Genomic DNA, 72,089 nt, shown 5'->3' with positions numbered 1-72,089 from the left:
TTGACTTTAAAATAAAAACATTGTGCGGTACCTAAGGCCTCAGAGACTGAACTGTGTGGATGCAGAATTGTGTTCACTGCAACTGCGGAGTGGGAATATTCTCTCCTGAAGCCATAAAGTTACCCACAGCTGTGGACCTAGAATCACTCCAATCTTGGTGTCGTCTCTGTCTACCACTGCAAAAACCTTGGAAGTAGAGGATTAGATGGTGCCATGTTGAAAGCCACGTGGAAAGCATTTTCTTCACTATTGAGGTTCAGTGTGAGTTTAAATTCACCTTTTTCAAAGTATTTATATCATTTTGCAGATTGTCCAGAATCATGCTTTGCACACAGTGATGCTGTACAAATCTCCTACACATAATTCTCACATTTTGTCTTTGTAAGAGAAGCAAACCAACCAAATCTATGAGATCAAACCAGATTCCAACTAGTGTTACATTTCTAGAATCCTGCTTTATGTTTTGCTGAGTGTCTAAAAGAAGAGCAACAGTTAAGTGCTCTCTGGAGGTTGTGAACATTTCCTAAAATATCCAAATGTGTACTGTCTTCACACATGTCCTGGATTTATGACTCTCTCAGTGCTTCATATTTTGTGGTAGATATTAGTAAATTCATTTCAATTATTGCATGCAGTTTTTAAAAGATCTCATGTATAGTTTTATCATTTTAATTTCCTGACCCTCAACCTATAATTTCAGAATTGAGTCCCTTACTCTAGGATAATTATTAATTATTTTAGTTTAAAAAAAAGATATCCTGAATTGACTCTCTTTTTGCATATTCAGATCATATTTGCCTCAATAACAGCATTTATCCTACCTTAATAGAAGTTCAGAGATAAGACCTGTCAAGTAAGTGTTGTGCAGTAGAGTAAGTGTGTTATTTTGCCATGAACTCAATAAACTGAACTCTATAAATTGTTTCTAGTGATTTATCGGTATGAATCTAGAGCAGTTCAGATTCAGGATTATGCATTTCACATGTCACTAATGTTAGTACAGTAACTATAGCATTCTAATACTGGATGTCATTTCCTAGAAGTACTTCTATTTAAAAAGGAAACTATAATTTTCAAGAGCAAAATCAAATGTCTCTGACACTGAATTTCATTTGAAACCCTATATTTTGTGGAATGACGATACAATGTATTTAACCTATTCTCTGTGTTACTAGATTTATTTATTTTTAATTTTTTCTAGCAAAAGGACAGTTGGCTTTAAAATTCCACTCTGAGGCCTCTCATGTCACTAAAACCCCATTCCACCTGAAAATAATCTAGCGCAAGGTCACACCTCTCAAAGTCCAATGTGATGGAAACATTTAAGTATCTCTTTGGAAGGAAGGAAATGCTATCTTTAATGTACTTCTCTATATACTGTGTCAACCTCATAGTTAAATTATACTATGGACTCAAACTAAGCTCTACTCACGGTCGCACCTCTTATCCCTTTATTAACCTTTAGGTTTTTACGATCTGTTAGGCATAGATAAACATCTGCTCGACAGACCAAAATCATACCTAGCCACCTGTCTAACTATTTCAAAGGCTACCAGTAAAAATACCTAGAGTGTTTAAACAGCGCCTAGCTTCACATTGAGATGAACATATTTTCTATGCACCGCAATCCTTGTGACCCTATTTTCAGCAGCTCACATGGTGGACACCTGTGGCTAGTTGGTTTGGATTTGGGTGAGACATAACATCTCAAGTTCAAAGTATGTTGCATTGTTTAACAAGAGTAGGGTGAAAATTAACCATGGGCGTGCATAATGAAATAGTTTAAAAAATATACTTGTACACATGTGTAAATTTAATTTGGATTAAATTTCCAAATCCAGGAGATATTAGAGGAGTCACAAAATTGTTAAAAAACAATTTAAAGTATTTAAAAAAGGCCTTTAATTTGTCCTATGTACTTCAAGCTCTTATGTAAAAGAAGCTTACTAGCACAAGCTGGCTATGCTCTCATGTAAATATTTTTTCAATAAAATTTTCTCTTGAAGACTCTGCCTCAACAATTTTAATTTATGTTAAAAATAAGTAACAGGCTCAATAATTTGGGTTGAATTGAAAACAACAGAGTTAATAATAATTCATCCTTAACTAGAAAGAATCTGAATATCTATCAAATAGTGCATGAAAATAAGAAAGCTATAGCTAAGAGTCATTATTATTATTATTATTATTTTTTTTTTTTATAAATTTTTTTTTTAAGATTTTATTTTATTTATTTGAGAGAGAGAGACAGTGAGAGAGAGCATGAGCGAGGAGAAGGTCAGAGGGAGAAGCAGACTCCCCATGGAGCTGGGAGCCTGATGTGGGACTCGATCCCGGGACTCCAGGATCACGCCCTGAGCCGGAGGCAGTCGTTTAACCAACTGCGCCACCCAGGCGTCCCATTATTATTATTTTTTACAATGGCAAGCTACTGGATTAAAATGTTACAAGCAGAAATATAATGTTCATCATACAATTGGGAAGTCCACATTATTATGTAATAGAGACACAAAGTATTTAAATTATACCACGAAGTTGAGTTGAGTTTTACTTAAAGAAAATATGAACTAAGAGCTAGCTATGAACTAAGCTTGGGCTTGTGTTGTAGTTGGGAAAAATGTAGATGCTAATGTTTGGCAACCTTATAAGAAGTCCAAAAAGAAAAAAGAAAAACCAAACCATTAAGGAATCATTTTTAATAGGGACAAGGAAAATGTAAATAGAAGCGGCATTGTCCATTGTTACTATAAATCTGTTCTCTTGTTTAATTCCTAATAAGTTATTTTCAGGCAGTGGTCTTTGTAGGTCATAAAGTTATAAAGTTTAGATATCAGAAAATAATAAAAATTTCATGAAATGCCATTGATTCTAATACAGTTTTATGCTATCTTGAATAATAAATGGTAGAAATTTAATTTGAAAATGCAGTATTAGTTACTGATATACAAATGGCTCTTTCCATTTCCTCCTCATTTTTTATCCCCCTCTCCCCCAGAGAAAGAATTCCATTAGAAAAATCTACTAAAGTAGATTCATTATCAGGACCTGATTCCATGATATATGCCTAGTTTTCAAGTATCTGAAGAATGTCAGCAGATTCTGAGTATGGCTGAAAAGTGTTTGTTGAGTATGACCAGAAAAGTGTTTGTTCAATGAGGACATTATAAACAATTTTTAGTATTTTTAATTTACAATAACTTTTTGTGTTCTATTTTTCTGTGATTCGAGAGATATCAAGAAGTTGCTTAAGAGTATATTTTTGGATGCCTCAGAAATCTCATCATGAGCAATTTAACACTCATCACATTGTGTATCTTCATAGTAAGATTTGTAGCTAAAGATAATCTGCTTATTGCCCCAGCCTATCTAAAGAGTCGATGATTTCTATTACACTGAATGTCATATGGCTTTGGCAGATTAAATTTTTTTCATCGTTTTTATAATGATACTAGTGAGAATAGTAGGATGGTAAATGGTTTTAAAATAAGATGAGAGGGGTGCCTGGGTGGCTCAGTGCGTTAAAGCCTTTGTCTTCCGCTCAGGTCATGATCCCAGGGTCCTGGGATCGAGCCCCGCATTGGGCTCTCTGCTCAGCGGGAAGCCTGCTTCCCCCTCTCTCACTGCCTGCCTCTCTGCCTACTTGTGATCTCTGTCGAAAGTAACTAAATAAAATCTCTAAAAATAAAATAAAATAAAATTAGATGGGAGCAAAAGATATATAAGCTACTGTGCATTCGCATTGGCTTCTGCACCTTTCTCTAAATATAAGATATATTATTCATATACATATATATGTGTGCATGTGTGTATATATTCACTACATATTATTCTATATAGTCCACATATGTCTTTATATTCCGTTATACGTAAAAGACATGGACACATATGGACACAGATTTCATGATTCTTTTTGGCTGAACTGGGTGTTTTCCAGCACTATGATTAAAATATCAGCAAGGAAGATACAATTATGTTGTCAAGGAATCAGCAAGGAACGTGAGATGTGTCACTGCTTCATTACTTCCATAATTCTTGGTGGCCAGCCCTTTAATACAGGTGTTGGTGGTTATCAATCACAGAGAATCTCTCAGCTTCTCTCTTTCAATCAACTTTCACTGACTTGTTGATGCAAGGAGTGTGTTTGCCTCGAGCAACTGGCTTAAAAGCACTTGTAATTCCGAGAGGAACACTTCATGTTGTGGCTGTTCAAACACTGCAATTATAACTTTCTGCCAAATTTATGGATGGAGAGAGGAACCGACTTCTGGGTTCCTGGTGGAAATTACTGGTGTCATAAGCCAGTGGAACAGGTAATTTTGAGTTATCAGCAGTCTCAGGAAGGTGCCTTTCCGTTCTTGTTTACCCCCGCATTTGAAATTTGAAGGTACTGTCCTACTGATGACAACTATTATACCAGCTGGAATGAGAACAGCTTGTGGAACCAGCATTTCCTCAGACCACACTAAGCGAAGGATTCAATAGTGTCACAATAATAATGGAAAAAAGCTCAACTCCAATTGCAGAACTGTGAGAATTACAGGTTCCTTCAGATCCCTCCCAGCTATTTTAAACATTTCCTGTTAGGAAGGGGTTTCTAAATGCTCCCAAGAATAACTCCTTGGGATTTTATGAAATATATAGTTACACTTTAAGTGTACTCCTCCCCTGCCAAATCTAGAGACAAGTCTATGGGAGCTTAACTCAGGAATCATTTTAGTGCGCACTATTCGGGAGTTAATATTTCTGTCTCTCCTCCAAACCTTGTAAGATGTCTTCTACTCTCTTACTTTAGGAAGAGGTCCTTCCATCAGGCATCTGCATTTCATATATGCTGGTCCACAAGCCGGATCCTGTAGACTTGCTATTGCAGGCATACTGATACTACAAAACAAAATTTCTAATTGTGTTAAAAATATACATAAAATCTACTGTTTAAACCATTTTTAGATGTACAGTTCAGTGAAATTAAATACATTCACATTATTGTGCAACCATTACCAGTGTCTATTTCTGGAAATTTTCAACGTCCTGAATTGAAACTCTGTACCCATTAAACAAGAGTTCCTTCTGCTCTGGAGCCCCTGAAAAGCACCCTTCTACCTTCTGTCTCTATGAATTTGACTACTTTAGGTACTTCCTATAAGTAGATTCTTACTGTACTTGTCCTATTGGGTCTGGCTATTTTGCTTAGCATAATGTCTTCAAGGTTCATCTATGTTGTTACATTTATCAGAATTTCATTCCTGTTTAATGTTGAATCATATTCCATTGTATGTATAACCAATTTTGTTTACCCTTTCATCTGTCAGTGGAAATTAGGGCTATTTCCACTATTTGGGTATTTTATGAATAACACTGTTATGAACCCTGGTATACAAATATTATTCAAGTCCTGCTTTCAATTTTTCTGGGTATATACCCAGAAGTGAAAGTGCTGGATTATGTGGTAATTTTAACTTTTTGAGGAACCAGCACAGTGTTTTCTCTAGTGGTTGTACTATGTTTCATTCCCACCAGTAATTCACAAGGCTTCTAATTTGTCCACATCCTCACGAACACTTGTCACTTTCTGATTTTTGAGAATAGTCATACTGATGGCATGAAGTGGTATATCATTGTGGTTTTGGTTTGCATTTCCCTAATGATTAGTGATATGCGTTTTTTCATGTGCTTTTTTGGTGTTCTGATATTTTAAATTCATGCTACCATACCTAAGTTTAGCATAGCTCTATGCTAGCATTTTCATGTATGCTATGTAGAGAAAGCAGTAGATTTAACCATCAAACTGAAGACCAAGAAAACAAGATCCTGGTTCTTAAACTGAAATTCATTTCTAACAAATTCCAGGAAACTTAATAGGCAGAGTGCTATCCTAACATTACTGAAATCAGTACCTTGAAGAAGGAATACCATAATAAAATAAATAAATAAAAGCGCCCCCCCCCCATAAAAGCCATCCTAGGTTGGAAAACTGGAGATTCATCATATGCAAAGACAAAATTTTATAAGAATCTTTCTTATAATAGTAGAACTAGAACTACCATATTTTGAGTCCACTGAGAATAACTCTATATGAATTGCCAGATACCTTGATCTTGTACTTCACAGCCTCCAAAATTGTGAGAAATAATTTTTTGTTGTTTAAGCCACTCAGGCTATGTTATTTTGTTATGGCAGCTTAACCAACACAAACCTTCCTGTATGAGTAGATTTTCATGTGTAAAAAATATCTGATGGAATATTTGGCAATTTATCTTCAAAATAGGTTAGTGTTATGCTGTAGGAAGATGATTGCCTGCTGAAAAATCTAGTACCTGTCTTGAATTAATACTGGTTTTCTTCCTCAATCCCAAACACATCGCTGAGGGAATATTCTCACTTCTATCTAGTGTTATAGAAGAGCAGCTATATTTCTGCCTTATACCATTGTCTTCACCATTTTGTAGCATAATGAAATAACTGTAAACTAAAATAAGATAATTTATCGATTTTTAAATTTAAGTATGTTAATTGTCAGTATTATGTATTATTGCCATATAGAAATAAAATATTACAGGTCATTCCACTTGCTTTGATTTTCTAAATAAATTGAGAAGTAAATTTCATAATTCAATGTGCTTATTTCTAAATTTATAGGCAAATTTAGTATATAAACTTAAGTGATATATTAAATTCTTAACAATTTCTCTCTCTACATACTCATACACATCGGGAGAGTCTATGAATTATATGCAAATCAAGACTAAAATAAAAATAACTTCTTTAAAAGGAGAGAGGGTGTTTTTGTTTCTATTTTCTATTTCAAAACTCAAACCAGTGGAAGATTTGTAATTATAGACTATAAACATTGTTAGCAAATCCGACTGATAAATGTGAGACCACACAGCTTGAGAAGATAGTTTGTTTCAAGAGTTATCATAGTTGTCATTGATTGTTTCATTGGCCTGTACACAGTGGCAGTTTGGTCAAGGCTCTATTGATAACCGCTGGATTAAAAAGACATCAATAGTTGGGTAGACACAAACACTTGCAAATTGAGAACAAAATACCTTTCCAATCACTTGTAAGGGAAATCTTGCAAATGGTGTGTTTTCAATCCCAGGACCAGTAGAACTGTTTAACAGGGGTTGTGCATCTCTAGACATATGCCGGTGAGAAAAAAAATCTGTATGGATCTGATGAAATATTACAGATAGCAGATTTATCCTCAATATATTTCAAAGAGCTATTTTAAAATATTTCAAAGCACATGACTTCAGAAAATAAAAATATATTAAAAAATAAGAGATTATAATACTACAAACATTTTGTCTTTTGTTGATATATTTCCTCACAAGTCAAAGATCTCCAAGGCTTTCATTGTAACATAGGTTTTTAGCACAAAATTTCAATGACCTTTACTGTAGCTTATTTACCTGAGATTTAAATACATTTCAGGGGAGAGTGATTAAATAATATATAACTAGCTTCTCAGTAGTAATAAATATTTCTAGAAAGTATTCTCATTTTGTTCATTACTGATATGCATGCTCTACTTACTGAAATCAGACCAAATCTAATGTCCTTCTTTGGAGCAAAAGGTACTTTACACTTAGCACTCTATTACTAAAGTTGAAATTCGTACCCATTTTGCCTGCTGAAAGCATTTGAGAAAGGAAGCTTAAAGTTATCCAAGTAAGTGCCTTTTCTTTTCTTTTCTTTCTTTTTTCTAAATATCTATCATCCACTCCTATGAGTTGTGTGTGTGGGTACAAAATTTAATATTTGTTTGTTTATAGTAAAAAAAAATTCCATCCACCCTCCCTCCTGGAGGTGCCAACTCTCAGACCCTCCTCCCTTGGCCCAGGCTGCCCACCCCGGAAGCTGAAAATAGGACATTTAGATCTAAAAAGCTCTACAAAAAAACTAGAGTTAAAACAAGATTTCATGGACTTTAATTCCCACAGTATTTAGCAAGCTTTGAATTTAATCAACATTATAAAACAGTTTATGTAAATGTCTTCCTCAGTGAGAAAGGAGGAATAAGATTTAATTTAAGGTATAGAGAATCAATTTAGTTGAATACAGTTTGAAAAAGACTGGACTTTATTCAAATCAATTATCTCCGGGCTAAAATAAAAACACCCTTTCTCTTGTGGACTATTATGCAAAACTCTTTGACTTTTATATGTATTGTGAGGCTATTTTTGACATAAGTAGATATAAAAACAATATAATTTGAATTTATTTAGTGTAACAAAAAAAGCTATAGAAATTCTAGAAGAAAAAAGCTATTGAGATACAAATTAGTTTGTAAGAAAACATCAAAAGGACGATTAATTCATTCTATTGAATACATTGTTTTTAAGTCTCTATAATAATTAATAAATTAAATTGCTTTTAAAAGGGATTATAAATGAAGTCTATTAACATTTTATTCTAAAGTCACATGTAAGTATTTGAGTCGGTCCATCTTGTTAGCAATCCCAAGTTAATTTGAAAACTAGAATATTTAATATTCTTGTGTATTTATTGCAATGTCAAAATCTCTTTATAATATCTATAGATATAAAAGGCTATTAGATATTGAATTCTTTTAACTCCCTTAGTAACAAGGGTTTACTTAGACTTTCCACTTAGGAAATAACATATTTTTTTATTTGCTTACTTTAGACTGGACTGAAATTTATAGCTATGTGATGAGATTAAACATGGAGAGTTCCATAAAAATAAAGCTTTATTTGTAGCATTTGAAAGTACCCTCTACCTTCTTATTTACATGATAATATAAAGGGAAAAGGTAGTATGTATATATACATATGTATTTTTATATAAAATATATAGATCTATAATATGTAATATATATTTTAACAATAAAATATATATTTCATATGCATATATGTATAATATTTAGGCAATCACTCTACTGGTAAATTCCAGAAAAAGTGAAGCTTTTAATGGAAATAGTTGCAGACTTGCCTAAATAGTTGTTTATTCACACATTTCTTCATAAAACATTTTATGATCTTCCTATGTGCTAAGCAGTGTGATGGTAACTAGAGGTTTATAGTCATCTTCATTTTTCTTTGGGAATATATGTATGTATGTATGTATGTATGTATGTATTAAGATTCTTTATATAGGAAAGAAATTACCTCTTTATGATGTATTGCAAGTGACTTTGTTCCCTTATCATAGGCATTCGCTTAGGTATGTCATTGATTCACATATACTTGAATTATTGAGTATTTGACTTCTATTTAATTGAATTCATCAATCATAGTTTGCCAATTATGGATTCTGAATTTTAGTCATAGGAGAGATGGATGTTTGAGAACTTGAATAAATAGCATGTCTAAAACAGTTAATGTAAAATTTAGATACATCATTTTGTGAGTATCTAAAAAAAGATGATCACTTATGCCATAAATGCAAAATAAAACAAAACAAAAACAGAAACAAATATATTGTTTTGAATTTCTATTTCCCATAGAAATGAAGATAAGAAAAAAATAAGGAAAGGGAAACATGGAATAATAAAATGATTCGTTGTTTTTTTTTTTTTAACTCCAGAAACATCACTGTTCTATAGAAATTCAAGACCAGAAGTGTTTGTCAATTTCTAAGCATAAGCACTTTTAAAAAGTGAGAAGACTGATCTTTAACTGTCAATTTTAAAAAGACTAGGTTTTTCTGAATAAGGAGAGTGTGTTGCCCTGTTGCCCCATCACTTTCATGGAATATACAGGAAACCTCTTCTTGAATATATATTCACAGTAAAGCAGTTTTCGAAGCCTGACTCTGTTACAGTCATCACAGTTTGCCTGACACTGCAGCCAGCCTCATCAGGCGTCCAGGTGCTAAGCATTCTTCACAGTATAAAGCAGTTGACAAGTTGAAGATAACCAGAACTTTTGCAGAAGTCAAAAATGTGGTTTCTAGCCAAGACAATAAGAGGAATGTCTATGTGAGTGACAACCCAAGACACCAGGGGTGGGTGGTTAAAATGAACAGTCCCCATTGAACTGTTTTACAGTGACAGAAAATGTTTGCTTTTTATTAGTGGTGTGTGTGTGTGTGTGTGTGTGTGTGTGCATACGTGCGTGTGCACACACACTTATGCATGGGGGTGGGGTACTAACATCTTTCAGTAAGGAGAAATATATCATTTTTATCTAAAGTTTTGCTAAAAATATGACACTCATGCAAGCACAATTTTGTTCCTGACAGTAGCTTGCTTTGCTCTATTCAATCTACATTCCTACTGTTCATTAGGAAGCCATAAATAGATCAGTTTATACAAAGAATAACGCAGTTATTTTACTTCAAACCTCTTTGAAAAATATTTACTTTAATTGTCTCTCTAGGTTTGCTGTAGCATTGAAAGTGTTTGAATATCCAGTGCTAATGCAGAAAAGATTCTGTGCCATTAAGATACTCAAAACCCTGTATTCTGATAGAGTGGGTAGTGGAGAGCCTGGGGAATTTGAAAAAATCATTTTGGTAACCAAACATTTGTGATTTTAAATGGAGAAGCTAAAGATTGTTTAATGTTAAGAACTTCAAGACAGAACATCTGAGCAAGATCAGGCATATTATTATTGAATTCCACCCCCTAATTCATATTATTAAACTCTTCAGATCACTTTAATCTTATAAATCATTAAATCACTTCCAGTCCATCCCTGACGGCCCTCTCCAAACATTTCTAAACACACTTATTGCTCCCTATCTATCATTTGCATGCTTTTAAGAAATGTAATGCCTGTTCTTCTTGGATCCAGTATGTCCATATTGTTGATATTTAGGAGAGAAGATGAAAAGTAAGAAGAAAAATATCTGTAACAAATCCTTTGATATTCTGATAATTTCCCATGTATGAAAAAAAATCACATGCTCAGGCATTTAAGAGTTAAAGTACAGTATTATAGGTAGGCTCAAAATTCAGATATAGTAGAACTTAGTCTTAACCTAACAGCATATCAATTCTTAACCTTAACATTATATCAATTCAGAAATAACCCTTAGAAAATTGGGTGACTCCTCCAAATTAAAATGAAGTAAACACATTTTACATACAAAGCAGTACCTATAATTATATTACTGACCTCCAAGATTTAGACATGAGTCCTACCCTTGAACTTATTAATTCATACCAATGGGCCATTATTGAAAAATAGTATTTATACATATTGTAAACATTTTAAATAGTCATTTTATATCAAATCAGTGGGTATTATAGTCAAGAAAATACATTATTTGTATCTTCTTCACTAAGATTGATAATCATCTTAAAATAAGGCAATTATAGTAAAGTAATTTGAGCATTAATTTTATCTGACCACAGTTCAACAAGCCAAAAATTTACTAATGCTACTTTCTCTTTTCCTGACAGTTGTGTCATAATCTCTTAGGAAGATATTATAAGTCAAAGAGTGATTTACATATTTACCCATCTTCTTGGATGGATGTTTTGCGTTCATAATTGCTAAAAAAAATTGTTATAGATGGTTTAAAAAAACACACATCCCATAGAAACTAAGGAAGATATATGTATTCAATTTTTAGGCAAGAGAAGAGATAATTAGAGTTAAGTTGGGAATATCCTTTTTTTTTTTTAAAGATTTTATTTATTTATTTGAGAAAGAGAGTGAGAGAGAGAGCATGAGAAGGGAGAAGGTCAGAGAGAGAAGCAGACTCCCCATGGAGCCGGGAGCCTGATGTGGGACTCGATCCTGGGACTCTGGGATCATGACCTGAGCCAAAGACAGTCACCCAACCAACTGTGCCACCCAGGAACCCTGGGAGTATCCTCTTAAATATAATTTTATTACTGCCACTTAAAGACTACACAGTGACTTGATCAAATTGGCTAAGGACAATTCTTCGAGGTAATAAATATCTCCAATGGTGGAGTTTTCCCCAAGGGTAGTATGCAAAATAAATATTAGAAATTACTATAACTATACTCAGTTTCACAATCTCTTTGTCAAAAACATCACAGGTCAAAAGACTTTTTTGGCACTTTTGTCTAATGAATGGAGAGACTAAAATTGATTGAATATAAAGCTTTCATTTATCTGAAGCACTTGAATGATCACTGTGACTCCTATTTTTTTTTTAAGATTTTGTGTGAGACCCAACATGTTTTAAATTTAAAAGATAATTTTGTTGTGTGAGAATATTATTTCTGACTGAAAGGATAACTACACATATTTTTTGGAGGATTAAGATGTACCTGTGGGCAATAATTTGGAGGCAGGAAGTCAACAGTTTATCTTTTCTCCATTTTGGCTATAAAATGACATTTTCCGAGAACCAGCAACTTATTTAGCTGTAAGTCTTACTATAAGGAAAAAGGTGGTTAAATCTCATGGCTTAAATGGATATGGTTATTAGGGACAAATAAAAAAAAAAAACCTCAGAAATTACAGGATATTCATATATCCAATTCTTACTCTAGAGTAGCTATTGGTATATGAGAAATTTAAGGGTACTTGGCCTTCAAACCCACTGGCCCTCTGAATGGACTTCTACTTCTCTTTCTTAAGCCGAATACTTAAACCTGTACTACTCTCTAATCTGTTGTTCTAGCAATATACAGAGACTTGGAGGACTAAATATTCATCCTAGCTGTTATGGGACCATAAAGCAAGTAGATAGAGTCTTGGTATTGACAAAATTTCTTTTCTAATAGAGGAGAATGTTATAATCTAGATAAATATAACTAAGTACTATAAAACCATAGAGTCAGGAGTAATTTATTTTAATTGGGATTGCAGAAAACTTCACAGAGAAGGTGACATTTGAGCTGATCTTGGAGAATCAATAGAATTTGATAGATGGTGGTGGGTGGTAAGTGGGGGAAGATACAAGAAATATCCATGAGATGCAGCAGAATGAGCCAGCCATTTGCATGAATTTGAAATTGCAGCAGAGCTTTGTTGTAATTTTTTGTGTGATATATACCGGAAATTAACTGTATTCATTAAAACTAAAAATCTGATAGTTTTCCACTTAATAAAGTAATACTCTAGTATAAGAATTAAGATAGTTTGGATATTAAATAAATTTCACATACTGTTACTGAGTATCACTGTGTCTTTGTTTTATAAAAAGATACTAGAAAAATTTAGTGAGTATTAGGATATTAGAAAAAAGTTAGGGGCCCCTGGGTGGTTCAGCAGGTTAAGTCTCTGCCTTTGGCTCAGGTCATGACCTCAGGGTCCTGGTATCAAGTCCCAAATGAATCGGGCTCTCTGCTCAGCAGGAAGTCTGCTTCTCCCTCTCTCTCTCTGCCTGCCTCTCTGTCTACTTGTGATCTCTATCTGCCAAATAAATAAATCAAATCTTTAAAAAAATAGATAAGAGCTTTTTTCATAGTATATTTGATCTTTATTATAAGTCTTTCAGAATGTTATTTAATATTAAATTTCTACTTTTCTACTTTTTTTTTCTTTTATATTATCAGGAGAAGCAAATTGGCAAATATTGAGTAAAAGAAAAAAAATATATAATTAGCTTCCAAAACACACATAGTTTGAATCCTATATGCTAAAAAGAGTGGCAATGATCAAAGTCTGATTTTGAAAATAAAATGATAGGAAATAGTTATTTATATTTATATTTATATCTTATGAGAGAAAAATAAATTCATCCTGCTTGATGTCATGTTTACTCTTTAGTGAATGAGATCATTGAAGGTGTGTGACAATCTACTGATGAAAGCCCAGTAAGGCCATGTGTAAAATGCTGATGTGTGTACTCAAAACTGCTGTCAACAAATTATGAAGAATGTGTACAAGAGCCATGGGAATGATTGAGAGGCTGAACATTCAATTTCATGATAAAGTATCACAAGAGAATATAGAGAGATTGAGTAAACAACATAACTGCCTATGTGAATATCAAGAACATAATCCTGGTAAAGAAGTGAAACTATCTGGCTAGCTTGAGAGCCGATTGTTAGAAACGATAAACCAAACATGATCTGATGAAGCATTTTTTTTCTGATGAAGCATTTTTGTCTTAATTTTTATATAACCTGTTAAATGAAAATTAATAGCACATTTGCTATTTCTACTGATGTGATTAGAGTTGGAAATGACAAATATTTGGCCATGCTAAGCCTTTAGTTCCTTGTTGATGATTTTGAGAATTTCACTAATATATCTAGACAATTAATGTTCCTGAATCTTCAAAAAGGAGCCATAATCAATTAGAAAGAAGCACTCTGGTTAGTTGAAAATGTAGAACATGTGCACATGGATCATTTTACTCAGTCTCTCAAATATGTACATGTTGTTCTTAATATAATATTTTTTCTTGTGGATATAACCTTATTAGAATACTAATCCCGATCACTAAAATTTAATTTCCTATGATTAAAATTTATTTCAGATGGGAGTTTTCTTAAGGGTAAGCTATTATGTACACTTAATAATATCCAGCATCATTTTCACTTTTTGGTATCTGATTCTGTGAAATCATCCATATTTGGCACACATTTACTTTTCTCTATCTGATATAAATGTAGTTACCATAGCATAATGACAGATAATTGTCCTCAAGGCATTACAATGGTAAGGTCATTAAAAACAGTTCCTTAAGAAAACAAAGTAATATTCGAACATTCCTCTTTCCTTTGTTTTCTAAGTTGTGTCGTAAAATAAATGAGAGGGTAGAAAACACAACCATAATCTAGACATTTTTTAAGACTTTATTGATAAAGAACTTCATTGACAGTTTATCGACTTGGAGTTGATTTGCCATGTGTATGGTACAGTCATATGTCTGATATGCATGGGAGATACAGCATGAGAATAGATTGAGTTTGGTAGTAGAAGGAAGGGATAAAGTGAAAAATGAGAAATGAATAATAAAGACATCAGTACAGGTAAAATAGAGTGAGTAAAAGAGAAGGGAAGATGTATAAGTCATCAATTTTTTTCTCAATCTATTCATATGGGAGCTTGATCTCCCAGATTAGAATTTTAGCATTGACATTTTTATATCTTTAAAGTAACTTTTAATCCACCTTCTTAATTTTAGGGACTACAAGAATACAATGCAATAGAATTTTTATCAAATCTTTCAGACTTCCTGGTTGTAAAATAGGAAGGATAAATAATCTTAATCAAGCATCTCTGATCTTTTTGGGGGTAATTTATATAAGGATAATTTATATACTTACCATACATGAAACTATTTCCCTTGAAGTCTTTTGGATACAAGTTTACATAATAGCACCTCAAAGTCTCTTCCAACTCTAAGATTTTGTGACAACTTAGGAATTTCTAAAGGAACTTTTTTTTATTAGAATGGACAGAAAACAAACAAACAAAATAAATAGAAAACATTCACGTAGACTCAAAATATATATGCATTGTATAGAGCATTTTATTACAAATATACCTATAATCAATATGTTGCCACTCTTCCCAATTAAATCTCAGATCATAGGAAAGTGATATTAGAAGTGACTAGTTTTAATATAGGTAAGTATAAAGATAAACCTTTTTTTGCATTTTATATAATTTACTATCTTTTTCCACTTAAAGAAACAGTTCAAAGGATTTTATCACGAAGTTCATAACCCCAAATGCTCAATAAATATTTAAAGAGAACTAGCTAATGCTAGTAATAAAGTTCTTCTAGTTATAAAACCAGCAATTTTGGCCTCCAAACTGAACTATCAGATGTATTTTAGGTATTTACAATCTATCAAATTGTTTATGAGTATCTGCAAAATAAGAATGATTGAAAAAAAAATAAAAAGAAAGAAAGAAAGCACCTTCGAAACAGTCTGGAAAGAACCTTTAAGACTAGAAGACTAGGAAAATAAAATTTGTAATGTGTACCAGAGATATTTTTAATCTATTGAATATATTGTGCTCTAAGATTGGTTTCATTTGAGAAATAAATTTGCTGTATAAAAGTTTATAAAACATTCTATGTATTTTGTACTTACAATTTCAAATGTAACCAGCTAACATGACTTTTATTTCTATTAACACAAAAGTGCTACACAGACTGTTTTTTTTTAGTTTTCTAATGTATAGGCTATCAGTTTTGCCTTTATTCTTTTCTCTAGTTTTTAAGGTGAATTTTATAACTAGATCAAGAAAATATAAAGGCTAAAATTCTCAACTCAAATTCTAAAGACTTTTCAACTTATGATGAAGTTGAAGTAGATGTATATAGAGAAAAGAGAGTTGAAATGTATTTGGCAAAATGAGAAATTTTGATATTCTCTAACTTTAGAGATTGTATGGCTGATAGTCTTGGATTAGCTCATTTGACATGAGTAGCTATGATTTTTGGAACTATGTAAATTATTTAAATGTATGAAAAGTTACCGTGTAGAGAATCGAAAACAAGGAAAACAAAGATAATCTTAAATGTTACTGCACAGTATCAGTCAACCTGGAAAAGCATATTTAATGTCTTCAAGAGATATGAGTTAGGCAGATAATCGAAGTTTGTATCGAAGTTTGGTCTCTGGGGATGATTGGCTCAGCTGGGGATGATTGGCTCAGCTGGGTGATTCCCACTTTGGAACTCTCGTATGTACCATTAGGTAGCGGTTACATGGAGGCTGAGGCTAGTGATCTCTGAAGACATTTTGCACTCATTCCTGTGGTACCCTAGCTGGCATGGCTGGAATTCCTGGGGTCTCTCTCTCTGTAGGAAGTAACTTTAACTTTGTGCTAGTTTTATGAGTTTTAGTCAAATAGGTAATTTCTCTTTCAATATCATTCCATTAAATCTTTGAGCTTCCTATTAATAATATCAGAGTTTACTACATGAAACAAAAGTCACAACCAAACATTTTCTTCAGAAAGATTAGTATTTTGGGTCTTGCATGAGGCTGTTGTGGAGCAAATCCCTTGAAATCATTAAAACCCCTATTATTTAACAACAACAACAACAATTCAGTAAGATACGTGTTTAAGACCTTAAGGTCTTTCGAACAGCCTAAATTTTCTATGGGGGAGCACCTTTGACCTTAATAAAGGACCTTCTTGTCTCATTTGGGATTTTATCTTTGCTGATCTCTTAGTTGGAGAATATTTTGTTGCGGATAAGAAGGATTTCTTATCTATATCCATATCTAATATCTTAGATATCCTTAAGATATCCATATCTTATCTATATCCATATCTAAATTATGTTAAAATAAGATTACTTTTTCTTTAATGCACTTTTTCTCATTCATGTCTAGGAGAAACAAGGTAGAACTTTCAATATTCAGTGTTGAGATTTTCTTAATTATCCACAAGAGAATTAAGATCCATTTCTGTTTTCTATATTTCCACCGATTAATTTCTACAACAATTGTTTCAGCATATAATAGGTGTCTTTCCTTCACTGTCCCTTAGGCCCTCATCAATAATCTCATTGAGTCCCTTTCAGTTTTTAATAACCATTTCTTCAGTGTCCTTCTAGCTCCTGGCCATGGCCTGGTATGAAAACAAATGTCACACATTTTATATCTTTTTTTCATGCAACTACCCCACCTCTAGGAACCAAATTCTGTTCCAGTTATTTATTGCTGCATAATGAATTATTCCAACATTTAATAGCATATGACGACAACCATTAAATTTTGATAAAAATTCTGTGGGTTAGGAATTCGGGCAGGTCACAGCAGGGATGGCTCATCTGGGGGGCCTTATCTAGAGTAGGTTAATGGCTGGGATGGCTAGGACAGTGTAAATAGAGCCATAAATTTGCAGCTTCTTTTTCTTTTTTTTTCCCCTTACCCTTTTGTGATCTGCTGAGTTGGAATATCCAAGATGATTTCTTTACTCACATGTCTGGCAGCTGGGCAGGGATGGTTATTTTTCCATATGGTCTTTTTACCTGGCTAGGCTGAGTATTCTCATAGCTTGGTGGTCTTAGTTTGTTATTTTTTACATGGCTATTGTGATAAGTGAGACTTTCAAGAGTCTAGTATAAGAGTTTAGGGGTTTAAAGGCTAGCCTTGAATTCATGAATCATTGGTTATATAGGGTCAGATCGGATTCATTGTTGAAGGATACTATACAAGGATGTGTATATCAGGAGACCCAGTTCACTAGAGGGCTATTTGCAGACTTAATTACCAGAATACCTATTGCCCAAGTAAAATATGTGCCCAGAGGCCAAGCAGACGACAGAAATTATAAAAGCATTTCTGGTAAGCTGGAATTTAAAATTAGGGTAGAATCCATGAATCTTAATTTACTTCCACCATTGTATAATTTTCATATTCTCTCCATCAGATTACATATCAACATTCATTCTATTGGGATTTGTGTGAAGCCTTAAAGATCTATGGCTATTTTAGGGCGCCCGGGTGGCTCAGGGTGTTAAGCCTCTGCCTTCAGCTCAGGTCATGATCCCGGGGTCCTGGGATCAAGCCCTTGCATCAGGGTCTCTGCTCAGTGAGGAGCTTGCTTCCCCCTCTCTCTCTCTGCCTGCCTCCCTATTTGTGATCTCTGTCAAATAAAATAAATGAAGTCTTAAAAAATATTATAAAAAAAGATCTATGGCTATTTTATAAACATTTTGTAAATATCAAGCTAAGAAATGCTGGGATTTTTTTCCCGCTGAGGTGGTCTTAAAATTTTTCTGATTATTGTTACAAATATTAATGATTTGTAACATAAGAAGAATTTTAATTCAATCCCAAGACTCAATTACGATCATTTCTTCTTCCCTTCAACTTTTTATACCAAAATTTATACCAAAATTTTTCTGATTATTGTTACAAATATTAATGATTTGTAACATAAGAAGAACTTTAATTCAATCCCAAGACTCAATTACGATCATTTCTTCTTCCCTTCAACTTTTTATACCACGTTGTTCTACGGATGACATGTATGATTAAATCGTTTTGAAATATATTTGAAAATTCTGGCCTATTTAAATTTTTTTATTGCTAACCTCAAGCTTAAAAAAATTGGCTTTTTCTCTTAGTTAACTCTGAAAAACTGTCATAGACCAAAACATATATTGGGAATTCTAAAGAGATAAATATTTTCTGTATGTTAAGACTTAAGCTTTGGAAAGAGTAGAATCACAAGGGACAAATTGTGTGGGATACTGATACTCTGTTAGTAAAATAGAGACTCAAAATGCTCTTTGAGTATGTCATTATCAGCTGAGACATTCTGGGCACAGCATGGAACACATACTGTGACTAATGATCCTGAGGATAAGAAGTGTGGAACAGTGCATAAAATGGTATTTGAATACACAAACCTTATGTCGCCCATCAGATCTGAGCAGGAATATTGTGTCTAGGAACATGAAACAGACCACCCGTTCCTAGGGTCAGGGAACCGGAAAAGAGAAGATAAGATAATGAATTAAGAACGAAAAAGGGAGGCAAAACACAAAGCACAGATGGCAAATGAAGTATGAGATAAAGGGAAAGAGGATGGCAGGGATGCTCTAGTTACATGATTTTGTTTTTCACATTTTTAAGTGAGTAAACTAGGATAGATTATTTTAATAGCCTGGTCATAGTTTGTTTTCCTTTCCTCCCCCACCCCCGTGTACATCAGTTCAAATTATTTCCATATTGGAATAAATGGCACTGGTACAGATACAGGTGCGGGATATGGTTCTCTGCTAGTGTTTCTATAATTCAAAACAGAAACAATCCTTCTCCATCCACCTTCTCCTTTTCTTCTTTGGGTTCTTTAATATCTTCTTCCAGGTTTCTCCAGATTATTGCAGCTCCAGCTGCAAAACACACACTGAATAGAGCACATCCATTGGGAGAAAGAGAAGTGGACTATTATCATGTGACCTCATTGTGAATCCTTCTCTTTAAATGGAGACAAAGCTCTTTGTTTCCTTCCTTCCTTCCGCCCTCCCTTCCTTCTTTTTATATTCAGTTCATTTTCCATTTTTTAAAAGATTTTATTTATTTTAGAGAGAGTGAGAGATAGAGGGTATGTGTGAGCAGGATGAATGATGGAGGGAGTCGGAGAGAATATCAAGCAGACTCCATCCTGAGCTCAGAGCCCTACATGGGGCTCTATTCTCATGACCCTGAGATCATGACTTAGGGTGAAACCAAGAGTCAGATGCTCAACTGACTGAGCCACCCATGCACCCCTTATTTTTATTCTTGGCTACCGCTGGAGCACATTTCTGGGGGACATGGGGAAACACCCATGATGCACTGTAAGTGTTCTCTCAGGGAGGGTTCTCTTTGAACAGAGGTTACATTTAACAAATGAAACCAATCCTGATAATTCTTTTTTGTAAGTTTTATTTCCATTAGGTTTGAAGCTTAAAATCTAGTCCTGTAATGTGTCTATTCGTAGTTTAGAGCAGAAGGCATGATTAAAGAGAATTTCCTTTTGATCCTCAATGTTTGACAGAGTGAATGGTCAGGACCACACAAGATTAGCTGAAGTTGTCGGAAATAAATTTTTAGAAGGGAAATGATGAAGCTACTTTCCTACAAATACGAATTTTTGGAACTATTTCCAGAAAAAGTTCTACACACCTCTACAGTATTCTTCTACACAGACCACACCTGGAAATCTGTGTGTTTTGCTCAAGGCGTTTTGCTGGAGAGGTATTTGAAAGGTATCAGAGAGATAAATGAAACCACCTGGAGCCCATAGCTCCAGAGGCAATCACAGGCCTTCCTGGCAAGGGAGTTATGTTCGCTTTACTGCAGCTGTCAGGCAACTACTTTGTTCTTTACGGCTCCTCTCAAAACAATATTGATCAAAAGGTGTCAATTAGGTTTTATAGGTGGCAGCAGCTCCACTTTTATGAAGAGTTGTTATTAAATATATGTGAATAATATTGGTAATGCCTATTTAAATATTTATGAGGGCAAAAACATGACCCAAGTCCCAGAGGAAGATAAAACTGCTCACAAAATCAGGAAGCCTTGGGCAGAACAAAAGTACCTCCAAGGTGTTAAAAAATTATTTCCTCACCAAAAAATATTAAGGTCTAAGATGAAACCTGGGAGAAGAATAATCAATATGAAGCATAGAATCAAAAAAGCTTGAGCAGCTCTTTTAAAATTGTTGTCATTATGCAGATTCCATAAAATGTGAAGAATATTTTGAATCTGCTTGCTCTTTAGATTTCATGAACTTATAAAAACATTATGTGAAATAGAATTTGGAGAATCCCATGCTAACGATAATCATATATTTCATAGGTGGCTGACTGAGAGAGACAGTATTATTTTTAAAAGTGGTGTTTTTAGTGCTTCAGAGCCAATCATTTTTTTAAACATTAAAAAGAGCCTTTTGTTGTAATATTTGTGCATACTTATTGTAGAAAGATAGAAAAAAATAAGCAATAGTCAAAAAGTAAACTCTGTATTATGACCTCACAGATATTTTCACTTCTAAAACCTTATTCATGGGGCACCTGGGTGGCTTAGAGTGTTAAGCCTCTGCCTTCAGCTCAGGTCATGGACTCAGGGTCCTGGGATCAAGACTCGCATCAAGCACTCTGCTCATCAAGGAGCCTGCTTCTCCTCTCCCTCTGCCTGCGGCTCTGCCTACTTGTAATCTCCCTCTGTGTCAAATAAATAAATAAAATCTTTTAAAATATTTTTTAAAATAAAACCTTGTTCATGTCCTAAATTAATTTTCTCTATATTTAATCTAGATTTAGACTTATATATGTACATACAAATATATACATAAAATGAGCTCAGACTACCATGTTATTTTGCAACTTCGTAGTTTCCATTGGCAGTAACTATTTCTGCGTGTTAACAGGTATTCAGCTTAACAGGATATTCAGATTACCCCAAGATCTTTAATATTTGGTTTGGGCAGGCAGGGATTCAATACAGGCTCATTTGTTGCGTTTATTTGTTATGTCCCTTATGGCTCTTTTCATCTAGAATAGTTTTTGTTGTTATTGTCATTTAGTTTTCATTTCAAAGACTTCAAAAAAGCCTGGGCTGGTTTTCCTGATGAATGATCTGTCTTCATGTCTTATCTGATAGTTTCTTTGAGGTATCTTTTAACTTAATTTCTCTATCCCCTATATATTCAGCAAATGTGAATATGGATCTACAAGCCCAATGGATTCAAGTTATTTTTCCCCTCTAGAATGCGTTCTAGATGTTATTGTGGACTTCATATTTTATCAGCCCAGGAGGCTCATAATATATGCCTGAAACACCATGATGGATGCTGAGTTTGACCACTAAATTACAGTGATGACTAATGCCCCATAGCAGCACTGTTTGGTACTTTCCTGTAGAACTTGAAAGCAAACATGCGATTATGGTTGGGTCCTGCATAAATGTCCAATTCCTCATCTACTGACTGCATAATGGTTTTAACATTGCCTTTGGTCTTTTGACCTTGCTGATGCTGTTTTCCAGCCTAGACCTTTTTTGTTTTAATGTAATCAAACTTAACCATCTTTTTAAATGTTTTCTGGATTTTAATTATTTACAGAGGCTTCCTCTGCTCCAAAATTACTAATGACTTTTTAGTTTCAAAAAATTTAAAGTATTTAGATCTTTATTCCATTTGTAGTTTATGCTGGTATATGATATGAGGCACAAGTCTAACTTGATCTTTTGTTTTTGTTTTTTGTTTGTTGTTTTATTCACAAGTTGTACCCATTTGACCCAACACCATTTATTAAAAAGTCTTTAGCTCAGTGACTTGAAAGGCTGCCTTTAACATACACTAAATTTCCAAATGTGCATGGTTATATTTCTGGCTTTTTTGTTTCATTTTCATATATCAATACTATTAATTTTTGGGACCTTATAATACAGTATATTATCTGGTAAGACTAGTCCTATCTCATTTCTTTTTCAGACTTCCTCCTGCTGTTCTTACTTAGATATTTTTTTCCATATGAACATCAGAATCTATTTGTCTATTTCCATTAAAATACCTTATCTTTTCTAGTTTATTTTGAATTTGTAAATTATTAAAGATAATTGACATCTATATGATTTTGTTTCCTTCTACCAAATGGCATGACAAATCTTTCCATCCAAGTCCACTTTTGTGCTTGTGTTAGAGTGTGTTAGAGTGTTCTTTATGTAAGAATCAGTTCTTTCAAAAGGACTAATGTCTGTTTTATGTTTTATTACTCCCAAACCTGTAATTTGGAAAGCGTGTACATATATATAACCTGACATTAATACTTCCTCCTCTTTCCGATGGGCTAGCATACCTTTATAAAACGTCTTAATTTCTTCATTTCCTGCTATTTCCTTTCTTTTTCATGTGTGCTTTGTCCTAACATATCATTGCCATTTGCTTTTAATTTATTATATGTTTGAAGCAGGACCTTCCATCAATACCTATGTTAACTCTCCTCTATGTGTCTTCTTTTTTGAAAGACATCTTTATTTTAAAATGAGGCTGAGCCATGTTTTAAGTCATATAAACTCTATTTTGGTGTTCTTAAGATACAGACTTGACAGGTTAACTTCAGAATTTAATATCTTAAGATATAAATTGGTTTTGTTTTGAAACAAAGACATCTGTGCATATTTAAGCCCCCAAATAATACTTCCAAAAGTTAGTAAGTATGCAGTGGGTAATAAAATAAACTTTGCTCATCTATTGTGTCTGTTGTTAGAGAATCTGGAGCTACTACTAAAAATTAACAAATGTATTATAAAGTAAAAATATGGACATATTAGTAAATTTAAATTTTTTTTAAGGAAAACAAATAGTACAAATACTGAAATTAACTTTAATGTTTTCAGTGTTGATCCCTTTTAGTTGCTCTGAGAAAAGAAATACTATTCTGGAGGCAAATCATAGACAGAGGCAGTGCTCACCTCTTGATAGCTGAAGTTATTCATGAATGTCTACATCTCCTAGTTCTCTGTAACACTATATGATAGAACATTTCTGAGTTCTGGAGAAACTAAGCCATTCTAGGACTGTAGGAAAAAAATCAATGCCAAATGAAACATTTAGTAGTAAAAGAAATTAGACAAAAATAAATTAATTTTTAAAAATAAAAATAAATTTAAAAATTCTTTGAGAAACCAAAAATGTTACTGAAATAATCTAATTGCCAAATACAGAAAGAATAAAAATATATGAATTAAATGAGACCAACTATAAAAACTAAGCCACCAATTATAGCAGAAAGTATGAAAAATTTAAAGTAATTAGCAAAGAAAAACTGACATTCTTACAGCATATAATTTTAGAAATATATGAGATCTCTTTTTTCAGGTAAAGAAACTAATTCTGAGAAAGGTGAAGGTTACCTACTGAGAAAATCCATCTTCTTATTTGAAAATAAGGATTGAAATTCAAATTATCTGAAAATTACTCTAAAATACTTTTTACTAATATATACTTTATGATTTAGACATGTTGCATATTAATAGTGCTAAATGTCATGAGAAAATTTATGCACAAGTAACTAATTATATAATAGTTCTTTGATGTAGAAAATTACAGTTAGTACTTCTAAAAAATGCTTAATTTATTTAAGCCAAGCATGATTAATATAGTATTATTTTCAATTTTTTCCATTATATTGAGATTTGAGAAAAGGCCACCTTATAAATTCATCACATTGTAATGAATAAGGTAGGAAAATTAACAACACTGAAGGAATCACATTAATAAATATGATATTCGAAGCAGAAGATGTAATATATGTTTAGAAACAAAAATTTATATTTTCCTAGGGGAGGGAAAGGAGCCTACATGTTCAGGTTCTAGGTTTATGAAAACACGATATTTAATATAATTTGGCAATATTTTATTGGCCCAGGCAATATTTTATATCTATAAAATCACTTTTTGTATAAGTCCCTTATATTGGCTTTTGAAAAACTTTACTAATATATAACCATTATAGAAATATAAATAGGAAGTACAAAATAAAAAGAGTAAACAGCTTATAATTTACTCAGAGATCAGTTTTTAACATTATTGTGTTCATCTTTTTAGACACAAATGTATACACTTTTGGTCCTCTAAATAGGTTCATTCATAAATATTGTTTTGTAGCTTTTGTGTTTTAAACTTTTTTTTCATTTCTTATTTCATCTATGTTGTAATTTCTATGTGTAGACCATTTAGATGTTCTTTCAATCATTTCACATTATAAATACTGACAAGAACACCCTGTAGCTGTATCTTTATCAACTGTGCTATCATTATAGTTGCCAAGGTGGCTAATATACTTCCATAGGCTTTTAGTATTGCTATTGTTTGTAGAGTTCAGGAGGTGAAATTATTGTCTAAAGTGGAAGTTTTTGAGAATCCTTGGCCATGCTTAACTGGAAGGCTTTGGATACTTCTTTAATCAATATATTAACTTACTAAGTTTTATATATAATAAAAGGTATTGCATATTAAATTATGTCATGTAACACATAATGACATATATGTGCATTTATTTCACATAAAAAACTATTCCAAAGGTTACATATAAGGATAATTTTACTGAACAAAACTAAGATGGCTTACCATATTTTTCCCATGCAGACTTCTGAAGAAAAATTAAGGAAACTCTCTACTGATCTTTAAATATTCTTTCTGATATTGTAGAAAAGCAAATGGAAAGGAAATATTCAAAGTAAAAGGTCAAAGTTTTCTACCACATTAACCAAGACTCCTAGGTTTTTAAAGTAGTAGGTTAGCAATAAAACTCCTTCCCAAATGGGCTATAGGGATTAAAGCAGTAAACAGTAAATGAGTGGGTAAACAGTTGTGTTAATCTATGAGCCACTGAAATTAAAACGTTTAATCTTTTTTTTACTTTTGTGATTTACTAAGGCATTCTTGTTAATCTCATTGTTATTACAGCGATTTTATATATCAGAAACTAAAATTGTATGTTATTAATTGACTAAAAGATTCAGATTTTAAAACAAATTTAAAATATATCAATACTTGAATAAAAAATAATTCTGGTATCTTCAGATTATGAAAATAAGATCATTTCTATTGGAATAAAGTGAATTATATCATATTGCAGGGAGTTCTTAATGTCTTTGATGAAAGAGATCTGTGTATTTTTTAGGTCATCTGACATGATTTTAGAGATCCTTGAATTGACTTATAATGAGGAATTGGTTTAACAATTGGAAATATAACTTTCATCACAGGTTACAACTTCCTACAGCTTTGAATAATGAAAAATCCTCTTGTTATTGATTAGTATGAGGGTTTATTAATATTAGGAAAAGAAAAAAAGTATAATTGGATTCATTTTAAAAAGAAAATTGCTGAGAGAGGGGAGGTATGTAGATTGTAATTGCTCTAATTCTAAAGAAATCTAAATTCTTCCAAATGCTTAGTAAAACGAAAGGTGGCTTCAATTTAATGTGGAAAAATCCCATTATAACTATGTCTATTAAAGCATAATAGACATATGGAAATAGCTTGTGACTCAACTAAACTTTTATATATAATACATTTACGGTATTCCTGTAAAATGCCAAGATCAAAAGCAGTCATCTACTATATTACTTAGGACTCTTTTGCATATACACATTATCATTTAAGATTACAATTTATTCAGAGTGGCTTATATTAGAATTAATTTTAATACTCAAACAAGCTTTCTTCTACTTACCTTTTTGTTGGCCACAGGGGCTGTCCTGTGCTATTTTAGCTGATGTTATTTAACTTCTAAAGAACAAAAGATTTTCTTTGTTTAACTTATTTCATAGGGCTTAAGGGCTTTACCTACACACTTTAAAGGGATGCTGAGATTCCCAGTGATTTCATGAACAATTATGCAGTGTGACTAAGTCTCACTAAATTAGAATGAGTTAGGTTTCCAAAATCTGGTTGAAGGGATATTGAAACATTACATTTTTTAACGAATATGTTTAGTCGTTAAAGACATAGGGGAAAAAAAAAAAGACATAGGGCTATCACTCCTCTAAGACTATGACTCTGAGAAATTATTTATTTTTAAAAGGTTTTATTTATTTATTTGAGAGAGAGTGAAAGAGACAGAAGGAGCAGAAGAAAGGGGCAGAGGGAGAGAGAGAAGCAGATTCCCCACTGAGCAGGGAGCCAGAGGTGGGACTCCATCCCAGGACTCTGAGACCAAGACCTGAGTCAAAGGCAGATGCTTAACCGACTGAGCCACCCAGGCACCGGATAAATTATTTTTAAAAATAATTATGATAAAACGCAAAGGCAAAGTAAATTTTTAAATGACAATTTGACTTACTGGAATAATTACAGAACTATAATTTGCCTTACTATCCTCTAAGACACTATAACCTCAAATAAGATTTTGTGAATATTTTATAATAATATTTATGAGACTGACATGCTACCTACTGCACTAACGAGGCACCTTATAAAAATATTTAAACAAAAGGCCCTTAAATTAAGATACCACTATATGATTTACATGTGAAAACATGTTACCACATGAAAAATTCCATCCTAAAATTTCCCCCAAAACCTCAAGGGTTATCCACTGAGGCAACAGCACAGGTTATGCCGTGAAAGTCTGTGGTGATGAGCAGCCTGAGTCCATTTTCCTCTTTGGTATTGAAACCATATCCAACCCTCCAAACTTTCAGACCCAGGAACTTGGAAACATGCTGAGGCTCCACTCAGCCAGGAGAGATTAAAAACATAAAAGAAAGAAAGGAAAGAAAAGTATGTTCTTCACATAGAAGGGTTGCAAAAATTTGTGTTTATTATCATTTGAACTGATGCTATATTGAGAAATAAAATTACAACATAGAGTATGTATAATAAATATATTAGTATAGGATAGGTTGCTTTAGTCCCGTTAATACTCCTTTGCTCTGAGCCCTGACATATTGCTGAAATTCATTGCCCTAAACTACATGAAACCAATATTCTCTCTCTACTGGCCCTCCATATAGGTTGCAGTATTCTCTCCTATTGCAGCCTCCTACCTGAGCTGCCCCTTTGACCTCTAATAAATTCTTCCCATGGCAACTAGACTTTCAGGTCCTTTATCTTTCCATTTATCACTCTGGTTCAGAATCCTTTAATGGCTTCCCATCACCCTTAAACTAGCATTTCCAGATAAAATAAGGGTAAGTGCTATATAGTAAGTAGAAGTATTGTATTATTGTAGTACTTGTATTGGATATTTTATAAGAAAAGTTATTTGCTGTTTACCTGAAATTCTAATCTGCATATTTAGTTGTTACTATGTCTATATTTGACAGATTCACTAATTCTGTCCCCCAAATTTAACCCACAAAGAAAATCCTTTTTGCCAGACTACAAACCTGACTCATTCTAGGACCAGCCTACCTTGGCTGCTGTCATCATCCTATACTAGTCTCTACCACACACTTGTCTACCCCTTGTTTGACAAATTGTAGTTTCTCCCATTGGCATATTGTCAAATCAACTTATGGTCTCTACCTGCATTAAAAGAGAGAGGAAAAGAAAGTACAGTAGTCTCCCCTTATTGGTGGTTTCATTTATGCAGTTTTATTTACCTATGGTTTGAGGTACCAGTGGTCACTCACCATCCAGAATCAAATGATCCTCCTTTATTCATATAGTCAGAAGGTCAGTGGGAGCCTCAGTCTGCATCACAATGACATGTCATTTACCTCACTTTATCTCATCACGTAGGCATTTTATCATCTGATGTCATCACAAGAAGGGTGAGTACAGGAATATTTTGAGAAAGAAGAATAGTTTGAGAACAAGCACATTCATGTAACTTTTATTTCAGCATGTTATACTTGTTCCATTTGTTATTAGTTATTGTTGTTAGTCTCTTACTGTGACTAATTTATAAATAAAATTAAACTTTATTGTAGGTGTGAATGTGTATGAGAAAATATAGTAATGTTAAGGTTGTGTACTCTCTGTGGTTTTAGACATCCACTGGGGGGCTTGGAATATATCCCCTCAGGATAAGGTGGGGGAGCTACTGTAATTGAAACAGAGATCAAAGTGTGTAATAGGTAGGTAAGTAAAATGTTTCATAAAACTCTTAAGTTACACGTGTGTGTGTGTGTGTGTACGTGTGTGTGTGTGTGTGTGTGTGTCTGTCTGTCTGGGTGTGTACTAGATGGCAACATAAAATTAGTTTCTTACTGTGGGTCAGAGTCGCATACTTTGAAAGCTACTTACTAGCCATATTGCCATTCATTCATTTCCTCAAACAAGAAAGTGCAACCACTTTTCTACTTCTGGGCCTTTGCAAGGCCTGCTTTCTCTGCCTGGTATAATTATCTTCACAATACCTTATTATCTGGCTCCTTGTCATTTTTTGGTTCACAACTTAAATGGCACTTTATAAAGAGGCTTAGCACAGTGGCTTCTGTTGGATATGGAGAGCCTGCTTGGCCCTCCTCTAATGATCTGGGGCTGACAAGTATTTCCAATTCAGTCTCTCTATCTCTGTCTCTCTCATTCACACACACACACACACACACACATACACACACCCTCAATTTTATTTGAATTTATAATCAAAGAAAAGTTCATACTTTTCTGAGTAGGTTCTACATAATATATATATCATGTAATGTCACTTTTTTTGTTATATGTCAGTATCACTCTTTGTTAAACACAGTCTCATATAATGAAATCTAAGAATAGGAATCTGCTTCCTTAATGATTTTGGTTGATCTAATTATTTACATATTTGTTACAGTGTACAAGTACCTGATTATTGGAAAGTGGCCTTCTGTGGGGTGTTCTGTTTTTAATCCACAAGGGCGATTCACATGTCTTAGAGTGAAATGATTTGTAGAAATCTGTTTTGAGGATCAGAGAAAAACTCTTCTTGAATATGCTTACGTGGACTAACGGCATTGATTTGATTCTAAATGATACTTATAAAAGCCTTTGCATAATGTCACTCTTTTCCATTTATACAGACTTCTAAAAAATGAGCATGCTTGTCTTTCAGCTACTAACAACAGATGTGCTTAGCATAAAATATCAGAAGTAGATTTTGCAGACTGTAGCTGAGATCTAGTAAGATTGGAATAAAAATTGGCCTTCAAGAGAGTGGTCTGCTATTTTCTTCTGCAAACCTGTTTCTTATTTTCCTTAGAAGTGAGGAGGAAAGGATGAGCTCTCAGTCATGCTTCTGCCTGAGTACTGCCTCTGCTTACCATCTCATTCAAGAACTTTTACAAGAAAGTTCAAATTGGTCCTTGTCTTAAAGACCTTCAAAAAAAGGTTTTTAAAAAGAGCAATCTCTTATGCCACTTTTATGTGAAGAAGTTTAAAAATTCAAATGCCTTTGTCATAGAGAGGTATCAGCCATTAAGCATCCCTTTAAATTTTTTTTTTTAAATTGCTTTGAATGTAAGTAGGAGCAATAAAATAACTGAAAAGCATACGAGATTGCCTCTTTTAATTTATGACAAGGAGGGCTGCCTGGTTGGTTCAGTCATTGAGCGACTGCCTTCGGCTAAGGTCATGATCCCAGGGTCCTGGGATTGAGCCCTGTGTCCCGGCTCCCTGCTCAGCTGGAAGCCTGCTTCGCCTTCTCCTATTCCCCCTGCTTGTGTTCCCTCTCTCACTGTCTCTGTCAAATAAATAAATAAAATCTTTCTTTTTTTTTAATTTTTAAAAAAGATTTTATTTATTTATTTGACAGACAGAGATCACAAGTAGTAGGAAGAGAGGCAGACAGAGAGAGGAGGAAGCAGGCTCCCCTTGGAGCAGAGAGCCCGATGTGGGGCTGGATCCCAGGACCCTGGGATCATGACCTGAGCTGAAGGCAGAGGCTTTAACCCACTGAGCCACCCAGGCACCCCAAATAAAATGTTTAAAAAAAAAAGTATGACAAGGAAAGCTATTGCACATGCTTTTAATATTCATAAGCACTTTTAAAAATTTTATATTCTATAACACCACAATTTTCCTTTTAATAAAATGGTGTGAGGTTTTCAAGTTTTTAAGAGCAATATTTGAATTTACCATGATGTTTTGGTATATTATATTTGTGTTAATAACCTTGGAAGTACCCTCGTTATTAACAACTTATATTTCTATAGCATTTTGCAGTTTCTGAAGCAGAAATTTATTCTATTAAATTCTGAAATACTATTTTTCTAAAAGCGTTGTAATATGTTTTGTTTGTGAATTAACAAACTAAATTCAATTTTTACACTATTAAAAAAAAATCTCTCCAAGACTTGGTATTTTTCCCATTAACTTTTTTAGTTGTCTTTATTCGATTCTAAAATGAAACAATAAACTCTTTATTAAATCTCTTAATTATTAGAAAGCATTGCATAGCCATTTTGCAAGCAGATAAAAATAATCTCTTCTTATGGAATTATAAGCCTTTTTTCGAGTAAGAATAATGACATTTTGTTTATTTATTCAGATTTATCATACCATACTTTTCTAGAAATACTTTGCATCTAAAATACCATGTAAAGAAATTGACCACACTAGTGTGTACCCCATTTTTTCATGGAACTGATTAGTTTTGTAATACTTGCATAATGACAAACCAAAAGTTTGTTATGCATTAGTGCACAAATAAAATTTATTTTTTGATTTGCTACTGCAGAATACATTTTCAAAACTAGTCACTATTTGAAAAATTGTTTCTGACTTGTGGTTGGCCAGAAGTCTTGATTGCAGAATTACCCCATTCCTGAATGTAGGGCACTAGGCAGCTGTTGTTTTTCCTCAGAACTTGACAGTTGCAGTAGTTTACAGCCAAGTCTTAATGCTTCGCTATATTAGTTACCCTCTTCTCCCATGTACACTCACTGCCATTTTATAACAGTTGAGTGTCAAGCTCCCTCTTTTCTTGAATGAGCACACCCCTGAAATCACAAGTGACTGAAAGTTCGAGAGACCAACATTTTTGGTGATCCTGAATTCATATTTTAATATAAAAATTCTTATAAAGAGGGAAGTAGTAAGTAAAGAAATGAAAGAAACTGATACTGAAACCATAAAGTATGTCTGTGTTATGTTTCACTTTTGAGATTTCATCTATAAGTTTTATAGTCGGCAGTACTCCGTCTGTGTTGTGTGTCATGCAACACTTTGAGAGCATTTTAGATATGATTTTCATCATGTTTCCTTTTCTCTGTCTCTTCTTAATGTTCTACATAAGTAACAAAGTTCAGTAATAAGTAGCTGTAGTGATAAATCTGCATTTCTTGGAATGTACTGAAATGTGTTCTTCAGCATGTCGTTTTACAATCAAAACACTGGGAATTCTGCAAATCCTCCAGAAGGGTCAAAAACAAAGGGATTTTAATTCTAATATTTTTGCTTATGCTGGTCATAATATGAATTGGAATTGTTTTCAAAATGTCAGGAAGCATATGCTGACAGCATCTGTAGATCAATTGTCATTTCATGCTTATGGCTGAATGGAACAAATTTAAATGTATGAAATTTGGCATGGCTCTACTAGCTTTGCAAAGGACACTGTCTGGTTGATATAACCATGGTGGCCACGAGAATGTGCCTCTCAGATCTCCAGCTGCTTAAGACACTTAAGGAACTTAAGTATCCAAGGGCCTGTAAGTTGCACTCTGTAATTCAGATTGTTGCCTGTGCCAATGGGCTTCCCTTACACTGCTCCCTGCCATGATTCAGTGTGGTAGGGACACTGAGGTCAGCGTGTTCCAAGGAGATGCAGGATTCCTTTGATAAGTAATTTTGGCTTAAGGACTCACAGACTGCCTTGCCTAACTTTTCTTAGAACTGAACGGCAGTCTGAGATGCCACCACACTAACTCCCTTCCTCCCTCACTTGACCTTCCTTCTTTTCCACTCTCTTTTTCCAGCAGCCGGACTTGTGTCATAGCCTAGTGACTCTGCACTTGTCCTCTAGTGCCTTCTCCTATGAGAGTTCTTTCTCATTTAATCCACGGAGAATTCTGTGAACATGTAGATCTATTAATTTGTTATTATAATTGAGTGCCTGCTTGTTATAAAATATCAAGGAAAGTCAAATAATTTCATAAGCAAATTCAAATAATTTGGTGAGCATACAGGCCAAAAATGATATACTAAAAGAAGTGCTTTTTATACCTCCATACCTAAAGATATGGTGAGAATGCAGGGCTTATCTCCATATCGCATAAATTAACAATAACTAAGTTAATGCTTTAAAAGGTTTTGTAGTATGGTTAGAATTAACATACAATCTATAAGGGTTAAATAGTAACTTTACTTTATTAGGGAGGCTTTATATGTACTCATATTTCTAATATCAAGATTATAATGGCATCTTCATATGTTTTTATTTTCATGCTAGAAATCTAGACTATCATTAGCTATAGATCCCTCATTAGTATAGATCCCTTTGAGGAGAGAGACTATGATCACTATATATTGTATTTCAAGTACCAGTGAAGGCCAAATTCAGAGAAAGTGCTCAGTGACTGTTCTCACACCTTCTTACTCAAATTGTTATCAAGACCAGAATTACCAGCATCATCTGGGAATTTTTAGAACTTCAGGATTTAGAGTCCCCTACAGACTCTATTGATTCCAAGTCCACACTTCTCAAGATCTCAAGGTGGTTCATGTGCACATTAAAATGTGAGATGCCATGACCCAAAAGATTTGTCTATAGTGTTCATTCCTTCTCCATCCTCCTTCTTAAAACAACCCTAGTTGTAATCAAATAGTCTCTTCTGCCTCACAGCCATTTGATTCCATGAAGGCTAGTAGCATCTTTAGCATCAGGGAGAAGCTACATTTATCTAACTTAGTGGTGGCCTGACCCGCTTTGCAAATGATTTGTTTACCCATGGGCCAATGAACTGGGAGGAAACATTCTCTGGAGAGAGCAGTTCTTGGCAAGGTGCTATTTAGTTCAAAAGGAGAAAACACCCTTTTCTTTTATCTTGATTTTTTTTTAATTTTTAATTTTTAAAAATATATATATATTTTTATCCCCAGGGGTACAGGTCTGTGAATCGCCAGGTTTACACACTTCACAGCACTCACCAAAGCACATACCCTCCCCAATGTCCATAACCCCACCCCCCTTCTCCCAACCCCCCTCCCCCCAGCAACCCTCAGTTTGTTTTGTGAGATTAAGAGTCACTTATGGTTTGTCTTTTTATCTTGATTTTGTTGTGTCTCTATGGGACTCCTAGTACTGTCTTAGCCTCTTTTCTACTTGCCTGATAATGTAATCAACTGAAAGAAGATGGAACCATGACACAAAGAGGACTGACCTATTTTCAGAAACAGTTTTCATCAGAACCTTATTGACCTTTTTTCAATCCAGTTGCTTATTGAGTGTTTGATAAGGGTGGTCCAACTTTCTTCTGGAAACTCTTGTCTTCCACGGCCTATGAACTCCAGCCTTTCCTTCTGTGCTCTGACTCATCTGAATACATCTTAAAATCAGCCTTTTCACTGCCTTCTTTGCTTTTAGGATGTTACCTGTGGAGAGCTTGTCTTCGAGACATTTAATCAAATTAGAACAATCAAAATTATTTCTGCAGAGTTCCCCTGAAATTCCATTTCCCATCACCATCACCCCTTGTAAGGGAGATGGAGTTATTCTTTCCCATTTGTTCTATCATCAAAGTTGGGATATATGTTTTGTGATATTGTGATTTATAAGAAATATATATTTGGCCATTCAAATCACCAAAATATATCTCTCATGTATACTCGGTCTTCACCCATGGTTCCGAAACTTTTGGAATTTCCCGAGTGATAAGAGCAATGGGAGCATCTTTTGTTATAATATTTGGTCTCTTATCTTTAGTTCCTAAAATAGTTCTGGAGCCATAGAGGTAAAATGGATGTCTTGTTATTCCTAAAAAGCCCCTTGCCAGGACAGCTAGGTTTATGTTAATGAGGGAACTTTTGGAAAGTCCCTAAGGATGGGCGCAAGTTGCCAGGGAAGCTAACCATGAATAAAAGGTTGGAACTTTTAGTCTGACCCCTGATTTCCAGGGAGAGGAGAGAGGATACAGGCTGAATCAATCACCAGTGGCCAGTGAGTTAATCAATTATGCCTATTTAATAAAGCTGTAAAAGCTCAGAATGACAGGGTTCAGAGAGCTTCTGGGTTGGTGGATAGGTGCAGGGATAGTGATGTACATGGAGAGGGCAGGGAAACTCCATGCCCTTTCTCCATACCTTGTCCTAAGCATCTCTTCTTTCTGGCTACTTTTTAGTTATATCATTTCATAAAAAACCAATGTGAGGTCATTACTAGAAATTAAAATGTTTCCCTGAGTTCTCTGAGTCTCTAGCAAATTAATGGAACCTAAGGAGGAGGCTGTGGGTGACTAGGTTTATAGCCAGCTGGTGAGAAGTATAGGTGACAACCTGGACTTGAGACAGGCACTTGAAGTGGGGGCTTGGGGGCAGTCTGGTGGGATTGAAACTTCAACCTGTGGAATCTGATGCCAAGCAGACAGATGTCAGAATTAAGTTGAACTCTTAGATACTCAGTTGTTGTCAAAGCATTGCTTGATGGTGTGGGGGGGAAAAACCCTCTTTAACATATTGGAATGTGATCAGGATGCAATTATGTTTTTATTTTTATTTTTTAAGATTATTTATTTATTTATTTGACAGACAGAAATCACAAGTAGGCAGAGAGGCAGGCAGAGAAAGAGGGGGAATCAGGCTCCCCGTCAAGCAGAGAGCCCGATGTGGGGCCCAATCCCAGGACCCTGGGATCATGACCTGGGCCAAAGGCAGAGGCCTTAACCCACTGAGCCACCCAGGTACCCCAGGATGCATTTATGTTTTTATAATAGCATGTATCAGTTCTATATTGAGTTGTGTAATTTTCAATCTTTTAATACTCTGTGGTTTTTAATCTAGTATGTTTTCAGTATTATAGAAATACTCAATCAAATATTATTTCAACTGAATTTAAGCCAAAAGATTCTCTTAAGGCAAACATCTTTTCTACGTGCCTTGTTCTTCTATATGTATAGATTCTACCTCTTCCGGTCTGAAATCTGATAGGTCAGTGTCCAGCAGTTAGACATAGTGCTTATAGAATAAATATATAAACAAATGACTCCAACACTCCAAATGTATTAAGTGTTAATTTTATTACCCTGTCATTTTTTTCCTCTTTACATGTTTAATTATTGGATTAGTTGGAGGTGGAGTAGGAAATAAGAATCCAGGGATACAAGCCTATATGCATTAAAGGCTTATTTAAACATTCGTCTCCTATCTCTTGATTGAAGGATTTAAAACTACAGGGAAGAGCAGAAATAGTCATTATCATGTGAACTAGGACTAGAGTCAAGACACTACAAAATTTAGTTTTTATTTAATAGGGTTGACCCTTTACATGGAAAAATTCCTGCTTTTGATTAAGAACTAATTCAGGGGTTATTCAGAGACAATTATGTAAGACCCTGAGATTTCTCATGTGTATGCTCTCCTGGGATGCAGGTGCTTAAAGCAAAACCTTGAAAGAAATAATAGAAATATAATTCCCAGATGATATCTTAGAATCATAAAAGATAGAGTTCTATTAAGAAGGAGTTAGAGAAAATGTGTAAATTTCTTTGTATCTATACAGACTTTAAAAGTCCCTCCTTTATCCATATAACAGAGAAAGAAAAAGCCAACTCTCTAGTAAGGCAAAGGAGATATATTACAGAGCAACTGCATCTATAATACAGTCTACAATGCAATGACACCTAGGAGATTTATCAAGATCTTACAAAAATTAGAAAACCTATTTTCTTGGAAGTTTACAATTATTTGTGGTATAGTATGATACAGTTTATAGATTTGATCTTGAAGATGTTGTAAACAAGCTCCTAATTTGTCAAAGAGAGACAATGATTGCAAAAGGACAATGTACAATGCTTATTTAATCATGGTATAGGATATGGTGACCTGGTCTTCTGCATTATTAGGACATATTCTTGGTAAGTTCAATAGTATCAAGTTCATAAAACTTGAGAAGGCTGCTTCGTGTTGATTAAAATCGGAAGCGACACATATAAGCTACAATGCAAATTTATTTTCTTATGATAGAAATATAACTGTCATAGCACATTTCCTTTAGGCAAGCTACATAAGGAGACCATTATCAGAAGACTGCTGGTTGACAAAAGAATATGAACTGGTATCTGAGAGGTGGGACTACAACAGAGGAGTACTTACATGATTTGAATATTTTATGCCCACAGGCTAAAACAGACAGATGTATCCATTTTCTCCAAAAGGTTCTCTTGCTCATTCCACAAAGGGGCCAAACTTTTGACTCAGGGCAATCTCTTCCTTGCATGATGACGGATGGCTGCTGCCAAAACTTCTCTCTTTTTTTCCCATATTCATTTCTCACAAAAACTGGGCACATTTTTTCTTTAATAGTGTTAATATTTTAATCCATTTGCCATCATAGTCTTTTTGTTTGCAAGTGCTTCTATCTTTATATAATGATATCTTTGGCCTGATGTATAACATACAGTGTGTGGAATTTAGAATTTCACTCTAAGTAAAATCCTGTTTCTCTTATTTCCTACTTCTTGGTGGGATCATTTCTTGCCCTTTTACTCACTGACTAAAATAGCCAATGAAAGACAAAAGTAAATTTATAGAACCACACACAATATTGTCTTCTAATTAAAATAATTTTGCATATTTATATTATTGTGAACTTTTACTACCATCACTTTGTAGAATAATGATGATTAATGAGATTACATTTCAAAAATATACCCAGTATCTGTTTCAAATAATGACATTTACATGGAGACATGGAAAATCTGTATATTATTTGAGGCTTGCATAACATTTAAACTGCTACTACATATGTAACAAGGGTACTCAGTGACATTTATAAGGTGACTGTGTGGCAGTTACAGGGTTGATTAAAAATAACTTTTCAGTCTTTAATGAAAGATTAAACAATTATTTCAAATAAAAGATTTTATGTGAACTAAAATTGTATTGAATTACCTTGTGTTTGAATGAGTTGATAAGTAGTTCAATAATTTTGAAGCATATTTCTGAAGAAAAATGGAGCAGGGTAAAGGTAAAGAGTGAAAGGTGGTTGGTTGGGGAGAGAGATAAGGTGTTTTTAAAATTTTATTTATTTTATTTTATTTTTTAAATTTTTATTTATTTAATTTAATTTAATTTATTTATTTGACAGAGAGACACAGAGACTGAAGGAACACCAGCAGGGGGAGAGAGAGAGGGAGAAGCAGCTTCCCACTGAGCAGGGAGCCTGCTGTGGGGCTGGATCCCAGGACCCTGGGATCATGACCTGAGCTGAAGGCAGATAGATGCTTAATGGTCTGAGCCAGCCAGGCGCCACTATTTTATTATTTAAAGATTTGTTTATTTTAGGGAGAATGTGAGCATGCGCATGAGCGTGGTGGGGCAGAGGGAGAAAGAGAGAAGCAGGCTCTCCACTGAATATGGAGCTCAATGCAGCAGCTTGAAGGGTCTTTATCTCATGACCCTGAGATCATGACCTGAGATCAAATCAAGAGTCAGATGCTTAACCAACTGAGCCACTCATGTGCCCCATGAGGTGTTATTTTAAATAGAATTATTAGGGAAGCCCCACTAGGACATAAAGGAAGTAAGAGAGGTATCCTTATCCTCCTGGATAATTGATAGCAGTATGTTTTAGGCAGAGGTAATTACAAGAGTAAGACTAAAACAACCTACACTTGAACTTTTTAACAAAGAGAATTACCTTTAAGTGTGGCCATGAGCACATTATTCTATATACTGAAGATCTGAGACTGCAATGCAATCTAAAAATAAATGACCCAGAAAATTTGGAAGAAATGAAAGTTTTACTGCTAAAATTTGAAGGAATGTAGAATCCAGTCTCATTGTCTTATCACTTAAAGAGCATGTGTGTAAACATATCTAGTATTAGTCAAACCAATTCTAGGTAACATACTTGCAGAGGATGCCAAGTTGGATGTGGGAAGGTGGTGGTTGTTATATAAGGACACTCTTATATCCTTTTACAGCATTACAAAGCATTACATGGATTATAAATCAGCCTAGGGTTTGGTGTAAATTATTATAATTATTAAGAAATTGTTGTTTTGCTTGAATAATAGAGATGAGTGAGAAAATATAACTATCAATAGGGTGAACAAATGATGGCTGACTAACTGTTAATCCTCAATCAAAGATGGTTTCTAAGTCTCAGAAATCTGTCAAGAAAGATTTTTCCTGTTATTTCCCACCTTTATGAAACTTTCTCCTGTGGTACAGCCTCTGTGTACTCAGAAAATGCCAAAGCAAGCCCCCTGTGACCTCCTGTCCTCTAAAGGTACAGAGATATAGCCACTCAGGCCTCTATAGAGTCAAGTGTGGTGGGTAGAGAGAAGTACAGAAGGAACAGGTAGTTGTCAAATTTCCATACATATCCCAGTGGAATCTCACTTTTTAATACAATAAAATAATAATAATCTCTTTAATAATCTCACTTTTTTAATACAAAGACTAAAATACCTAATTGTTCTTTCCAGCATTGGGTCTAATTTCACACGCTCCCCCCACCACCTGCTGTTTTCTTTTCTGTCCCAGAAATTTCTCATGTTTTAAGACTCAAGAGTGGAATGAACTTTTCCAACAAGGCTTCACTTCTATCCTTATCTAGTTTTGGTAGGTACTGCATCTTTACTCAACAAAACCATGTATCTCTTTTGGCATAATTTAACACTACATATTTAAACTTATCTGTTCCCATGTGCTTGTCTGCTTCCATAGTGTAATACAGTTTGTTTGTTTTAATGCTGTTTTGACTCAATTTGGGCCCTGAGTAGAGGCAAGTTTCCCTTCTTGAGCAGCTAAATGAGCACTGAACCCCTCCCCAAGAAGGGAACCCTTCCTAAAGAGCTTTCACTGTTTGGGCCTCTATGCACAGGCCCTAATTGCCTCAGGGCTTGGTACCAGAAAATTAGAGTCACTCCCCTTCCTCCCATATTGAACTTGCAAAATTATTCAAATTGGTCAATCCACAGAAAGCAGAGTTAACCAAACCAAACAGAGTTAACCCCACCCTTCTTGCCATACATATACTAGTATCTAGAGTTCCAGCTTGTTGTTATCCTGTCCCCAGGTGCAACCTCCTTTGTGACTCTATGCCGCAGCTTTCTTTCAGAGCTACAAGTAACAAACACTTTCGTCCGAGTGTCACTGCTTTGTGTCCTGCCATCAGAAAAGTCTTTAAGGTTTATTAAACACATAGCCAGTAGATCACTCTCTGGTCCCTATCAGGGATACAGGATGAATCCCTAGCTTCTAAGCATAGTAGGTTACATCTGTCAACCAGGTGGAACCTCTCTGGGAAGCTTCCTATTCATTCTACCATTTCATTATTCATTCTTACAAACAGAACCAACCTGTGATCACCTGAGATTGAATTACATGAAAATGCCAATATTCAATATTACTTGACTTACCAAAATGGCACTTTCATCAACCTGATTATGTATATACCTTCTCATATAGCACATAGTTTATGAAGCATCTAGAGGTAGTAGACTTCATTCCTCATTTCCCCAGACATCTATGTTCATCCCTACCCTTCTTCAGTCAAAGGAGTTGGTGAAGTGATTGATTATACTGGTGACTCTTCTCTAACCAGCAATCTTACTGTAGCTCAAAAATAATAGCTGTGCACTGCTGACTTCCCAATAAGCAAGCAAAACAGCGTACACTGGTTGGACCTGGTATCAAGGTCTCTGTCTACATCTGCCTTCTTCTCTAAGGCACCTACTGGGAAGGATAATTAGGATAGAATCTTCTCTCTTCACACATGCCTGTTACTGGTTTTTGCCTAGGGACTCGAGTTTCGTTCCTGGTAAAACCACCACAATGGAAATTAACCAAGGCTTAGTGAATTAAAAAACAACAACAAAAAACCCCAAAAAACAAACAAACAAAAACAAAACTAAAAACAAAACCCAGCAAGATTTAGGAAGGAAGTTATATTGCAAAGGTCATGTCTTCTGTAATGGATAATGGGAGTGAAACTGTAAAGCATAACTGTGCACGCACAGATGCAAATACATTCACTTCAATATTCATGACCTAAGGGGAAAATCTGTTGATGACACAGCACACAAAGAGGGCATGAAATGTTACATCACATAAAGGCTAAATTAGGGAAGAAGATGATATAAATTGTGGGAACATGGGTGGAAAGCTCACAATGGGAAATAAAGTAAAAAGCTTCTAGTTCAGAGACATCTAATAAAAAGGAGAAAAGTTCTCTTCAAAGACTTACTTGGATTGTAAGTTAAGTGATTGTTCTTGTAATATCTTCTTTTTCCAGAAGTTTCCTAACATACAGATGATTTGTCCCTGTTTTCCACCTCTCCCTGTATTTTATAGAGCTCAAGTGCTAAAAATGTCACAGGAGTTTAAACTAACTGAATGTGGTCATTAGGACTTGAACTCCCTGAACTGTTATACTGTGGCCAAATTTTCACTCTAACAATCATAATGCATTCTTAAAAATAAATAAATAAATTTGCTAGGTTGGATGTGGTGATAACAAATAAACAGTGCAGTCTTAACACAAACTTCCCTGTCTTAAAACAACCCAGTGACTCTTCACGGTCTTTAAGAGAACCAAAATCATGAGCTTGGTATGGTTTTCTTTCCTTCCAGGACATGCTATGCTTTCCCTCTTGAAATTCACCTTTTAGCCTCAGGTACAATTTGTGTTTCCTTAAATCCAAAACATCTCTTGCATATGTGCTTATCACTGCCTTTTCTTTCCCTTCATTTCCACTTCTATATTCCATGTAAGTCCATTTCCTTAGACCTCCACTAGGCACACACACATTTGAAAGGCTAATTACTGCTACTTCAAGTCTCAAGGCATTTATTTCTTCCAGGAAGCCCCACCTAAATTGTATTTCCATGACTTTCTGTGATTTGTGCTTTCTCCACATAGATTATAATTTATTTTAATGCTATATTTCCTTATCTGTTAATTTGCTAACCAAAGAGTATACTCCTTGAGAACACATTCTGCTTCAAGTCTTTTCTAAATATTTGTTTTAAAGCAGTACTAAATAATGTACCCATTTTTAATTTTTTTAAAAAATTAAAAGTTGGGGGTTCTACGTCTCAATGCAAGAGAAATTACTGGGTCCCCCTACTTGGAAATCACATTTTGAATGGTGCATTCCCAAGGAGCATAACAATTTGTTTTTTCCCCAAAGTCAATAACTCTGTATACTCTTTGGGCACCATTTAGTTTATTTTCAACCCTTTAACTGCAACAGAAGGTTATTTTGCAGAAAGGCAAGTATCAGTCATATATATATATATGTATATTAACCAGCTTTTTACCTATTAATTGAGAGCAATGAACTGGTTTACTTCTTTTTTTTTTTTTTTTTTTTAAAGATTTTATTTATTTATTTGAGAGAGAGAGTGTGAGAGAGAGCATGAGCGAGGAGAAGGTCAGAGAGCGAAGCAGACTCCCCATGGAGCTGGGAGCCTGATGTGGGACTCGATCCCGGGACTCCAGGATCACGCCCTGAGCCGAAGGCAGTCGTCCAACCAACTGCGCCACCCAGGCGTCCCTGAACTGGTTTACTTCTTATCAAGGAAAGAAAACCATAACTTCTAAAATAATAAGTAAAACAAAAAATTAGTATGTTTAGCTATGGATACTCATACAGCACAGTATTTGTAATCATGACAATATTATACTTTCATGTTAGTCTAAAGCAACATTTGTCTTTTGTAACTATTTGAAAACTTATATGATAAAAGACCTAAGTAAGTTTTCGATTACATAATTGTATTTGGCCAAGATTTATGTTTTTACCTCTCTGGATACTGAGATATAAAACTTCCAAATAATATAATTATCATTTATATTTAAGTTATGATCTTCAAAATAACACACATACATATAGACAAAATACACCATAAGTTTTGGGACAGAGGTGAAGTAATGTTTTTCCCACTTTGTAAAAATTTTCCATTTAATATAATGTATTTGAAACAATTTTAAACTGTAACTAATCATAACAAGGATATAATATTTCTTACTTGAAAGAAGAAATCACATTCTACCCTGTTGATAATTAAGATTCACCATTAAAATTATACATAAATAGGAACTGTTCTTGTTAAATTGATAGAAAATTTAGAAAAATGCAATCAATAACCCATTATTTGAATTAAATGATTTAAATTTAGAACTAAAATTGAGAGATAAATTAGTTCAGGCTATCTATAAAAGAGTGATATTTCCTTTGTATTTTTCCTTAAATGCTGTCAAAATGTTAAATCCTTCTTCCAACATATCTATAGCGTTGATTCTAATTTAGGTAAGTTCCATTCACTCAATGTTGAAAGTCTACTCAACAATTCAAAATTGTTCTTAATTTTTTTATCTTGGGAAATTTCAAAAGCGGGTTGAAATAGAAAATGCAGCATAATGAACCCTCATTTACCCCCTTACACATATTATCACAAATATCAACTCATGACCAATGCTACTTCAAATATATCTGTACCTCCTCTTCCTTGTTCACTACTTTGACAAATTCCAGATATTATATCATTTTATCCAAAATTAAAGAAGTATCTGAAAAGTCTTACTATTGTGATTAAATTCACAACACCGTTATCATACCCAAAATAAGAATATCAATATTCCTTAAATATCGCTATCACTATCAATGTTCCTTAAATATCACTATCCATCAAGTTTTCCTGAATTTATTACTTTTTATAGTCTGCAGGAGTCAGGATACAATTAATATCGCCTGTTAAAAACAAGACCAACAGGCCCTCACTGGAGTCACATGTTAAGTCCCATATTACCAAACCAAAATTTAACTACAATTGCAGCTCTCCCGGAAGTGGAATCCTAAACCAATCTGAAATTGAGGAGCACTAATAAGGTAATCTGGTAAGACTCTCGCCATCCTCTAAACAAAGGTAGCCTTGCAATAATCAACCTGCTTTTTTTTTTTTTTTTTTTTTTTTTTTTACATTTTTTCATATGTGCCTAAGAGACTCTTACTGTAAGGAAACAACTGAGAGCTGCCAGAGGGGGAGGTGGGTGAGGAGATGGGTAACTGGGGAATGGGCATTAAGGAGGGCACTTGGTAGAAGGGGCACTGGGTATTCTATGCAAGTGATGAATCACTAAATTCCTTCCCTTAAACAAATTATATGTTAACTAACTTGAATTTAAATTAAAAAAAAAAATCTTTCGTTTTGTACCATTCCTTAAAGCTCTTTTCTCTCTGGGGGCTTGGCTGCTGCTGATTCAAATCAATCCTTGCACAAATAAACTCTTAAGGCTTTTCCTGTGCCTCCGTTGATCTTTTCGCAGGCTGCTGTCAGAAAATGCGACAGAAGAGCAACGAGCACCTGGGTGTGGGTACCTGTCATTCTTGGCTTCATGGCTTTCTCGCTGCCTCTGGGTCAGTCCGTGTCACATCCGAGCTCCACAGCTTTCGCGAGGAACGTTCAGACTTTCGGATTTCTTCTTCCATACTGGGTCTGGATTCTGGAGACCTGCTGGAGTCGGACTGTGTCCAACTGAGAGCCCAGACTGGTAATGACCTGGAGCCGGTTTGAGCCCAGGAACCGGCTAAGTCCGACTCAGAACCCCGACAGGATCCACCCGACCCGGTCCCAGGCTCAGAGCCCAGACGGGATCTGAGGACTCGCTGGTTCCGGCTTTGAGCCCGGACTGCATCCGGGGACGGACTGGTTCCTGCTCCGAACCCGGACTGGGTCTGGGGACGGACTGCGTCTGACCGAAAGCCCTGGCTGGGCCTGGGGACGGACGGGCTGGTTCCTGTTTAGAACCTGGAATGGATCTGGGGGCGGACTGGGTTTGATTTAGAACCCAGACTGGGAATGGGGATGGACTGGGTCCAGTTTAGAGCATGGCCCGAGTTAGGGAACGGACTGGGTCTGCTTCCACTGGGCTGGGTCCGCTGTGAGGTCTCAGGTGAGTAAAATTTTATTTTCAGTTTGAACAAATAGGTCAAATTTAGGAAAGAAAATCTTTTTAATTTTTTTTTTAAGATTTTATTTATTTTTTGTCAGAAAGAGAGAGCACACAAGCAGGCAGAGAAGGCAGAGAGAGGGGCAGTCTCCACGCTGAGCAAGGAGCCCGATGCGGGACTGGATCCTGTGACCCCAGGACCATGACCTGAGCGGAAGGCAGCGGCCTAACCCGCTGAGCCACGCAGGCATCCTAGGAAAGACAATCTTGAGTTATATTGGGCAGAGTGGCGAACTTTTAACCTCGATCATCATATCCATTTGCAAGATGCCGTAGAGAAGAAGGGGTGTCAGCCAAATATTCACTAGAGAGGGAAAATTATTTCCTTCTTCCTTTCTGGTGACCAGGAGGAGAGCAACTGGGACGTCGCCTTAGGAGCCTGCAGACAGCGTGTCCTGGAAAAACTCACAGAAACCAGCAAAGGGTGAGACTTCTATTAAAATCAGTTCTCTGTCTATGGTATTTGATTGAGAGAGGCCATTAAAATTTTATCTTTCCAAATTTTTTAAGAATTGCCTTTTCTAAAAATTTATTTTATAATTATGCAAAATATTTCCGTGGTTCTAAAGTCCTGTTACAAAACGGGATACATTCAGAGAAATCTGTGTGTATTCCCAATATGATATACCAGGTTCCCCCCTTCCTCTGTAGGTAAATATTTTAAAATGTGTATTTTTCCTTCTACTTTTATTTTTTTATTTAGTTAAAAAAAAATTTTTTTTAAAGATTTTATTTATTTATTTGTCACAGAGAGAGAGATCACAAGTAGGCAGAGAGAGGCAGGCAGAGAGAGAGGGAAATGTAGGCTCCCCGCTGAGCAGAGAGCCCGATGCCGGGCTCAATTCCAGGACCCGAGATCATGACCTGAGCCAAAGGCCGAGGCTCGATCCACTGAGCCACCCAGGCGCCCCATCCTTCTACTTTTATATATAAGCAAATACACTCATACATATATTCATACTATGTGTGTATATGCATATTTATATATTCAAATCAGCCCTCCACCCTTTTTCTTTAAGTGGTGGGAAAATGTATATATTTCCTCTATATTGCTATTTTCACTTAACAGTATATTCTGGAGATCACTCCATGGCAGTCCACAGGGATTTTATTCATTCTGTTTATAGCTTAATATACTCTACGGTGTCAGTGTTCCATGTTTATATTATCAGCTCTCTTTGGATTTCTTTTTTCTTTCTTTTACAAATAATGCTGCAATGAATAGACTTGTGATGGATCTGTCCATAATTTTTCCAGTGCAAAACTGTGAAAATAGGGAGGGGGTTTGCTGGATCAAAGCTCAGATACTGCATTTTTTCTGTTTGTAGCCAAATTCTCTCCATAATGGTTTCATTTTAGCATACTTTTACTGGTTGTTATAAAATACAGTAAATATGAAAGTACAATATAATATCTTAGACTGTTGTGTTCATCATGTGATTCTTCCTTTAAGGATCAAATGTCCTCATGTTTGAAATCATAGATGCAGAATGAATAAAACAATGAAAATTGAATTACTGTATAAAAGTTGGTCTAAATAATAAAGTGCTCAAACCACTAAATTATACATATACATGTGGCAGAGAGTACATGTCTGGAAATGATGCACCTGGATAAGTTATTAGACCATAAATATTTTCTTATATTTATAGTCCCAGAGAATTCCAGATACTATTGTCTTGAATGCATAAAAAGTCTTTAATGCTTCCCAAATACTCCCTTTCCATTTTGCATTCGGTTCTATATCGTCCTTTTCGTATTTGGGTATTCTCTAGAGGTTTTTATTTGTTTTTTGTTTTGTTTTCTGAGATAACTTGCAAAAAGCCTTTAACCTGAAAATAATGGAAGTACAAGGGAAGTTTCTGCAAAGTGGAACATTTTGAACCACTTCTGAAATATTTAAAGTCTTCTAGATTGTTACCTCAGTATTATGAAAAGTAGTTCTTTGTGTTTGTTTGTTTACTGGCTAAGAGTTCCCTTAAATTACAAATGGGTAACTCTTTCCTAGAGGACTTTAAGACCTAGGAATGATTTTAAGAGTGTTTCATATTCAACTCTGAAACTTGCTATGATCCAAAGAGCAGAGAATCAGAACATTTGTCATAGATAGGAAGAGGGAGGACCAGGGAGACCTAAACAAAACAACAGAAACACAACGGAGGAACTTCTTTTTCAGTTTTGAGCTACTTCTTCTTACTCTTCTTTTTCTACTCATCTTTGTTTTAGTCCATACTTACTATTTTTCCATGATCTTGCATCCACACCTCAGCTCACTTTTATGTGGCTTGTCCTGTTCTCTGAAATGCTCTCAAACTCTGAGACTTCCCAAGTTCACCACAAATAACCTATGGACACTCTTCAATTCTTCGCTTACTAGATACCACAGCTGCTTTGTGCACTGTTGACTTCTTCCGCTTTTTGTAACTACTACTTTAGCATCAGGGGAACAATCCTGTCCTGGTCTTTTTTTCAGTTTCTAGACATTCAGTCATGGAGCCACCGATGGCCCTTTGCTCCACAAACCCTTCTGTTATGTAGGTAATGTTTTTGTTATTCCTCCAGTCCTCAATCTCATATATTTGTATGATTCCACATAAACATGACTACAGAGTTTCTGAATCATGTATCTTACTGTCTTTGGTTATCCCATAAGCCACAAAAACTCAAAATATCCATCGTGCTTTACAGTCTTCCCCATTAATATTTCTTATCTCAATTTATGTCACCTTCACTAACATAATCTCAAAACTTGAGCTCTTATTTAAAAATTTCTTTTCCACATGCACCTCTAATCAATCATAGAGTCATGATATTTCTCTTGCAAGCCTCATTGCCTACATGTGTTTATCTAGGGACCAATTTAAGCTCTCTTCCTTTCATGCCTCTCAGCCCCTTTCAGTAATTCCCTAACTCATCACCTTGCCTGAAGTCTTGCTTTATTAAATGAAATCTATCATCTGTATTGGGGCAGGATTCATTTAAAATACAAACTATATGCTGTCACTGGCCTGCTTAAAACAGCCACTGTAATCTCTTCATTTACAAGATAAAACCCAAACTAACAAGAAATGCCTATCTTTCTGGGTGCCTGGGTAGCTCAGCCGGTTAGCACCTGCCTAGCTCAGCTGGTTAAGCACCTGCCTTTAGCTCAGGTCGTACTCTCAGGGTCCTGGGATCCAGCCCCCGAATTGGGCTCAGTGGGGAGCCTGCTTCTCCCTCTGCCCTTTACCCCACCCATTCTCTCTCTCTGTCTCAAATAAAAAAAAATAAAATCTTTAAAAAAAGAAAGAAAGAAATGCTTATCTCCCTAAGCTCATCCACTGAGTTTCTTTGCTCACATGTCATGCATTTATTTTATGAGAAGGTGTTTCATAGCTCTGTGCCTTTGCAAATGTTTCCTCTAGTCAAAAAACTCATCTACCAGGCCTGTTATCCTGCTAGGTCTTATATATGCTTCAGTATTCAATTCATGAATTCCCCTTGAACAATCTCATCATTTTCTGTACATATTTATTATAGTAATGACCACAAAAACAATTGAACTTCTGTGATTCTCTCTTTTCACAGCTATACTGAAATTGGTTCAGTAATGGAGGTGATGTTCTTATGCTCTCAAAAAACTTATGACATTAATAATATTCTGTAACTGCCAGTTGCATTGGACTGAGAAAGATGTGTTAAAAATTCTACATTGACTATGAAATTAGATCAGACAAATTGGTAGAAAGAAAGCCATACAAAGAAGAATTAAGTCGATGGAATTGAAAGAAGGAGAAAGAGCTAATAATATTTGGATGAATTGATTTATATCTTTACATTATACTTATCCTCCTATAGCATTACTTAGTACCTGACTGACTGTTATTATATTTATGTTAGGTGATTTCAAACCTTGGGTTGACACAGTACTTCTTTGAAATGCTGATTTTTTTTTAAAGATTTTATTTATTTATTTGACAGACAGATATCACAAGTAGGCAGAGAGGCAGGCAGAGAGAGAGGAGGAAGCAGGCTCGCCATTGAGCAGAGAGCCCGATGTGGGGCTTGATCCCAGGACCCTGGGATCACGACCTGAGCAGAAGGCAGAGGTTTTAACCCACTGAGCCACCCAGGCGCCCCTGCTGATTTTTTTTAAAAGAAATCTACTTTTTAGAGAGACCTAATTTTTTTAAAAATCTACTTTTACCCTATCTATGTTACACTACCTACTAATACCTGCTGATTGTGTAAAGGACATCTAAGTAATGTTTATGGGCTTTATATTCCCTAACTTATGTTCATAAATATAGTATTTGAAATTAAAATGTTTCTACTTAATATTGTTCAGTCCAAATTCAAATTTTATTTACAATATGGAAATTTAGCCTATAAGGTCTAAATATTTAAGTGACTCTAACCCTTAACATTTAGTTTTGATTTATTGCCATAGAAATACGATTTCCTACTTCAAAAAAAGAAAGATTTTGTAGTACTTCTGGGACACAAGAAATTTCTAATAACTCTAAGTAAATAAACACTAAACAGATTGGGTTTTTTTTTTACTCTAATTTATTATTTTTCATTTATTTTCCTTTTATAAATGATGTATAACTCAGTCTCTTAAAAGGTCTATAAAAATGGATGACTATTCTTTTTGTATATGATGAAGGTCTCATATTTGGGAAGTTTCTTCTCTCTTTGAAACCTTCTTTTTCACCTTTAACCACATTTTAGAGATTAATATTTTGGAATGCTTTATCTTAAAAGTAGACTGTAGATTGAAACATAGAAAACTAAAATTGAGCATGTGTTTAATTAGGGAGAGGTAAAATATAGGCAATAGAAAATTCTGCCCAAACTAAGTGTTTATTTTGAGCATGTGAACTCCTTATTAAAGTGTTCAGTGCCACAGAGGGGTTAAAGAACCAGATACCCAAAAATAATCTGTATGTTGATCTATGCAGTGAATTCATAGACAGCTGTGGAATTAATAGGCCTTGTTATTTGTACTATATTTACAATCTAGGGTTTTTTTTGGTTCATATTTCATGTTCATATTTATCAGACCTCTTTTTCTTTACATGGTGCATTAAGCACAGTTTAGAGAAAAAATTGTTGGCAAGTTGTATTGAAAATATACCTGTATGCAAAACATTCAAAAATAACTTGAGTCATTTTGGGGCAATTGGCACACTGTCAGGTTTTCCCATCTTCCAGCCATCCATCTGGTAGGGCCTAAGCATGACCAATCCTTATAGTATGAAAGATTGTTCGGGGGGAGCACCTTGGTGGCTCAGTCGGTTGAGCATCTTACTATTGGTTTCAGCTTAGGTTATGATCTCATGGGTTATGAGATGGTTCCCCATGACTTCAGGTTCTGTGCTCAGTAGGGTCTGCTTGAAGATTCTCTCCCTCTTCCCTTGCCCCTACTCACATGCATAGTCTCTCTTTCTCAATAAATAAATAAATCTTCAAAAAATATGAAAAATTGAGATTTCTATGACAAATAAACAATAGGAATAAATGACTTGTTCAAAGCAAAACTTTTTAAAGTCCTCAAAAAATAGAAATTTAAAATATTATATACCTACATTTTTCCTGAAAGTTTATATGGTTCTTGCTTGGGGGATTTCTAAAAAGACCTAATAAGACAGCTTAAGTTTGAAAATTACCTTTGGAAGTAATATGGGTGGCAAAGAGTATTTCTGGAGAGTCTGGTAGGTAACAAATGTATACCCTGACTAAAAATATATTGAATATTTAAATAATTGCTTTGTATAAATTACATACATTATTTTACATATATCATCTTATTTTGAAAGTTTGTCTACAGTTGTCTTTCTACATACTTTTATGGGTTTTGATGAATTTAAGACCCATTTTATTAAATTTAGATAGTTGTCATATGTGTTACAGCATTTTTCATACTGTGTTATAACTTCTTAAACATCATTGTCTCCCATGAGATAACTTCTATTTGAATAAAAATACTAGGTCATCATTGTATCCTTTCAGTCTAAAGAGTTCATGTTGCAAAGAACTATATTTTTTGAAAAAATAAATGAATATATGAAATAATCTAACACAAACTATTTATAAAGTCACCCTTAAAGTTTATGATGGTGATAAAACAAACAATAAACAAATGAGTAGAAATATTAAATGAAATATGAAACATTCTCTGGTCTTCAATATTAGTTTTAAGTATTGTCTCAAAGTATTCAGTATTTGATGTATAATATCCAAAAAATATAGTACAGGTAACAAATAGGATTATAGCCAAAGCTATTAATTGTACTATTTCTGTACAGTAAAGGTAAAGGTTGCGTAATTTTTCCCTGTATATAAAACAAAGGAGCAGCGGAAATGTCAGCAATAACAAATTTAAGCAAAATTTCTCTTTATATATTCCAAACATTAAAAAAAAAAAAAGTATGAGCTCTCAAAGAAAGCTAAAACATGCTTGCTTTTAAAATCTGAAACTAAACTGAGTATATATTATCAGAGGACTATTGAATCACAATGTATCGGATTACTCTAATTCAACCTAGCATAAATAGTGCTTTATTAATTAAAAAGAAGAATGTCAGGGAATCTGGTTTGAGTTTTACATACAACTTGTAGTGTTAGAAATAAACTATGTTTTTGATATTTACTGACATTATGCTCTATTTGAGTACACAAAATTTGACAAAGTATAAATCAGAGAAGCAGATGATAGTAAACCAGCTCTACCATTTTAATAATTATAAGATAGATCAATAATAACTACAGAGAAACTGAGGGAGTTATAAGTAGATAAACAGTATAAAGACATATAATGAACTTATCCATTATGGTTAATAAACACATTTCAGAAAGGAATAATCACTCTTCAAATTGATATTAGTTATCTAATCTCTTTTGCCTTTTGGAAAATTAACTTAAAATGTTTCTTTTTAGTTTAAAATGCAAAGGTGTAATTTTAGCTATCATAAAAAACTACATGCACACATTACAAAAGTGTACATTTTTAAATATTACAAACAAGTCCAGGGGGAGAGAAGTAAGGAAGTAAAAGGAATGAATATAAATATTACCACTATTGCCAAAGTATCTATCTTATCTAGTATCTTTGCCTGTAAAATAATTTCTTAATTGCTTATATTGATTTGAACCTAATCCTTCTTACTGGCAGTAAGGTGAACTAGATACTTGTATAATTTCAACATCAGGTTTAATTTTGATATTAGGTAACATGCTGTTTCACATACTATAAGACTTTGGTTACATTATGCATTCCTGTGGAAGATAACCTATTTTTTTAAAGATTTTATTTATTTATTTGACAGACAGAGATCACAAGTAGGCAAAGAGGCAGGCAAAGAGAGGGAGGAAGGGAAGCACGCTCCCTGCTGAGCAGAGAGCCTGATGCTGGGCTCGATCCCAGGACCCTGAGACGATGACCTAAGCCGAAGGCAGAGGCTTTACCCACTGAGCCACCCAGGCACCCTGAAGATAACCTATTTTAAATATTTATTTTACATGATGGCAAGTTTTAGGTATAGATCACTGTCGAAAAGTGCTTGTTATAGCACATTTGGGAAGAATCAACAATATTAATGTCTAGTGTCCATCAATTTGAGGTTAAAATATAAATATTCAATAAGTTAAATAAGTTAAACTATTTAATTACTAAGTAAATAAGTTCAGTTTCTCTCATGTTTACCATTTAAGTCAAAGCAAATGGTGGCATTTGAAAAGACTAATGGAAAATATTTTGTCTAGATACTAATTTCATTAAATGCAAATATATAAATGAAGGTTGTCACATTCATAGGTATAACTTATTTACGTTTATATAAATTTATAACTATAAATATACTTTATGCAAAGGAAAATGTACAAAAGTTTAAAACTATTACGTTACCTAAATGTAGAATTCTATGTTTTAAATAGAAATGTGTTGCACCACCTCTTATCAGGTGTTGATCATCTGGAAGATAATAATTTTGGTGTTATCTGCTGAAAATATTTCATCTGTTAGAAGATTCAGAATATATAGAATAAATTAGCTATTTCTTTAGCACCTCTAAGTCACCTTCTATCTTTTTTTTTTTTTGTGATACATGTAAGTTTTTAAACCATTTGGCAGTTGAAGAAAAAGAAATAGATTTAGAGATGTGGAAATATACTTCAACACATTTTTCCATCTGGGACAGTTAGAATTTTCAAGAGCAATGAAGTAAGCCAAAGTTTATATACCACTTGAAGAACCTCTGGACATAAACATCCATTTTGGCATCATGTAAACCACCAAATATACATGCAAACATCATTTCTTAATACCTCAGACCATGACAAATTTGTTACTACTTGAGTTTTGCCTTAATTTCAAAACATCATTATAGGTACTCTAAGCTATATCAGAATCTGCACCCTGTCAATGGATCTGGTTAGTTCTGTTTTAACATTTTAAAAGTGTATTTGTTTGATTGTTTATTAAAGGGGACTCTGAATGGATAGGAAAGACCATAAACAGAAGGAAGAAAAGTTGGAATCACAAAAGCAGTAAAATTAAATATACCTATAAAAACCAATCAAGGGATTCACAAAATGAAAGGATGTAAAGTTTGACACCATATACCTAAAATGTGATGGGTAGAGGAGTAAAAATTTAGTGCTTTTAGATACTTAAACAGGTATCAACTTAATATAGACTGCTATAGGCATGAGATGTTATATATAAAAGTAATGGTAACCAAAAATAAATAGGTAATACATAAGCAAAAATAAAGAGAAAGGAATCCAAGTCTGTTGCTAAAGAAAGCCAGCAAACTGAGAGAAGAGACTAAGAGAAGAAAGGAACAAAGAAGAACTAAAAACAAACAAACAAACAAACATAAAATGGGTAACAAAATGGCAATAAATACATACCTACTAATAATTACTTTGTACATAATTGGACTAAACAATATAAAACCATGACAGAAGAAATCAACTACAATAAAAAATGTAGAAAGAACACAAAACATGGAAGGGTAAGAACATGGGTCTGTGGATGGATTAACTAATAAATCAAAGAGTAAATTAAAAAAATCCATGGATACAAGTGAAAATGAAAACACAAGCATCCAAAATTATTGGGATGCAGCAAAAACTGCTCTGAAAGGGCAATTGATAGCAATAAAGGCCTACCTCAAAAAGCAAAAAAAAATCTCAAGCAACTTAAACTTACTCCTTTCTAGGAGCCAGAAAAAGCAGAACAAAGCCCCAGATCAGTACAAGCAAGGAAATAATAAATATTAGAGCAGAGAGAAACAAAATAGAAATGAAAACAAATAATAGATCAGTGAAACCAGGAGCTGGTTATTTGAAAAGATCAACAAAATTGATAAACCTTTAGCCAGACTCATCAAAGAGAAAAAGAGAGAGAGACTCAAATAAAATCAGAAATGAAAGAGGAGAAATTACCACTGACATCACAGAAATGGAAAGTTTATAAGTGGATATTATGAAAAATCATATGCTAACAAATTGGATAACCTAGAAGAAATGGACAAATTCCTAGAAACCTATTACTTCCTAAAACCGAATCAGGAAAAAATGGAAAATTTGAACAGAAAGATCGCCAGCAATGAAATTGGAGTAGCAATTAAAAAGCTCCCAACAAAAAAAGGTCTGGGAATCGGGGCACCTGGGTGGCTCAGTGGGCTAAAGCCTCTGCCTTCAGTTCAGGTCATGTTTCTAGGGTCCTGGGATCCAGCCCCGCATCGGCCTCTCTGCTCAGTGGGGAGCCTACTTCTTCCTCTCTCTCTTGCCTGCCTCTCCACCTACTTGTGATCTCTATCTATCAAATAAATAAATAAAATTTTTAAAAAAATGGGAAGAGACACCTTCACAGGTACATTCTACCAAATATTTAAAGAATCTCAAAGGAAAACTTCCAAATTGATTCTATGGGACCAGTATCACTGTGATACCAAAACCAAATAAAGACACTACAGAAAAAGGAACTATAGGACAATATCTTTAATGAACACCAATGCAGAAATCCTCAACAAAATATTGGCAAACTGAATCTAACAGTACATTAAAAACAAAAATCATTCACCATGATCAAGTGGGGTTTATTCCCAGGTTGCAAAGATGGTTCAATATTTGCAAATCAATCATTGTGATATATCACACCAACAAGGAAAATGATAGAAACCATATGATCATTTCAATAAATGCAGAACAAGCATTTGATAAAGTACAACATCCATTCATGATAAAAAAAGACTCAACAAAGTAGGTTTAGAGGGATCATACCACAACATAACAAAGGTTATATTATATAGAAAAACCTGCAGTTGGGGCACCTGGGTGGCTCAGTGGGTAAAGCCTCTGCCTTCGGCTCAGTCATGATCCCAGGGTTCTGGGATCAAGCCCTGCATTGGGAGCTTGTTTCCCCCTCTCTCTCTGCCTGCTTCTCTGCCTACTTGTGATCTCTTTCTGTCAAATAAATAAACAAAATCTTTAAAAAGAAAAGAAAAACCCTCAGCTAACATCATACTTAATGGTAAAAAAATGAGAGATTTTCCCCTAAGGTTAGGAACAAGACAAGGATGTCCACTCTCACCATTTTTATTCAACATAGTACTAGAAATCCTAGCCACAGCAAATGGACAAGAAAAAGAAAAGGCATCCAAATTGGTAAGGAAGAAGTAAAACTTAACATTATTTGCAGATGATGTGATACTATATATTGAAAACCCTAAATACGCCACCAAAAATTTACTAGGAATGATAAATGAATTCAGTAAGGCTGCAGGATACAAAATCAATATACAGAAATCTGTTTCATTTCTTTACACTAATAATGAAGTAGCAAAAGGAGACATTAAGAAAACAATTTTATTTACAGTTGTACCAAAACAAACATACAGTTAACCAAAGAGATAAAAGATCTGTACTCTGAAAACTATAATGCTTTTATGAAAAAAATTGAAGGTGATACAAACAAATGGAAAGATATTCATTCCATGGTCATAGATTGGGAGAACAAATATTGTTAATATGGTCATATTGCCCAAAGCAATCTATGGATTTAATGCAATCCTTGTTAAAATACCAACAGGATTTTTCATAGTAGTAGAACAAATAATCCTAAAAGTTGTGTGGAATCACAAAAGACTTTGAATAGTCAAAGCCATCTTGAAAAAGAACAAAGCTAGAGGTATTACAATCCCAGATTTTAAGATACACTGTAAAGCTGTAGTGATCAAACAATATGGTACTAGCACAAAAACAAACACATAGATCAATAGAACAGAATAAAGAGCCCAGAAATAAACCCATGATTAAATGGTCAATTAATCTTTAACAAAGGAGGTAAGAATATGCGGTGGGAAAAAGTTCTTCAACAAATGGTGTTGGGAAAACTGGACAACTTTCTTAAGCCTTACACAAAAATAATCTCCAAATGGATTAAAAACCTAAATGTGAGACCAGAAACCATAAAAATCCTAGAGGAAAGCAAAAGCAGTGGCCAGAGGAACATTTTCCATGTATGTCTCCTGAGGCAAGGAAAACAAAAGCAAAAGCAAACAATTGGACTTCACCAAAACGAAAACTTCTGCATGGTAAAGGAAACCGCCAACAAAACAAAAAGGCAACCTACTGAGTCAGGGAAGGTATTTACAATTGACTTATACAATAAGGGGTTAGTATCCAAAATATGTAAACTCAACATCAAAAAACTCAGATAATCCAATTGAAGAATGGGCAGATCATGTGAATCGACATTACTCCAAATAAGAAGAACTACAGATAGCCAACAAACTTATGAAAGATGTTCATCATCTCTTATTTTCAGGGAAATGCATATCAGAAGTATAATGAGATACCACCTAATGCCTGTGAGAATGCTAAAATCAAAAACACGAGAAACAATAAATAGGTAAGGATCTGGACAAAAAGATACACTGATATTGGCTTTATAAACTGGTACAGTCACTGTGGAAAACAGTATGGCATTTCCTCAGAGTTTAAAAATAGACTTATCATATAATCCAATAATTCCACTGCTGGGTATTTACTCAGGAAAAATGGAAACACTGATTTGAAAAGATATATGCATCCCTCTGTTTATTGCAGCATTATTTACAATAGCCAAAGTATGGAAGCAACCCAAGTGTTCATTGATAGATGAAGGGAAAATGAAGATGTACATTTATATCTATATAATGGAATATTACTCATCCATAAAAAAGAATGAAATCTTGCCATTTGCAACAACATGGATGGATCTATAGAGTTAAATCCTAAGTGAGATAAGTCAGAGAGAAACCTGTACCATATGATTTCACTCTTACATGGAATTAAAGAAACAAAACAAATGAAACAAAACAAATGAATAAAGAAAAAAAAAGACAAAACATAGTGTTAAATGTAGAGAACAACTAGTGGTTACCAGAAGGAACTTGGAGGGTGGGATGGGAGAAATAGATGACTAGGATTTAGAATTCACTTATCATGATGAGCACTGAGTAATGTATGGAATTGTTGAATCACTATAATGTATACCTGAACTTTTAAATTAATTATACTGGAAATTAAAAATAAATAAATATTTGTTTTCAGTAGTTTGAAATGTGATAAAGACCAACTTTTAAAGGGAGGTGTTGGAGATACATGGATACAGTGTCATTGTAGAACTATATATTACTTACTGATTGTGTGTTTTATCCTTAATTCTGTTTGGAAAGTTAAAAGTTTAACCAAAAATATAGAAGATAACCAATTTCTTCCATGGCATTGTTTTGTCAAATAGACTGTTTTAATAAAGTTACCAAATTAGAATCATATGTGACCTATCAAGATCTACCTGCTGTCTTATTATAAAGTCTGGAAATCTAAGATCTTAAAAGTACACTTAAGTTGTCTTTTTCTCTCTAGTGATCCACTAATCAGACCAATATAAACATTGTGACTGGTTATTTCAGTAAACACCTGTCATCCCCAAATCTTACAGAACTTGTGCTCACTTGAACTTGAAGTGTTACAAATGAAAGGCAGAAATGTTTGTTTAGGTTCCTTCGAGTGAATACCAGAGTGGATCTATCTGAGAAGATGCAAGAACGTGTATTATGCACCAGGGTCATCTAAGGAAAAAGCCGTGGTTTAAAATCCATTTTACAAACCACACATATGGTGGGTGGGTGTACCTGGGTGGCTTAGTCTGTTAAGCATCCCACTCTTAGTTTCAGCTCAGGACATGATCTCATGGTTATGAGATCGAACCCTGCATTGGGCTCCTTCAGGGCAGAGTCTGCTTAAGATTCTTTTCCTCGCCTTCTCCAATAAGTAAATAAAATCTTTAAAGTCACACCTACACACACACACGTACGTAGAAGGGTGCTTGGGTGACTCAGTCAAGCATCAGATTGTGATTTTGGCTCAGGTCATGATCTCAGGTGTTGGGAGGTCCAGCTCTGTTGGGCTCCACACTCAGCAGGGAATCATTGCTATTTTATTTCTTATACTCTTTGATGGAAACATGGATGAGTGTTTTATCCTTGTTATTTAAACCCTATGAATGTCGCTGTTTTTATGGAGATATATTTCAAAAAAAATTAAAAAGGAAAAGAGTGCTTGTAAACTGCCACAACAGAGTTGAGCATTGAACTGGAGTCACTGGGGAAGCGCCTCCCAGTGCCACAAATTTCTCTGGAAAGTAATTCTCTAAATTTGGAGGGTATGTGTTCCTTTAAAAAAGAAAGTCTGTTTTAAATTTGCTGATCCTGGACACCTGGGTGGCTCAGTCAGTTAAGCAGCTGCCTTCAACTCAGGTCATGATTTCAGGGTCCTGAAATGGATCCTGCATTGGGCTTTTTGCTCAGTAGGGGGCCTGCTTCTTCCTCTGCCTCCCTCTCCCCCTCTTCTTGCTCTCTCTCTCTCTCTCTCTCTGATAAATAAATAAATAAATAAATAAAATCTCAAAAAAATTTGCCGATCAGATTGTAGAAAGTGAAAGTCCACTTGCTCAATGAATGCTAACCTATTACTAGTAGTTTAATTAATCCCTTCATATGTTTTCTTATTAAGACAACATAAGTAATATTTTGCATATGTACCGTTGAAAAAGATTATAAGTATTTTCTTTCTTCATGTTCTCATGGAGTCATTTTCTAGACTATGGAAATCTAAACAACAAAAGGGAAGTAAGTTTAATTTTTAATTTATATTTAATGTATAGCAAATGACTTATAGTGAATTTTTATCTACCTATTACATACTACAGGAAAATGCTTAATGACATTGTCCTAGCAAAATAAATGTTCTTATTACTGTATGGTTTATTACCAGCTTTATGTTTTTAAATGATCAACATCATCAAAGTGTCTAACATATATAGACTGTATCAAATCCAAGGCTGGAAGGAAAATAAATTTCTGACTAAAGCTATTGGATTTTAACAGGGGCTCATTAACAATATCAAAATTTATCATTACCACATACTTTTGAAAGAAGGGTCACTGACTTTTGTTATTTATTTCTAGTCTAAAATAATATACTATGCTTTTGAAGAAGTCACTTTAGAAGAGTATTTTTCGCCATGTGTAGTAAAAGATAAAAAATAAATAGCTGACCCATCATTGTTTGAAATTTCCAAAATTTGGAGGTATAAAAATATATTATAAAACTAAACTTGAATGTTCAGAATTACAGCTAAGAAAAGTACAGTCACATAACTTTCACTGTACCAAGAATAAATCTTCCTCTGGATGATGACTTAAAGGAATCCAGGTTTTTTTAACCTCAGAAGAGGCCTATAATATGTTAGTAAACTTATATTCTATGGTGACACACTGCATTGCCATAGATTAACCCAGCATACTTTAGTCTTGAAGGATTTATTACATTCTGGTCTACTGATCTAAAAGCCAGCAAGGGGACAGATGTGCTGGTGGCCAGGCTGTTTAGAAATATTCCACAAGATCACGAAGTAGGGTGGAACAAATTTTCTTTTTTCAGAACACCAGTCCAGTCCTGAAAAGACATTTTATAATAAAATCATGTTATCCTAGACTCTGATATGCATATATAAAAATACCATCTTATAACCCTTTTCTCAGCTCCAGATGGTCCTGCTTAAATTCCTTATGAGCAGCGCTGTACCAACCACTGGACATTGAGCTGTCAGTGCTCCCTCAAACCCTGATTACCTCTTCACTTTTTTTCTTTCCTCCCATATTTCTCCCTTTTGATCCATTTAAATCTGAATGCTTGAGTCATCCTATGAGCCAAGAAAAATATTTAAGTCTGCAAAAAGCAAAAATAAAATAAACAAAAAAGTTAGTGTCCTGTTTAGCATATATTTCATTTTATGAACTCATCAATTACTACCACTTTCTAAGTTTCGATATAATGTTTGCTTTTTTGGTGGAGTTATCAGATAGATCCCAGTGGCCCCAAATTTAGTATAAGTACAAAGAGATTCTAGGCAGAAGGGAAAATTTGAGTCAGGAAGGAAATAATTACAGTTGAGGGAAAGATCAAAGGCAGTATAGCCTTGCAAGCTGTGATAAGGAGTTTAAACTTTAATTACTTAGGGAACACAATGAAACATTTTAAGCAGGGGACTTACACAAATTGATTTATATTTTTGAAAGATCCTTCTGATTGCAGTGGAAGAATGTATTGTAAGGGCATCAGTAGAAGCTGAGGAATCTTCGGGGGAGTATTGCTAGAATCCAGGCAAGAAGGAGTAGTTACCTCATCATGATGGTAGTAGCAGGAGATATGAAGAGAAGTCATTTGATTTGAGATACCGTTTTTTGGGGTTTCTCCTATAAAATTCAACCATGGGATTGCTATGGAAGTAAATGGAAAGAGGATAATCAAAGATGACCACGACTTTTCAATTGACTAGCTGAGTAGTACCATTAACTTAGTGCAGGAGCCAAAATAACAACAGGTTTGAGATTGAGGACCGGAGTACTTTTTGGGAAATATCAGTGGTGAGATGGCTTCATCACTTTAAATGCCCAATCCTTTTTAGTATTAAAACAACCTAGAAATCTGTCTCTATTTTTGACCTGTAATTCCACTCATATGCTTGCAGTTATTACTGCAGTGCATTTGTTCTCAGTGTGTGGATCCTAAAACAGCATCATCAGCATCTGGATCACCTGGGACATGGTGAAAATGAAAATTCTCAGGCCCAACCCTACATCCAATTCTGAATTAGAATGGCCCAGGAATTTTTGTTTTAGAAAACCCATCTAGGTGATTCTGATGTGTGGCAAAGTTTGCAAAAACATTGCTGTGGTACCATGCTCTGGGGCATGATCCAGATCTCCCCCTCAGGTTAGAGGTGCTCATTTTCCCAGCTTCTGGAAGAGCTGGAGCTGAGAACTCTTAGGTAAGTCCCTCTCACTAAGGGAAATTGCTTTCAGTTAAAAAGAGCTAAGAGCTATCTGACTCCAATATCATACCTTCTCTGCAGAGACATCCTATCTCCCATGACCTGTAGATGGAGAGGCTGGTGTAAAGACCAGTCTTCCTTGCTTCAAGGTGGGGAACTATGAAGGGATATACCATTATAAGGATTCCTGAAACTATTGGCTACAATCAATCACATTGTAGTTCATCATCTCCTTTTGTTTAATCACTGACACCTAACAGGTTATTTTTTTTCCCTATAATATCCTATAATAATCCTTTCACATGCAAATCTAAGATTTTTGATTTCTGTTCCTGGGGAATCAGTACTACCATAATTACCAGTGACATTCTCAGTGCCAGATGTAATAAAATATTCAATATCTGTCTCATTTAGCTGCTGTAATATTTTTCTCATATGACTACCATTCCCTCCTTGAAATCTCTATTAACTAATACATATACATAAACTATATGTAACTATTAAGTATATATATTAACTATATCTATATGTATGTATATGTATATATATATGTATGTATATGTACAGACTTAACACCATTCTTTCCTGGACTTCTCTAATCTCATGACTTCACCTTGTCAGTGTTCCTTTGAGAATTCTTCCCCTCCATTTATTCCTTCAGTTTTGGTATTATTTTATTCTTTGTTGTCATCCATCTAGCTCTCCCTTAAAAATGCCTTACACCATGTTTTACATTAGATCTTCAGAAATTATATATGATTACTAATTAGTAATACTTTATTATGTGTGTGAAATTTTCTAAGAGCACTTAAGTGTTTTCATCATAAAAAAAAGTACGAGGTGACACGGGTTAATTAACTTGACTGTGATAATAATTTCACATTATATATTAATATATATGATATGCACATATATATTAGATTATCTTATATATTAAAAAAAACAAAACATATTGTACAATTGTACATATTTTGTTAATCACACCTCAGTAAAGCTGGGGGAAAAAGGGCCTCTCATCTCCATGGAATCAAAAAAGATGCGAAGTTTATACTCCAGAGCTCCAGAAGTATATAGCCATTCATTTACCCTATGTTTCCAACTGGACATCTTAGCAGTACCCCACAGAGTGATTTATTCCACTTATATTGATTAGGTATATCTTATTTATCAGATATTCAAGTGCATCAGAAATTACTTCGTCACTCTGACTTGGTGTGAGCAAGGTCATGTAAGTAGAAAAATAAAATCATCTGATCTTAAGTGGCAACTATTCAGGAGATTTAAAACAAATACCTTATTGTTAGAATCCTCTGTTGATTGGATCATTAGATTTTAAAAGAAGTTAAAAAAAATTGGCAGCTCTTCCCACTGAGGAGAAGAGAGCCAATAATTCCAGGAAAAATTGCTATGTCCTTCAATAGACTATATCCCCAGCTTTACTTTCCATTCTCTCATTAAGATAGAGTCCAAACTCCTTACGATCCTTCAGATAATACCTTTAGAGTTTGGCCACTTGATCTAATTTTCTAATCTCATATCCTGACATTCTGGTCTGACAAAACATCTTATGATTTGGTTAATATAATGTTCTTGTCTCTGTATGTTTCTATTTGCACAAATTGTTTATTTTACTTTGATGAAACCTCCTCAGTCTTAAAGATTTAAAGTTTTAAAGTCTTAATAATTGGTGATTATTCCACAATTATTTATTAACTACCTACTCTGTGCCTAGACATATTCTAGAGACTTATGATATCTTAATAAATATATGTAATATAAATCCTTGCTACATAGAGTTTATATTCAAGTGCGAAGATAATAAACATTAAATGTAATAAATAAATATGCATGCCAGTATGTAATAACTGGTATGGAGTAACAAAACAAGAAGGTTAAAGGAGACTGGGCAGTGCTGAGAGTGCAAGGAGGCATGTTTTAATTTAAAAAATGGTGATCCAGGTGAACATATTGAGAAAGTTTTCTTTAAGCACAGGCTTAAAGGAGATAGGGAAATTTCCCATGTGACTCCCCAGTGCAAGAGTCTTCCAATGTCAGGAACCAATTAGTGTAAGGACCCTACGTGTGCACCTGATATGTATGAGAACCAGTAGGAAGGCACTGTGACCAGGTAAAGTGAATAAATGGAAGAGTAGGGGATGATGGGGTCATAGAGCTACCACGGGAATAGATCTCAGAGAATACTATGAGCCATAGTTAGGACTTTAGATTTTGGAAAAATAGGGAACTATTGAAAATTGTGAGTATAGGAGTGGTATAATTTAATTCCTTTTTGAAAGGTTTACTCTAGATGCTCTTTCAAAAATAGGCTATGGAGTTGACAAGGGCAGAGCAAGAACCCAGTTAGGAAGCTGATACAGTCATCTGTAAGAGGATGGTCACAGTGGTGGTGATGAGAAATAGACTGTAGATATATTTTCAACGTGGAGCTAGAAATATATGATAATGTTCTAGACTTGGAGGAGATAGGAATCTAAGATGACTCTAAAGTTTCCTACTTGAGCGCCTGGAAAAAATGGACCTACTCTGAGGTAGGAATGATTGTGGGTAGAACAGATTATGGCAAAAAGATCCTAGGTGTGCTTGGTCATGTTGTTTGAGATATCTTTTAGGAGGTGTTTGGATAGAAGACTAGAGATGAAATGTATAGAAGTTTTTCCTTTTTTGTTTTTAATATGATTGAGGTGTGATTACTGAGAATGGGTTGATATAGTGAAGGGAAATAGATACTGAGCCTAGGATATGCTGATATTAAAAATCATGAATGAAAAGAAAGATTCAGTCAGAAGACTGAGAAGAAATAACCAAGGTGAGGTAGGAAGAAAGCCAAGAGAGTTTGGTGACACACAAGCCAAGTTTAAAAAAAAGAAATGTTTATTGTGGGTGAGGGAATAATCAACTATGTCAAATTGAGCTACTTTGTAAATTAGGATTCCTTTTTTTAGTGCTATATAACCAAATACCACAAGGTTAGCGGTGAGATAATTTATTAAAAGTCCATATAGCAGCTCATAATGTTTTACCTGGGTTCTCTACTCAGGATCTCACATGGCCCAAATCAAAATGTCAGCTGGCTACTTTCTCAATTGGAGGCTCAACTTGGGAAAAATCTTCCAAGTTAACTCAGACAGAATCAAAACTATAAAAACACATTTTTTTTAATCTTTTAAGCAAATATTCATTAAGTATCTAACAGTGTGTCAGTTACCCTAGTAGGTGCTACAAAAATGAAATTATTAGTTACACTGAGATGTTTTCTACAAAAAAGCATAATATTATAGGTTACATAAAATATATAAATAAACTGTTATAGAGGTTATTCTAAGAAATACATGTTCATTTTAACTTGAGGATGGGCAGATTTCAAACAGAATGTAATTTTTTATCTGGATCACAGATGACACCGCAATTTGTATAGAAGTAGACAGGTACTAAAGCAGTATCTCAGTTTGGTTGGAATACAGAGGTAATTATAACTAGGACCAGAAACCAGTAGTCCAAGCCATAGTCTTGGGCAGTTTGGGAAGCCTCCTCCCCTTTTCAAATATACTTTATTTATATATATATTTGAGACAGAGGGAGAGTACAAGCAGTGGGAAAGGGCAGAAGGAGAGGGAGAAGCAGATTCCCCACTGAACAGGGAGGCTGATGCAGGATTGTATCCCAGGACCCTGGGATCATGACCTGAGCTGAACGTAGACGCTTAACCAACTAAGCCATCCAGGTGCCTCTGGGAAGCCCTTTTTACAAGAAGAATGCAGTATCACACACACAAAAATGCCTTGGGCTTCTCACAGCCAGCCAACATTTTGGGAAGTAGGATGGAGAAAGTCTTAATGGAAAGATGCAGCTGTCTTAACCAACTGTCATTAAAATATCTAAATTTTGCATATTTTCAAATAACGTGTGACCATGTGGACACAAAACTAAGGCTTCTCCCTAGAGCCATTGAAATGGCTCATGCTGGGGGGGCCTTGAAACCAGGCTTCATTCCTTCAGGGTAACCCCATTTTTTCTGAAAGTGTAGGATCAACAAATCAAAGCAGTGTTGAAGGCATGGTTAACTGGTTGGTCTTTAGTGTTAATAAGGAACTACTGAATAAAGTGTATGGAATTACCTGAATGATTTGAGCCATAAACCACATTTTATCTAAAATATCCAGATCACTGAGTGAGAGAAGGAATTTATGGAGTTTTAATTGTGTCATGATTTGCCCATAACGTTCATTTCATCTTCCATGTTATATTACCTAAGTGCAATTAAGAGGGGGAAAAAGTAGCCACTTATTCATGGATTTTATTAAATTATTTAAAATTTATTAAATTTTATAATTAAATAATTATTAATTCTACATCTTTATGAAGAATAGGTTTCTTTTTACAATTTTTTAGAGTTTTAAAACATCTAAAAATAGCTCTGAGATTTGTCTTTAAATCATGTTAAACTTTGTAGATAGAGTATTTAAAAATTTTGTTTATTTTGTTTATTGTCTCTATGCTCTACCTTATGTTGTCTACTTCTTTGATTTCCTTTGCAAGCTATAATTGGATTTCTCTGGCTGATGCAGACTTTAACTGAATATCGTGCCTTTTCTAATCTGTTATCTAAAACCTTGTTAGTACAAGTGTAGTCTGTGGATCTCACTAAAGTTCAAGAAGAACTGGCCTATAAGACTTAGAAAAAGAACTTTCAGGAAGTTTATAGAAATAGTTTAAAAATTTTTGTCACAAACCAATATCTTATGTAAATAAATCCAATTAATATGTCTTTATTTGTTCCTAATTGGTGACATCATTATGGTGACATATTACCTACAGTTTTAAAACTGGCAGTCAAAACTGATATTCCTAGCCTTCCAAACCTTCTAATTCCCCAAAATTCCATCCATGAAGAACATGGGGAAAGAAAGTCTATTGATTCATGTGAAAAATGAAACACAATTTATACTAACTCTTCTGAAACTTTTACAAGATTGTGACAGGCTGTAAAAAATAATTATTTGAAATCTAAGAGATCCACTTATATATTTTATTTGTTGGTTAGCTTATGATTTATACACATACAGATGCCAAAATTGAGCTGAGGTCCATTTTTCACTCGATTATAAAGAATTGTTTTATTCCTATATGTAAATTACCATTGGCATTTTTGCTAAAAATAATAGCCTATTATTTGAGAAAGTTCCCTAATTTAGTTATTTCAATGTAAATACATTAGAGTAGTAGATTTTTAGAAGTGAAATCATGAAGATCAATCAATCCAACTCCTAACCCAATGGAGGAATCTAGTCTGTTTTAAAAGTTTTTGTTAGGTTATTATGGCAGAGAAATTTTAGAGGCCTACGGCAATATTCAAGTTATATTTGACCATAGGTTAGAGGAGGTGTGTGAGGTGTGTGAGGTGTTCCTTGTGTCTTCATTTCAGAATCCAAGCTAAGAGACCAGCTTCCCTTTGGAACATTATGTTCTCATAACTGGGAAGAAACAACAACAAAAACAAGGATCTGGTAGGAATACCAATCACTGGCTTTTAGAACTTTGCTCAAATCAGACATATATTAGTTATGCTCATATTGCATTGACCAAGTTGGGTCCTACGTAGAGGCTTCCCATTGTATTTGAAATAATACTCCTTGCAAGAGAAGGCAGCACAAGTACCTGCATTTTGTGGAAATGAATCAACCTTTTACAGGGAAAGGGAGGACAAAAAAATTAGGATTAAGATTTTTATATACAATTTAAGACTCACGTAAGTTACTTAAGTCACTTCCTTTAAATTGCACAATGCTGAAGCCAGTTCAGTATGGGGATGCATAGTCTGTAATAAGTAGCTATTATTTCCCTCTAGTAATAGAATCTCAGACATCAGGCAGCTCTACTCAGTTATACATTCACTGTTACCTCATGTAGTAAAATGCAAGCTAAGGCTGTTGTGAAGAAGGAAAAGTTTACCACTGGAGGTAAATTTTATCCTTTTTTTCCATGCACTGGAGTGAAATGTTCTTTAAAAACCCTGCCCCTGTCAACCTCACTGCCTAATTTTCTCCTGTCCTTGATGGGCTAGCAGCTGCCTTGGTGCTGCTTCTTCCCTTTATTTCTCTATCTTTCTTCATCATAGCTTACTTCTACAGTTTTTAAAGCTTTATTTTCTAATATATAAATATTGTGACCACATTTCTATCAAGATTTTATTTCATTTGGAAAGCTGAACTCTACCAGTTAAATTGAACATGTCTCATGAATGAGTCAGGAGAGAAGCTGATGGTGTAAATTGTGGATTCAGCATTAAGCAGACAAAGAGACAATTGAGTGAGTGGAGTATAAGTCATTCCCTATGGTTGAAGAGTGTCTTCTGCAACACTCCTTGTTTGATCTTTTAAATTTTCTATGGAGAAACCATCTCAGACTTGTTAATGGACAACTATAAATCAGTGACAAGGGAAAAATTATAACTCTTAGTCTCCCATATTAAGCTTTTTATTATAATAGCAAAATCAAGTAAGCAAGTCCATTTTACTTTTATTTTGTGAGTAGTTATAAATTGAGCTATATCTCCTTATTTCTTACACAGAAAATCTCAAACTGATAAAAGTAACACTTTTCTTTTTTTCTCATATTTTTTTTCCTTGCCCATTATTAACAAAGTAAAATAAATAATTTGTTAGGCAATAAAAATATTTCTACTAGAGGATGATGTATGAACTAACTGGATAATTTTCTGAGTTTTAATTTATGTTTGTATGTCTAGATGTGGCCTGACATTTTTAGCCTAGCCAAAAATTTTCCTGTGGTAAACTTAACCTTTTCTGTTAGAAAATCATTTGGGTTCTGTAGGAAAAACCGTTCAAAGAATGAGGATTTATGCTGTCAATCGCTTATATTAAAAACAATAAATTTATAAGTATTTATAATAAAATATTACGGTGTGTTTGAATGAACTTTAAATCCTTTGTTGAAAACTTCTGAAAGGAAATTATTTTTAAAAAGCTTTAGAAAAAAGAAACAAAATAATCACATATACCTTAGACTCTGTGGATTAAAAAATTACGTTTCACTGTAACACTGGCTACTCCTTCAAGTCTAATGGGGTTTCCATTTGTTTGAATGACTAAACCAAGGTTCTGCACTAGAGAACGTTGTGTGGCTGATTTATCACTACTGCTCTAATCAGGGAGATGTTTGTTCAGATAAACTCTCTTGCCTGAAATATTTTCCCTGCTGTTCCATTTTGTTTGATTGGAAAAGCAGTGATCCTTCCGCCATTTTTGTAGCAAAACCAGAAAACTTCCTTTTTGCCCTTCAGCAGTCTTTTAAAATATATTTCAATAATTCAGAAGTTTGTAAACTTATAGCAGGTATGACTTTTTGTCCTTGCAGAAATATGACCTCAGTACGAATTGGAGAATAAAGCCTATTCTTCCAGACTGGTATTTTTGTAGCATTAGATAGTATAGAAATTTGATCTGACTTTTAAGTCACTATTTTACCTTACAGATGGCAATAAAATTCTAATTGCATTCAGAGTTATGCTATTGTATTTCTTAAAAGAGCATTTTATGCATGCAACAGAAGTATGGTTACTGAAATTGAAACTCTAAGAGTATAGGTTTTTCATAGCTGAGGCTTTAAAATTTTTGTAGGGTATAATCATTTAATCATATAATTAGACTTCATATTGTGAACAGAGTAATCCCTCTCATACTTCCATTTCTAAATGGGAAAGTGGTTAAATGCAAATTGAAACCACTTAGAAATACCTAAATAGCTGGAGGGGATTTGTCCTGAGAATGAGTTAGACCAAGGGTGATAAATCTTCCTTATTTTTAAATGTTAAATAGGACCCCCAAAGCACAGTTCAGACATAACAACTAAGTCACCTTTGTATGCAGTACTGTGAGGTGCTTCTTTTAGTCTAAATTCAATAAGAGCTATTATTAAAGGGAAAATGTTTAAATATAAACTAAGCTAAAAAGAGATGCATGATTTATATAGCTAATTTTATTCCATAAGTTTCTAGAAAATTGCTTTAAATATATTCTTTTGAATAATTTACTCCTGTTGAAACTTTTGTTAAATAATGGTGTGAATTTCATGTAGGGCTGGGAGCTGTGGAGAATAGAATTTGGGCAAAACTTGAAATTATAGGAGTCTTCTTTAAAAATTTTATTTTGTCATAAAATCTGACATAATACTTCCTTCTAAGATGGAAATACCGAGGCTCAGGCTATATTCAAAGAAAAGATAGATTTGGGACAGTTTCTTAGGAAATTAAGGTTTTTATAAGAGGTTTCATATTTGATAACTTCCAGTTCTTTTTGTTGCATCACAAATACACACATGTATATATTCATATACATGTAAAAATCAAATAGAGTGTTAGATAGTTCTGTGTCCCTTGGAGATACTCCCATCACGTGTATATGTTTTTGTTTGTTTGTTTTGTTTTGTTTTTAGCATTTTCTTTCCGGCAGTACAAGATGGCTCATCTTGTATATTTCCTGCTCCACTCTTAGAATTAGCCATTTCTTTAAGGATCCCTTGTTTCTTCTATTGGAGAAGAATATTACAGAACATAATATGGGTGCTAAGTGTATTCATTGCTGCTGAGGTGGTGTTGCTACTAGGCCCTCTCAGATGAAAGAGTAAGGAGCTATATATGTGTATACTCACACAAGCATACACATATACCTGTAAATATTTCTATATATAATCATCAGAATCCATGTTAAGCTAAACAGGAATTAATACTGTTGCTTCCAGTTGTAATCCACTACCACATGGAGCATTCTAGCCTATTCTTGTTTATATATGACCTTCCAATCCAATGGTAAAAAATATAGGTCCCACCAAATGAAACCATATGCTTAAAAAAAAAAAATCTAGGTTGATTACAAAAAAAAAAAAAAAGTACACAAAAACATTTCAGGGGTGCCTGAGTGGCTCATTCGGTTAAGCATCTGACTCTTGATTTTGGCTCAGGTCATGATCTTAGGATTGTGGGATTGAGCCCCACATCCAGTTCCACACTTGGCTCACAGTCTGAGATGCTCTCCCTCTGCCTTACCCTGTTTGCATGCTATCTATCTCAAGAATAATAAATAAATACATAGATAAAATCCTAGGAAAAAAACCATTCCATAATTACATAGTTGTACTTTTTTTTTCCACACTAAATTTGAAGGATTTCAAAGACATTTTGAGGCTCTATAAAACTTGACTCCTTCATAGACATATGGTAGTAATGTTTTTAATTTCATATTATTCTGGCCTCAGACTATGATGCTCTCATGTTTTGTTTTATCCCTACATATACATTAAGCATCTACTAAGCACAGACAAATGAGAAGAACAATAAATTGTTGTGTTATAAGAACTGTACCAGAAGCATGTGCAGATGATATTATGTAAGTCTGGGGTATCCAAACTTATGCCAAAAGAGAAAAGGAGAAGGAAAGCTTCCTGAGAAGTGATATCCCAGGAGAGGCTTGGATGAGAATGAGGGTCCAGTTGAAGGAGATTTTTCTAGACAGAATGCAGCATTGTCCCAGACTCAAAGGGAAGGTGAAATATAGCCAGTTTAGGAGGTAGCAACAAGCTTGCTATGGTTAACTTTGAAGATGCAGGTTGCAAGAGGTAGGACATGAATCTTAAGAGATGCTTGGAAGATAAATCATGAATGGCTTAATAAACCACAAAACACATTTTTATTTTACTGAAGTAAATTAGTATTTCCTGGATAATTTAAACTGGCATGTAGTGTGACCTAAGTTGCCTTTCTAAATGATTACTTTGCTCTTAATATGAAGGAAAGCCTGGCAGCATAAAACCAGGACTGCAGGTAGTAAAGGGATATTTTGAGATGATTAAGATGATGATGATAAGAATAAAAATAATATTAAGTAGTATGTCATCCTTAAATGTGCCAGGCCAGGTTCTAGGTATTTTATATTTATCAATACATGCAATTCTTTTTTTTTTTTTTTTTAAGATTTTGTTTATTTATTTGACAGAGAGAGAGAGATCACAAGTAGGCAGAGAGACAGGCAGAGAGGGAGGGGGAAGTAGGCTCCCCGCTGAGCAGAGAGCCTGATGTGGGGCTCCATCCCAGGACCCTGAGATCATGACCCGAGCTGAAGGCAGAGGCCTAACCCACTGAGCCACCCAGGCGCCCCATCAATACAAGCTCGACATAGGGCTTGATCCCAGGACCTTGGGATCATGACTTGAGCCCAAGACAGAGGCTCTAACCCACTGAGCCACCCAGGCACCCCAAGAACTCTATCAAGAATTTCTTATGAGAATTAAAAATGCCTTTCTAAATGATTGTGATCACTCCTGGGTCACAGTCATGATCCGCTCAGGTCATGATCCCAGGGTTCTGGGATTGAGTCCTGTGTCAGGCTCCCTGCTCAGTGGGGAGCCTGCTTCCCCCTCCCTCTCTGCCTGCCTCTCTGCCTACTTGTGATCTCTTTCTCTCTGTGTCAAATAAATAAATAAAATCTTTTTAAAAAAAGAAACCTGTGATAGATTTCTCAGTATTTTCCTCATTATTTCAGTTTACAGATGATGAGACTTAGAATGGAGCAAGTTTTTGAGCCCAGTTGTTTTGATACCAAGTCCAGATATGACCAAAATATTATAATGTCACTCAGAACCTGAGGAACCCAGAAGGATACTGTAAATTTAGGTCAAAAAAAAAATTAAGGTGGAAATTATTCTTACTCTATTTTGTTAAACTGTCACTACCGCTATGCTTTTTAATAGAAACATGTAGTAGAACGCC

Source organism: Neovison vison, chromosome 4 (genome assembly GCF_020171115.1).
Source record: "Neovison vison isolate M4711 chromosome 4, ASM_NN_V1, whole genome shotgun sequence".
Lineage (NCBI taxonomy): Eukaryota > Metazoa > Chordata > Mammalia > Carnivora > Mustelidae > Neogale > Neogale vison.
Note: the sequence above shows the minus strand (reverse complement) of the source record.